Source organism: Spinacia oleracea, chromosome 6 (genome assembly GCF_020520425.1).
Source record: "Spinacia oleracea cultivar Varoflay chromosome 6, BTI_SOV_V1, whole genome shotgun sequence".
NCBI classification, from domain to species: Eukaryota; Viridiplantae; Streptophyta; class Magnoliopsida; order Caryophyllales; family Amaranthaceae; genus Spinacia; species Spinacia oleracea.
The window spans coordinates 107,208,552-107,280,640 of NC_079492.1; the positions used below are offsets into that span (position 1 = coordinate 107,208,552).

At 38.8% G+C, this 72,089-nt stretch overlaps 1 protein-coding gene and 1 long non-coding RNA gene across 4 annotated transcripts; both read right to left on the reverse strand.

Moving 5' to 3' along the window:
• Nucleotides 1–14,855: 14,855 nt before the first annotated feature.
• Nucleotides 14,856–20,694, reverse strand: LOC130464210 (uncharacterized). 2 transcript variants are annotated; one of them, XR_008924554.1, is made up of 5 exons: nucleotides 20,303–20,694; nucleotides 19,206–19,282; nucleotides 17,847–17,998; nucleotides 16,291–16,382; nucleotides 14,856–15,114 (listed from the first exon to the last, which is right to left on the reverse strand). It is a non-coding gene; the product is annotated as an uncharacterized lncRNA (long non-coding RNA). The 2 variants fall into 2 exon arrangements; XR_008924553.1 differs by having other exon boundaries at nucleotides 19,206–20,689.
• A 35,449-nt stretch (nucleotides 20,695–56,143) lies between these two features.
• Nucleotides 56,144–61,151, reverse strand: LOC110781909 (peroxisome biogenesis protein 2-like). Of its 2 annotated transcripts, XM_056831706.1 has the most exons (7): nucleotides 60,909–61,151; nucleotides 60,663–60,771; nucleotides 59,251–59,387; nucleotides 59,054–59,154; nucleotides 58,112–58,322; nucleotides 56,462–56,530; nucleotides 56,144–56,345 (listed from the first exon to the last, which is right to left on the reverse strand). In XM_056831706.1, exons 3-7 carry the CDS (start codon nucleotides 59,341–59,343, stop codon nucleotides 56,259–56,261), a joined length of 561 nt encoding a protein of 186 aa, XP_056687684.1. In that variant the 5' UTR covers nucleotides 59,344–59,387; nucleotides 60,663–60,771; nucleotides 60,909–61,151; the 3' UTR covers nucleotides 56,144–56,258. The 2 variants fall into 2 exon arrangements, with proteins under 2 accessions (XP_056687684.1, XP_056687685.1); XM_056831707.1 differs by lacking the exon at nucleotides 56,462–56,530 and having other exon boundaries at nucleotides 60,909–61,143.
• Nucleotides 61,152–72,089: the final 10,938 nt, after the last annotated feature.

The window sequence follows — 72,089 nt, forward strand, 5'->3', positions numbered from 1 at the left end:
AGGATACCTTTTTTTTCGCCAATAGGGGGGTGAATACGCCGCGCATGTTTCCCACTCGGTACTTGTGCAGGTAGTACACCTATCCTGAACCCAATCGCTCGCTCATTAGGTCCCTCTCTCCTGCATGCCCCCTTGGCTTGAACTTGCGGGTTGGCCTCTTGGGAGAAATTCGTCTGTTGAAGACACTACCTCTACCGGGGCATGTGTTGGATCTACGATAGAAGCGGTACCAAGCCAGGCGCAAATACTACCCATAGAAGCCTATCATAAACTACGTGACATATTTAAGTTTCAAATCCATGTTTGTAATGTAGTTATGTGTAGCGAACTATGTGACTATGTTATGATTGTGCGTACGAATAATGCTAGACAAATAATGATAGGAAACCAACGACCTTAAAAAATTGCCCAAACATTCATGAACCAATTGGCCAAAGAGTCATACCAAAATACGTGTTCCGCAAGCCCGAACGATCGCCACAGAAATAAGCGACGCTCGGGATGGCCGTAACGAATCCCACAAACGCTGCACAACGCGTAAAGGACGTTATAGGGCAAGCACGCAAATTTAAAGTCGCAAAAACAAAAGTAGACGAAAACTAAAAACGAGAACCAGCCAGGGACGCATTTTCAACGCCCCTGGCTGGGCGCCGAAATTTCCCACGCCCACTGCTGGGCGCTGAAGTTGCTGCCTGGCCTTTTGGTCAGGCACAGCAGCCTCGGTGCCCGCGCATAAAAAATATACGTAGCAAAAAAGAAACTTTTTGAAAAAATTGCTGCGAGAGCGTATGAAAGGCACTTGATTCTAAAAAGCGACTTGTGAAAAATAAAATAACTCTTTGTGTCGTTGTTAGGCCTCCTACGACGACAATGCTCGGCACCAAAACCGAGCATGCTAATTAAACGACCTTGAATGTCACATGGGCAAAGAATTCAAAAAAAATGGTGTTCGAATAAAGTCTTCAAAAAATAATGTTCAAATAAAAAGTAAATCCGAGTCTAGACTAGGCTATGCCAAAGTACAATCTAAATCCTAAGTCTTGGTTGTCTTATCCATAGAATCGGTCCTAATGCTTGGTGTCGTTCTGCAAATTAAAAGGTTAAACCATATTGAGTCTCCCTTTCTAACATTTGAATCAATAAAGCACCCATATGTAATTGTCATCCCTTGCTAAGAGTCTACGGCCTCAATACTCTCTCTCACCAATAAAAAGAATATATTATAGTATTTGCAAAATGGAAACAGTCACATTCTGAAAATTATTCCCACATAGTCGCACAACCCCCAAAGTGAACCTAAGGTGTCAACACCATTAGCAAAGAAAAAATTAATGGCCTCAAGGCTTATAATCACATTGGGTCACGACTATCATAGTCCTCTCGAGTCACTCACTCCTTGAAATACTACTAAGTACGGACTAAAAGATTTTCCATGAATGCAACATGACCAACCATGAAAATACCCAAATCGGCATACCATAAGGCTACCATTGGGGTAAAGCAATACACACTGAGAGAGAAGCCGCACTAATGATTCTAGTCTTGCAAAAATAAAAATTCGATCTTCCCAACTAACTACCTTGCCAACATTAAGCAAAATGGCGCCTGACAAGTGAACACCCAAGGGTTAAAATCTAAAGTGTCAACCAATGAAAGTTATGGTCCAATTAGCCTAAGTCTGAGAGTCGCTTGGTCAAGTATTATAGGCTTACGCCATGTCATTATTTTGAGTCTAGGCCACCTCCTTGTATTCATACATGGGTTATAATCAGAAATATTAATGAAAGTTTGAGTCTAAATCACAACTTCCAATTAAATCCCAGAAACTGGAATCTGAAAAGAAACAAAAAAATTACTTTCGATGTAATTCTTTCGTTAAAATTCAATAAGGTAAAAACAACATTTTGAATCTACGCTATTTGCATATTTTAAGAAACGACTAAATACGCTTGCAAAGTAAGACAATTTAAAGGTCCACCCTAGGCCTACTAAAATTAAAGGTCCACCCTAGGCCTACTAAAATTAAAGGTCTACTATAGGCCTACCAAACGAGGCTCACTCAGTCTCGCCTCGTGACTCAAAGACCACAACCATCTACCTTTTAGCCCAAATTAAAAATTGAAGAATTTATGTTGGGGAGGAATCCCAAGAAAAAAGAAAGAAAAAATAGAAAGAGAAAAGGAGAGCGAAAAGAGCAAGCCATGAAATACTTAGCCCGTACCTCCCAAAGTGCGAAATTTACACAAGTAAAACGAAGGAAGAGAATTGAGTCAACCAATCCAAATCATAAAGTTCTACGATGTCTACCCTTTCCAATCCTTATGTTCTTAGACGCCTTCGCTCTGGGGTCCCTGTTTAGCTCATTTAACCCATCCATGCTTTCATTGCCATAAACCAAGAAACCATTACCTCGACTCTTGTTCCTGAACTTGTTGTCAACCGCAAACCACGCATGGCCATTGACACGTGCGTCATACCCATTATTTCCAAAACCGTCTCTTACATCACCATTAGCATAATGACCATATAACTTGTTTGAATACACCCTGTTGATATACCCTTGAGCCGTCCCCATGCTACTCATTAGCCTTGGTTGATGTAAATTCATGACACTAGCTTGAGGCCGCAAATTGTGAGTCCTAGCGGATGTAATCCTCATGCTTGACCAATACCTGTACAAATTCTCCTATCTCATTCAACCCATCTTTCAAGCCGTCTTGAGTCACAAACAAAAAAAGGAAACAAATGAAAAGTGCAGGAAAAAAAAATATGTGAATAATAAAAAAGAAACTTTGCAAAAGCGCCTCTAAAGTTAGCCTAAAAAAGAAAAATAAAGAAGCATTTAGCGCACCAAAAAATATCCGCCCAGAAACCATTTTCAGCGCCCAGAGCTGGGCGCCGAAATCTTTAGCGCCCAAGCCTGGGCGCCGAATCTCTCTGCTTGCTGAAAAATTTGTCCAGAAGTGCTCGTCATTTTATCCGCACATGCACGGAAAAATAACGAACACTTGGAGGGGTACAACACGTATTCAGGTATACGTACCAAAAAAAAACACATGAAAAGAAAATACATGTACTCAAAAATATAAAACAAATTTTTTGGCTTACGGCAAGGCAGCAGATTCAAATAATAATAAACTTCACTTATTCTACCGTTTCAAATAATATGTTTCCACCTCAGTACATACTTGTTTAAAATCGGCATTCTATGAAACCATTTTCTAGGCTAAGAACTACGCAAGACCTGATTCCAAATTAAATCTATTTAAGGCGGATACGTAGGCAATCCATGATTCGATCCAACCAATTTGCAAAAATATTAAAGCCTATAGAAAAACAAGAATAAAAAATAGAAGTCCCTTATTGAAATTTAATTACTTGCAATCCAAGTCAAAAGAAAAATTTAAGTCAAAAGGAAGAATCCAAGGCATCAAAATGCCAAAATTAATGAGCACACATCGAAAAATAATAAAGGCACGTAACCTTGCCAGAAGGAGCACTCACACTCCTAGGCACTTAGACAAGACTCAAAAAGATCGCTTTGCCTCAATTGAATGGGGGCTAGCGCAAGTGTCCATGACCTCTAAAGTACTCGACTTGACCCTCCCTAAAGCGAACTACCTCACTTAAAGACTTTCTTTCACCACTAGACATAGTCGTTCGCTTAAAGACCTTCTTTCACCACTAGACACAGTCATAATCGCCAACAAGTAGTAAAGGCAGTAAGCTTGCAATGAAGAGAATTGTTCTACGACATTGCCCCATCGTTCCTTCGAACTCAGGGCACCCGTTCATGGTAATTCAAATGCTTGCGAATCCCCTTTGAAAAAAAACAGACATTGTCAATAAGACTCGGCACTTAACCAAGGCTCACCGTACTCAGACATATGACACGGGCATCTAAAATCGAAATCTAAAAGCATCATTAATGGGAAGACATAATAGCAATTGGGGGCTAAAAGATTGAACTGAAAGAGATAGGGAAGGAACTAAGTATACCTTGACCTTTTATACAGACATACACCAAGTAAATCTAAGTCAATTTGAAAACGGTTTATATTCCCGCAATTTTGGAAAAGATGGCCCTAAAAGCCTAAAACATATGCCAAACGGGCACAAGTATATCTTGACGCCTGCACCCTGGCTTCCAGCAAATCCTTAGACAGCATTCCAAACATCGTAACAGTATTTTGATTCACTCATGTAATCCTGTACGAACCGTTCTATAAGTCAACCTACTTAGGACACCTCGGATTGTACACAGTAGGATTCGGATTTTAAATAATTTCCAAATAATTTTCAAAGACTTCTTCGAACATAATAAAGAGTCGTTGGTTTAATCTAAGTATGCGTTTATCCCGATGTTGCAAGTGAGTCAAAAAGATTTCTAAATATGATTATGGGTAAAGAAAGGCACCTAGCTTTTGGTCAAGGCATATTTCAACATGTGACTACCTTGACCATGGCAATGTCGCACAATACGACATTTACAAGAGAAGTAGCAAATTACTACCCGAACGTACCTCGCACTAAACGAGTCTGGTTCAAACTGTTCATGATCCATGTCACCATGAAACCATAAAAACGTATGCCAAGAATTATAGCACCAAGCCAATCCCGTAGCTACAGTTGGGGGCTTGAGAAAAACACTCTAAAAATACTCGAAATGACGATTTTATCGCAAATTCTCGACGCTAATGCTATACATACATCATAGGGGCACAATCCTAAGCTTCAATCATGTAAAACAAACCTTAGAATGACTACAACCCCTCCCAAATTCTAAAGCACTACTTAAAATATATAAAGTCAACCCATTACCAAGGGTAACTGAAAATCGCGAGTCACCAAAACTCCGATCAAACTACTGCACATAACGCTCGCCCTACAAGCGCCCGTTACACAATCTACCTCGTTCCAAAGCAAAAGCCAAAGAAAAAATCAAGGATAAGAACTGTCAAAATTACCCAGAAATCATTTTCAACGCCCAGAGCTGGGCGCCGATATCTTTAACGCCCCAGCCTGGGCGCCGAATCTTTCTGCTAGCCAAGTTTTGCCCAGATATAAAAATAAAAAAGAAACACCTATGAATCCTCGCATCGAACGAAGTAATAAGCCGTGCACTGCCATGCAGAAGGGGCTACCCTTGTTCGAGCACCTGAACTAGCACTACTACAAAAATGGGCAAAGAGACCCTTAATAAAAGACCCGTTGATCAACATAACGGGTCTCTTTAGCATAAGAAATCTAATATTATAGATAACGGGTCTCTTATGAGTCAAAGGGCCCACTTAAAATTAGTGGGGAAAAAAACAGAGACCCCTTATTTAATTTAACGGGTCTCTAATATATAAAAGGAGCAATTTTTTTATACAGAAAATAAAATAAGAGAAACAAGAGACCCTTTATTCACCTAAACGGGTCTCTTATATATCACTGGACCCACCACTCTCTCGTAGAAAAAAAAAGCAAAAGCAAAATAAAGAAATACCCGTCATCTAACATAACGGGTCTCTATTTCCTTCACTTGTCTTGGCACCTAAAAAAACTTTGCGAAACCAATATTCGCCCTCTATCAGTCTATCCCTCTTTCTTCTTTCGGTTTTCTCTCGACATAGAAGCTAGGGCAAGGCAACCATTGACGAACTCATTACCACCGGCGAATCGCACTACCACACGGAGACCCGCGCTACGATTGTCGTCTTCACTATCACCGTCGACCTCACCGTCGATCATCTCTAGCGTACTACAAATTTAGGTTTTTGTTCTCATCACTCTCTTTTTCTCTTTAGTTCTTGTTTCGAATTTATGAATTTCTTGTGGTTTCTTTTGATTTTCGATTTCAATTTGTAATTTCTGCTACAAGTTAGGTTTTTTTTTACTGAAATTTTCAACTTCAATTTCAACCACGAAGTTGGACTTCCCCCCAGAATTTCTAAAATTTCAATTGTTGCGATTTGTGTTTAAATGTTCATGTAATTGCAATTTTGGGGTTAGATTTTCCAATTTCATGGGGAAAGTATGATTTTTTTAAGGGAAAATAATTACTAAAGAGGGCACCTTCAGAAATCAAGCTTTTCTTCTATGTATATTCTCTGCTGCAGGTTAGAGTGTGATAACAATATAACATTATGCTATGCGATCTTTGCATATTGGAGTTTGTTAACTTGGGAGTTTACATCTTGTTTTTTATCTTTTATTCTGGTCACTGGAAAAGGATTCATGGAATGTATGGGGTTTAACTTTGCATCTTTTGACTATGAAGAAATGAACGATGTCCTTATTTTCATAAGATCAGAGTCCTGCTCAAAAATTAGTGGTACTTTCCTTCACAGTCGGCCAGTATATTACTGGAAATTTCGGAAGGTACTGAAGGTGGATACCGAAGTTAAACGGATGAGGTTGAAGAGTTCGTTGCGGATCTTAAGGCTTTGTTGAAGGAATCTGAGGATAAGGTGAAGCAAATGGATGAGAAAATGGATGAATTGGTGAAGAAATTGACAGAATCTGATAAATTGATCGGAGTTTTGATGGAGAAAGTTACAAAGAGAGAAGCTGTTATTCCAGCAGCTATGTTGAGGAGAAGCAAAGTAATAACAAATTCAAAGGATTGAAGACTCAATTACCTGTTATTTGGAGCTATTTTTGCTAGTGTTCTGGTCGTCGTCATCGTCCCTGCTTGCTACATTAGGCAGAAGTAGAAACAACTACAAAATGTAGTGTGTTTAACAGAGATAATTTTGTTTGGTTGAGAGTTTGATGGTTATTATGGGCTAGTAATAATCTAGTTATTTGTTAAATTTTGATGTTAGTTGCCGTTGTTTTTTCTCTGGCGTTTTTTGCTGTTATAGCAAGCAGATTTGGAAATATCTCCCTGGTTTGTTTCTGGTCTTGAGATTATTGAGTTTTTTATCTCAGTTTTGTTCTATGATAAATGATTATTATTGTTGGGGCCTTGATTTGGAATAGTTTCCTGTTGAATTTTTCAAGCTTGATGTTAAAAGTTTATTTCATTTATCTCATTTGGTATCGGAAATACCATGTTTGAGTTGGTGAATTATCTAATTTTGTTTCTATTTTGTCCTCTTATCGTTGCCTCATTGTACCATTAATGTTGAATTTTCATGAAAATATTAGGGTCCTAAAGATTCATCGAAATGCATTCGTGTGAGGCCTAGTTCGTCAGGGAATCAAACTAAGGGCAGAACTTTCAAGAAGCGGGAAGTTCGGGATGAAAATCCATTTGATAAGAGGGGCGCTCACTGGCCAGAGCATCTTGGAAAGTTCCTTAGGTAAGATCATTTGTCTGTCAGACTATGTCTTCCATAGTATTGATGCGAAGACTGGTTACCATTTTATATCTGTAATGGGGACATAATTAATAAGGTGCATATTGCTAATTAAAGAGAGGAGAGATAGGGTATATTTGGTTGTAATTTGCAAATTTTTCCTGCCAAACTCTTGTACAAGACTTGAATTGGATAGATAAAAACATCGGTATCTGTTCTACATTACAGACATGAGTTCCTTTTACATTTCTTTTCATTGTCTCTCTCTTCTTTGTTTGGCTACTGTTGTTTCTTTCTAGTTTTGATTTGTTTTCATGTGGTTACTCAAAGTTCCATATTGGGGCTCAGTTAGATTCAAAAGTTGTTATTGAAGATGATTGTGACAACTTATTGCCAAATCAGCGGCGTAATCCATTATTTTTTTAGTGCTTCATGTATTTCAATTGTTTTGGGGTCTTGGGGATGGATCGAAGAGGGCTGGAGTTCATAATTCTCGTTGAATGTTGTTAAGCCTTTTGCCTAATTTGAGGTAACTAGGTGTCATTTTGAAAGCTGGTTGGAATATAGATGTATAATTTAATTATATAATATGAAAAGAGTTTGAGTTATATAGGTGTATGAAATGTTGGAATAAAGATAAAAAGATTATGTTATCTTTTATCTCTTATATTGTACATCCATTTCGGACTAAGATTCATTTCCTTTGGTGGTGCAGCAAGTAAATTACAGGAATGCTAGAAAATGAGAAAAAGAAGGTTGGTTTCAGCAATTTAGAGGATCTTTGCAGATAGCTCCTAGGAGAAAGTGGCTGATGTAAGTGGACTTTATTGCTTCAAGATTTTATTATTCATTGATCATTTTTAGATTTCTAACTTTGAGTTTAAACAATTTCTACATTCTACCTCAGAAATGTAATTTACTGTTCAGTTTATTGGGGATTCGATATTCAGTTTATTATTTGGAGTTCTTTCATTTTCCATTCTTCCTTTGCTTGCTCCCTTTATTTGATGATTCAAGTTAGTTGTCAGAGATATCACTTCTCTAATAACTTAAGAATTTAACCTTTTTTGGTTTTTCTATCAATAATTTTATATTAGGGGATAAGATTTCTGAAACTAGCTGGATTTTGACTGTTGCTTGTAGTTACATGGAAACCCGAACTGCTAAATTCAATCTTGCGGAAGTTCTTGAGGCTGTCATGAGTCACGTAACACCCTTTAGCCAGGAAAGCCAAGTGCAGCTCATGCGCAATTTGCCTGCTGGTTTGTCCTCTATGTATTTGATGGAGACAATTTGAGGCTACAACAAGTCCTTTCATATTTTTTGGCAGTTGCTATCCGTTTTACCCCTGCATGTTCATATGTGTTGTGTTCTATTTTTCTTTATGTACTAATTCCTCTACATTTGTCTAACATACAGATTTAGGGATCAGAAGCATAGCTTGTGGTTGTCCCGGCCTTGGAATGATTAGCATATCAATGAAGATGCAAGGTTTAAATGAGGCTATATTGATTATATATATTTCTTGTACTTGTACAATTTTCAGATATATATGTAAATTTTTTGGATATATGTTCATGATAGATCATGAACGATTTTGTAGAAGAGTTTTTAGTTGAATATATAATAGTTGGTGCTTTATTAAAGTTGATTTTTTAATGTAAGTTTAATAGCAGGTACTGAATTAACGTTTTTTTTTTTAAAAAAAAATACATGAAAAGAGACCCGTTATTCGTAAAAAGGGCTCTCTAGGCATAATACTAAAAAGTTCAAAGAGACCCCATATCTTACATATGGGGTCCGAGGTTATTAGAAAAGAAATTAATAAAAAAATCAAAGAGACCCCATATCTTACATATGGGGTATGAGGTTATTAAAAAATAAATAAATAAAAAATCAAAGAGACCCCATATCTTACATATGGGGTCAGAATATTTTTAATAAACAGACCCCATATCTTACATATGGGGTCTCTTTCCCTTCTAAAATATTTTCCTAAAGGCCTACGTAAGAGACCCCTTTTCTTACATGAAGGGTCTCCAACTTTTAAGAAACAGACCCCATTTCTAAGAGGGGGTCTCTTTTAAAAAGAGACCCCCCCATCTAGAGACCCCCTCAGAGGAGGTCTCTTATGCCTTTTTGGACGGGTCTCTTTGCCCATTTTTGTAGTAGTGTAGGCGTGATGAAGTACTCCAATGCAAAAATAATAATGATATCCCAACACCTGGAGAAATGTTCTAAAACATGTTGGTAGGCCACACAAGCCTACGTCGTACCATAAATTCACCTATCCCACGGTACAAGTCTAAAAAAGAGAGTATGTGTAAAAGAGGCAAAGATTACTTATCGCCCAAATGCAAGCCACACTACTTCCATATTAAGGATTAAAAGTAGCAAAACATTACCTACCACGGAAGGGATAGCTCGCACCTACACGAGTGGAACCCCAAGGCATCTTTCTCAAAAGAACCTACAAAAATCGTACGCCAAAAGGAAGCATCCCAACATGCATACTTGGGGGCTCCAAGCTACGAAACGACTATAGCAAAATAAAAAAATCGAAAAAGCAAATGTTTGAACAATCGAAAGGGTACGATGTTTGAGCCCGCTTCATGAATAGGCCTAAACCCTATCAAGCTTTTAAGCAAACTATTCAAAATCAGTCATTGCTCAAAAAAAATATGATTCAAGCAAACTGATTAATGGACCGCACACAACGGCCATTCTATGAACACTCGTTCACACATACATATCATCATTCACGAACGCATTCAAAAGAAAAAAATATATATACAAGAGCGATCAAAGTCTTACGCCTCAAGGTATGTTCCTCGGGCCATATAGACTCGCCCAACTGTTGCAATAACTGTACGCCTTAAAGAGAAACAGTTCCTTAAAATAATTGCCCCAAAGCGACAAGCGCCGTAGTCCACCAATCGGCTACAGCTTCTTAAGAAAATCATCACGTTCTAAAAATAAAGAAAAAACAAAAGAGAAGAGAATACATAGAACTTCCAAGTGAAATAAACGAATGAACAAGAGGCCAACTGTGTCATCAAGAAAGCTCGCTAGGAATTATTTTCAGCGCCCAGCGCTGGGCGCCGAAATCTTTAACGCCCAGGCTTTGGCGCCGAAAATGATCCCAGACCCTTTCTGACTTCTATAGGGCCCTGCCATATTCCTTCGACTTTAAAATTGCCGAAAGTCGCACCTCACGGCTTTGTTAAAAGTAGCACGCCACTACAAAGATCGCTCGCACTTACGAGCGCAATCCCAAACACGATCAAGGACATTACGAAATGTGTATCCCCAAGGAACCTCTTCAACAAGAAATGACCGTAAGAACTAACTCAAAACCATAAAGGATGATGACCACAAGACAATGGTCCGTCTAAGCACGTTGTCAACCCACATTCAGGTTGCAACTAAATCCGAGCATCCCTCGAAAGAATTCGCTCCTGCGAGAATAAATAAAAAGAAATTCTCAAAAGAAATCACAAGGAAAAAATGAAATAGGGACTTGCCCACCTCAATCGGGCAAGATCGCGGCACGCAAATCCCAAATCGAAAAGACGAATTCAGGTTCGCTCACCTCCAGCGAGCGGGGCGTCCACCCTTAGCGGACAGGGCTCGCCCACCTTCAGCGGGCGGGGTCTGCGTCACTAGCCGCACAGGTCCTCAGTTTTCGAAAAATAGAATCTTCAAAAACAAAATGAAACAGGCTCTCCATCTTCAGCCGGCGGGGTCTACGTCATTAACCGCGTAGGTCCTTATTTTCAAAAAAGCACAAACAAATTTCAAAATAGATTCGTCCACTTCTATCGGACGGGGTGTCCACCCTTAGCGGACAGGTTCGCCATCTTTAGCCGGCGGGGTCTACGCCACAAACCGCGTAGGTCCTTATTTTCAAATTTCAAAAACAGATTCCTCCACTTCTATCGGACGGGGTGTCCACCCTTAGCGGACAGGCTCGCCATCTTTAGCCGGCGGGGTCTGGGCCATTAAACCGCGCAGGTCCTTAGTCGCTGCAGCGATAATTTTTGCTGGATTTTCCTTCGTTTTACGTCCTATAAAAACAAGGGTGCTGAATTTTCCTTCGTTTTACGTCCTATAAAAACAAGGGTGCTGGATTTTCCTTCGTTTTACGTCCTATAAAAACAAGGGGGTTTTCTCGTTTAGCTAGCCCTGAAAATGAGAATTTTTAAAAACGTTTTACCTCGTAATTGGGCTTGGCCAGGCCCAATTACTCTTTACAGCTTTGATTTCGAAAAACTCTGTAGCTACTCCCAATGACAAAGTGAGGGAGTTTCTACGCACCTTCAGATCCTTCCAATGACAAAGTGAGGAAGTTTCCATACTATCAGTTGACAAATCCCAATGACACGTGAGGGATATGTCGACACTTCAAGTGATGACCCTTAAGTCAAATGTTATCACTCGGGGGCTCGTGAGACCCTCGCAAAACAGCTCACATACACCATGGCTTGTGTGACGCACTCCGTCTAATGCTTTGACCATCGTCTTACTCCAAGACTCAGTCAAAGTGGGGGCTAACTGTAGACACCTACTTTTGTCCCCATTCCTGAAAGGGAAAGGTTCGATGATGAAAGCATAAATCTCCACTTGACAACGCATCTCCTATAAAATAAACGAATCTCAATTCCCCTTTTCATTTCACCCGAAACCTGCTATTTATGGAAACCTGCTAAAAATAGTAACTGCCGTAAAAGGTAGCTTCTAAAAGTGGCAAATCATAAAAGATAGAAACCTGTCAGAATTAGGTGTTGCATTCCAACATAAATCCTAAATGAGATAGAAAACTACGAGAATCCTATTCCTAATATGATTCGGAAATAAGAGTTACGTATTAATTGAAATCCTAACGAGCCTAGAGTTCGTAACGGGCCCAGACGCATTCCGTCATAAAATTGATACGCGCTAAAAGACTCGGTTAAAGTCTCAAACTCTACGGATTTCAGGAATCCGAATCTGACTAAAGAAAACAGCCCAGACCCTATTTTCAACGCCTGGCTCTGGGCGCCGAAATCTTCGGCGCCCAGGCCTGGGCGCTGAAAATACCTGGGTACGTGTTTTTTCCTAATTCTTTATGGATTAGAACTCTGCAATTCTATCTTTCCACGAACTCTTCCCTATAAATAGACCCCTAAATTCGACGTAAAAGGGACACACAACACATAATTATATTCTGAGTATTGACTCCAACCCTTAGCCTAAGCCTCACGCTGCGAAACTGTTCACGCGTTCTGTCGCAATCGATCCATAAATCGAACAGAATGTATCCTGTCCCATAATTGAGATTCGTTAAATAAAAAGGAGAAATACCAAAGTCAAAGTGGTTAGTTTTCTGAGAACTGTGACGCACCTCTCAAGGGTGCGTCGTAATGTGTCCCTTTTCGATGATTTAACTGCTTTCCTCGCCCTTTTTATGAACTGTTAAACTAACCTAATCTGATTGTTCTATCACCCCTAACAAATATAATATTTTTGGGAAATCGGATTATCATGCTAGGTCCCTTATTGCTATTTAAATCAGATAATCACGATCGAGTTAGTATTATATGTTGCATATTGCTAAAATCAATTCAGATTAGTTTAATAGTTAACGCATGTCCCTTCAATTATTTATGCTGAGCTAGTAAGGATATCCTGCCTCTGGAGTTATCGACGAGCGAAGTACTCCTCTCGGTAGTTACAGTCCCCTGAACCCTCAATCTCTACCTTGTGGGTGTATGTTGAGAGATCCCCACACCAGGGATCACAAGGAAACCTACGGCCGTCGTGGTCAAACATAATTGCACTCCCTTTATGTCACGATAACCGGGTTTTGTCAGTTTTTCTCATTGTCGTTAAAAACTGAATGGCGACTCCTATATTACTAGTCAATTGGGTGTAAACTCACAGGAAATCCAATTACACTTGATTAAATAAAAAGAATCGTCACACCCACGAGGGACGAGGTCACGCATTAGCCTCGTGCTTTTTCGACCCCCTCACATAAAGCATGTAAATTCTTGGTTTTAGTGGGAGCTTTTAGTCATTAAACTCTTGATTAGGTCTACATTCCTTTAAGGTTAAAACAACTCGATTAGAACTAATAAGGTTAAATAATTTGTAGATTGTTGGAACCTTTGATTAGTTGTTGCAAATGTTTATGTGATGCATGATTTTTATACTAACTTGTTATGTGGGCCATTTCATTGATAAATGAATGGATGAAAGGTATATTGTAAATGTACTATTTTGCAGGTTATGGAAAGTGACTAGTATGGCCCAAATAGGATAGTAAATATGGTCTGTGTACCATTAATTTGAATGTAAAATTGGTCTAATGCACTAAACTTTTTATTTAAATGTGGCCTGCGTACCATCAAACAGTTGTAGTTAGTTTTAATTATAGCATATCCTATTTGAAGAAAATGGCGCCTCCCATGGTGAAATTCAAGACGGAGTTTGAAGTTGAAGCTTCAAGATAATGTCGGGCCATACTAGATCACATTTAAATCTTATGCATGCTTTAAGTTATTTATTGCTTTAAATATGTCTTAATTATGCATGAGATTATGGTTTGATTATGTTGCATGATTAAGGATTTTAGTTCACTTCAAATCTAACCAACATAGTAAGAGCCTTAAATTCCAAATTCAAAAAATTGAGTTAAAAGGTGTCATGCAAAAATAACACCTACTTGGATAACCTTTACATCAATCTAAGTAATAGTTTTCCGCCATAGCGATGTGTTACTTGTTGATTCTAAAGGGGAAAGGTACACAAATAATTGTGAGTACATGTTAGTTTTGGTGAAACTCAACGATATAAGTAAGGAGTCCTTTTATGTCGTGGCAAATAAGATAGGTTTACCTAATTGTGAGGGGGTCGAAAAAGCGCGAGGCTAACGCGTGACCTTGTCCCTCGTGGGTGTGACGGTTCTTTTTATTCAATCAAGTGTAATTGGATTTCCTGTGAGTATACACCCAATTGACTAGTAATATAGGAGTCTCCATTCAGTTTTTAACGACAATGAGAAAAACTGACAAAACCCGGTTATCGTGACATAAAGGGAGTGCAATTATGTTTGACCACGACGGCCCACTAGTAGAAAAAACCCTTATTGCAGCGGGCTTTTAGACCCCTGTTGCAGCGTACAACGTATGCTGCAACTGGGGGGCCTGCAACAAGTCTGAACTTGTTGCACCGTACAATGTTCGCTGCGAAAAGTGCTTTTTTGCAGCGTACATGCATATGTACGCTGCAAAAAGTGCTAAAAATTTGGCAAAATTCTGGACTTGTTGCAGCGTACAAATTGTTGTACGCTGCAAAAGACCCAACCTGTTGCAGGGTACATCTATTTGTACGTTGCAACAAGTCAAGAATTTTGCCAAATTTTTGGCACTTGTTGCAGCGTACACATATATATGTACGCTGCAACAAAGCACTTTTGGCGGGAAAATTTTTGTTTTGTTTAGGGATACCTAGAGTGCCTTGCACCAAATATAGATCGAAACCTGTCACAACATTAATAGAATATCGCAACCTGTATAACAAATATAAAAACAATAACAGGTGTTTTGTATATATCTCAAAACCAAAGTGCACATACCATATACATTTAAATAAATATATGTACGTTCCAATTTCAACGTACGCATACATTTTAACATAAAAGATTGTTCTATAACATCTAAACCAACTCGATCAAGCGCGCTCAGGTCAATAATAAATACTTGCTGGTAAAAAACTTCGCCCATTGCTCACGAACCACGTCAATTTCCTCACTAGCATAAGGCGCAGTCCTCGGAGTATAAACCTTTACAAAAACAAAAATTTGATGGGAGCATTAGATCGATTAAATGCAAATAAAATGTCACATTTTAACATTCAAGAATCTAATTAAAATGTACTTATAGTCTAGAATACGAATCAATGAAGAGTAAGAAAAATTAATTAATTACCTATAACGACCCAAAGTTGGGAGCGGAAATGTCATTTTAGTTCTAAATATGATCTATAACGACCCAACGAGCCTTAAATGTGCATAAATAGGTTCGAATGAGTTTTCGAAAGTTAAAACTATGCATATTAGTCATGTAATAAGAATCAAATGTATCCTTAGGTTCTTTAGTTCAAAGTTGGGAGCGGAAATGTCATTTTAGCTCTAAATATAACCTATAACGACCCAAAGAGCCTTAAATGTGCATAAATAGGTTCGAATGAGTTTTAGAATGTTAAAACTATGCATATTAGTCATGTATAAGAATCAAATGAGTCCTTAGGTCCTTTAGTTCAAAGTTGGGAGCGAAAATGTCATTTTAGCCTAAATATGACCTATAACGACCCAATAAGCCTTGAATGTGCATAAATAGATTCGAATGAGTTTTAGAAAGTTAAAACTATGAATATTAGTCATGTAATAAGAATCAAATGTATCCTTAGGTTCTTTAGTTCAAAGTTGGGAGCGAAAATGTCATTTTAGCTCTAAATATGACCTATAACGATCCAGTGAGCCTTAAATGTGCATAAATAGATTGGATGAGTTTTACAGAGTTAAAACTATACATATTAGTCATGTAATAAGAATCATTCGAGTCCTTGGGTTCTTTAGTTCAAAATTGGGAGTGGAAATGTCATTTTAGCTCTAAATATGACCTATAACGACCCAGTGAGCCTTAAATTTGCATAAATAGATTCGAATGAGTTTAAGAAAGTTAAAACTATGCATATGAATAATGTAATAAGAATCAAATGAGTCCTAAGGTTCTTTAGTTCAAAGTTGGAGCGAAAATGTCATTTTAGTCTAAACATGACCTATAACGACCAAACAAGTCTCAAATGTGCATAAATAGATTGTATTGAGTCTTGGAAACTTAAAATTAATAATATTAATCATGTAATAAGTTTGAAATGAATTCTTAGGTATATTAGTTCAAAGTTGGAGGGGGAGGGGGACCACGGCCTTTAATGGTCTTTGTAATCGTACTAATACCTTGTGATTCGTCACCCGTTGTGGGAGTAATGCCACCTTCTGATTCATGCCCAACAACAATTTGGTAATTAATCATCGTACATAGGGTGTTCCTGCATCAAGTAAAACATACAAAAGGGTGGTGAGTGAAGTATAGAATCAAATTTGCAGTCATATAAACTCGACCCCCAGTTAAGAAATTAACATCAGCAGATTGTTTTCGTGTTTGCAACTCTAGTTCAGTTAAGACTTAACTCTGGGGCATAGCAAATTCTAATCTGACAGTTAAATCTCAGTGTCTAATCCATAACTTCCTTCTAGTTACCGCGGAAAACATATATGTATGGATGTGGTATCATCTCCATTTCAATGATGCTTTACACGAAGTAGTTTCTATGCTTACTTCCACCAAAAAGATTTCCAATGGTTCCTAATGAAACCAAGGGGCAAAGAGGAACAAGGATTTATGTTTGCAAAAGTTATGATGTTCCAGTACAGGACTAACTATCTAGTTTCAAATGCAAGATTAACAAATAATATGAACTCGAGTCAAAACCATCTCTTAAACATTTAGATTTCCCTTACTATTACACTTCAGTTTTCAGTAGAACCGAAGATAATATAAAAGTGGTACCCTTAGTAACAGTTACTTTCCCAGAGACATGGAGAAATAGGTTTATAAAACATGATATTCATAATGAATCTTTTCATTCTTCATGCTACAAAGTATGAACACTATATCAAAACACATTTATAAAAGTGAAGGCTCATTCTGATGGAAAACTTTCCTGCAGTTTTTACATCAAGATGAAACCACTTTAGTAGAATTATTTTAGGGGTTTGGAACTACAGAATATAATCCCTTGGTGCTGTTTGGTATAAAATTGACTTCGGAAAAAAGATCTGATGAACATGAAAGTGAGATGAAAACAGAATATAATCCCTAGGTTAAGGACTGTATAACAGATGACCACAGACCATTGCACCCCTTCAGATCATATTCTACGAGCCTGATGGAGATTCAATGAAGTCTGATGTGGGGGCAGGAATTGGATTCTGGCCAGCAAGAGAACCAGTGGGGGTGCTCATCTTAAATATCTCAACTCCATTCAGAAATGAGTTATAGTAATTAGGTTTGGGAGTACCACTGGTATCTGGATGAAGTTGCAAGCCATAGATTCTGCTGAGGTTCTTTACTATCGGGAGGAAGCACCACAAAGTCCTGAACATTAGGTATCCCATTGCTTGTTGCCAAGGCAATGATATCATATCCAGAGGATGCAGTTTGATTGTTGAGGTAGATATTAAACACAAACTGGTTTACCTTTGTTATATTAGCAAAGATCTCACAGAAATGCAGTCTAACCAAGTAACTTAACCCAGTATCGGAAAACCATTACCATTCTCCATACACAAGTAGAAGTATGAAGCAATGTTGTTAAGTCTTAGGCATATAGAAACATTTAGAATCAACCGAATTCGATTACTTCGTATATAAATTGAATAAATCCCAAATAAACTCGCCAGCTAGTAGAGTATTCAACAATTTTCCAAATCAAAGAATGACTGACATTTACCTCCTGAAATAAGCTACCTTCTGATCTGTGAATTTCAAGCCTGCTCGAAGTCATCAGGGAAGAGAGCCCTGGTAAATGTCATCATTATGCTTGCCAGCTATGTTCTGGATAAATAATTCCTCAGCTATTGGAACACCACCATTGAATCCTATCTGTTTAAACAAGAATACTAATCAATTCATGACATACATCTTGCGATTCTCTCTCATTATTTATACTATCTAGAGTTGATGCAAGTTGTGCATTTAGACATCAGAAATATGTACATGATTTCCACGGGAGATCTCATATTTAGAATTGCTAGTCAAGTTGATTGCCCTGAATGGAGAAGAATACAACATGCAATATGCAAGATCAATGAGCTAAAAACCAAGAGCCATGTAACATATACAGATCTTTTCATGAATATATCCCATCATGTTCATGTGTATGTCCCATGGACTCACTAAAAGAGTGGTATGACTCTTGTTCTTATTTACAAGGACAATCATTAAATTAAGCAGAATGTTTTATTGATTTTCTTTGACAGAAGCTTATATAGCATAACAGTAAGACTGGATTCTGCAGTAAACACTAGCAGAGAACAAGAAGAACCAATAGATCATTACGTATTACTTATAAACTTCAAATATTGCTGCTACAAGTTATTTCTATTGAAGCCTTATAAGTTAATTGAGGATACGATTGCGAAATCACTACATGTTATTGAGGAAACCTGCTTATTTAAAAAATTAATTGTCTTGAACTTTTAATTTCATACATCAGGCTTTCAGGGCAGTTTCCCGAAACTCCAAATTTATGATTTTAGTAGCAAAATCTGCATATACTCCTGCAGTTTCTAGATTACTAGCAAAAGCAGGAAAACAACATACACACAAACTGATTGGAACATACCATATTTTACTGGAAAATCAAAACTAATCGAACTGAAAAATCAAAACTGATCAGAAAGCCTCAGTGTTACGATTACAAATTGATCAGAACAACCTCAATGTTGTACTGAAATATCAAAACTTATTTTTTTTTGGGAAATAACTTATAAAAACCAGAATCGGAACCAAAATTTGTACAAGATCAACCAACTAAACACCTAGGCCTTGCAACAAAAGCAAGCCAAAAACAAAAAAAATCTAAGACTACTGAGAAGGTTTGAGAAAAGGTAAATGCTAGAAAAGAAACCACGCGGATGCAAGTTGCGTATTTACCAGTTCATATGTTTCTAAAAATGCAAAAGATGTTCACATAGATCCCAATCCAACTAATAAAAATAATCGTCCAACGGTTTCACAAAAATTCACAAGAACAGCAGGAAATAAAAGACAGAACAACAGGTAGCACATAACTTAAGCAACAACTTACTAAGCACACTCAGTGAGCTTCCTAAGGTTTTGATTGTCCAATATAGCTAGGATCAACTTTTTGTTCTCATAAAGATACTGCAATAGAATGTAAACATAAGATCAGGCTCGGGGAAGAAAAATGCACGTGTCTTGTAGACAATATATCACATTACACAGAAGATTACAAATGATACTTATACCCAAATAAAATAAAAAATTCTTAAACAGTCACCAGTAAGAGCAAAACAGAATATGAAAAATGAAAAATGACTCCCAATAAGAGAAAAACGGAATTGAACAAACCAGGAGCAGCAGCAAAACCAAAAACACTCCAATGCAAACCAGTATAACTCAACATGAGCTCCTATAACGGAATCTAAATCAGAAAAATAAATTCTCTTCTGCAAGACGGGAAGTACCCATCACACCAAACTTTAATAAGTAACTTAGTACTACAACTACAATCATAAAAGAAAATTGTTAATTTCTATTTTCAAAATATTTACCCTTAACTTGAAACCTATGACCAAATTATCATTATTTACTTCCCCTATTTGGCTCTGGCTCTACCTAATTTTCATAGGCCCTTCCTAGATGCATTAGAGAATACAACGAGACCTTTGCATTTGGCTCAAGCTGAGTACAAATCCAACATTTGTAGAACCAGTAGAAATATGGAATTAATAGACTTCACATCAAACAAAGAAACTAACAAAATCAAGTATGACTAATCACATTACAACAATAGTTCTTGCATTCATACCGTACTAATTTCACAGAAGAAACACACAAACTAACCAAATTCAATCTATTCCAATTAGTTCCTCGATTACTTGTATACCCTGACACATTTAAACCAATCTGAACTCCTAACTCTGCTCAAATCCTCCCAAAGATTTGATCCCTCAAAACCCTAATCTCACAACATATAACCTTACAAATAAAAAAAATAAAAATAAAAACTAAATTCCGTGAAATCCATAACAAACAAGAAAAAAACTCAACACAATCGCAGCAAAATCAACATGAAGTTCAAACGAAATCGACAAAAACATCACAAAATCAGAAATTGATGCTAAAAAGTTACAAATCTGGAAAAGGGCAAGAGCGATGAACTTTTCGAGGTTGAGTATAAGCAGATGCGCGCACTGGGTTCTTCTAGTTCAGATATGCGAGTGTATTTTAGCTCGTTGAACTTTTGGATGCTGCTTCTAAGTGCTTCCAACATTGCAGAGATTTCCTTACTTTGGTTTATCAGATCGAGAGGTTCAGTGCGGAGGAAGAGATATGGAAAAGGCTCTTGATTTATTTATTTTTCAATGAATCATAATTGCTAGAGATTTGAAGAAGGAAAAGCAAGAGACCCGGTAACCGAAAAAAGGGATCTAATCTTTCATGAAAAAAATTGTTACACTTTCAAATTGGGATGTCTTTTAAGCAAAAAGCTTGTGATGTGGAACAGAGATGAAGGCCAAAATATAATCATAACGGGAAGCTCGTCATCAAAACATGATTTGGAATAAAGCAAGGGAAGTTAAGCCAAACCAGTGAGTCAGTGACAACAAATGTACACTACCTCACTAAGTCTATATACAGGGAAATCTAGCAGAGGATGCGCATAGCAAATAGTTGCATTGTTACATTGATTTATTTTGTCAGCGTCACTCACATACTCCTACCATGTTAGGCCTAGCTACAGTGACTGGACAAACGAATTGAACAAACAAATTAAATAAACCCTAAAAACCAATTGAACAAACAAATTGAACAAACCCTAAAAACGAATTGAACAAACGAATGAAACCCTAAAAACGAATTGAAAAAACGAATTGAACAAACCCTAAAAAAGAATTGAACAAACGCACAGAACCCTAATTCTTAAAACGAAAATCAGGTAAACGAATTGAGCAAACCTGAGGGGATAGGGAAGATTACTAGCCGCGACGAAGAGGTTGACGGAAAATAGGACGCGAGCAACTTTCTTTCTTGAAACCACCGGCGCGAGCAAGCTAAGTGTTTCCTTGGAACCAACGGCCGAGCAAGCTAATAGGTGGCCTCTGGCGAGGAGGCCAGAACCACCGACGAAGAAGCTAGATTGACGATGAAGGGAAAGGTTTTTTTTTTTGAGGGGACGACGCAGGGAAAGTTAAGGGAGAAGAAGGGAGTTGAGCGCGAGAGATGCTTAATTTGTTTTGAATTAGTTTCAACGAATATTGCAGCGATTGTTTTTTTTAACCGGGTTATTGCAGGGGGCTTTAAGAAGTACGCTGCAATAAAAACAAGCTATTGCAGGGGGCTTTTAAAATGTACGCTGCAACAAATTTTTTTGCAGGGAACAATTAAATTGTACCCTGCAATAACCCTTTAAAGGGTTTGACCCGCGTTGACCGACTGGTTGTTGAAGCGTATTAACACATGTACGCTGCAACAAGGGGGCTGCAACAGGGGTTTTGTCTACTAGTGGCCATAGGTTCCCTTGTGATCCCTGGTGTGGGGATCTCTCAATATACACCCGCAAGGTAGAGATTGAGGGTTCGGGGGACTGTAACTACCGAGAGGAGTACTTCGCTCGTCGATAACTCCAGAGGCAGGATATCCTTACTAGCTCAGCATAAATAATTGAAGGGACATGCATTAACTATTAAACTAATCTGAGTTGATTTTAGCAATATGCAACATATAACACTAATTCGATCGTGATTATCTGATTTAAGTAGCATTAGGGGACCTAGCATGATAATCCGATTTCCCAAAAATATTATATTTGTTAGGCGTGATAGAACAATCAGATTAGGTTAGTTTAACAGTTCATAAAAAGGGCGAGGAAAGCAGTTAAATCATCAAAAAAAGGACACATTACGACGCACCCTTGAGAGGTGCGTCACGGTTCTCAGAAAACTAACCACTTTGACTTTGCTATTTCTCCTTTTTATTTAACGAATCTCGATTATGGGACAGGATACGTTCTGTTCGATTTATGGATCGATTGCGACAGAACGCGTGAACAGTTTTGCAGCGAGAGGCTTAGGCTAAGGGTTGGAGTCAATACTCAGAATATAATTGTGTGTTGTTGTGTGTGCTTTTCACGTCGAACTTAGGGGTCTATTTATAGGAAAAAGTGGCGTAGAAAGATAGTTTTGCAGGAATTTGAATACGAAACGGATTAGGAAAAGAATCTGTCCCAGGTACTTTCGGCGCCCAACTCTGGGCGCTGGAATTTTCGGCGCCCAGGGCTGGGCGTTAAAAATAGGGTCTGGCTGAATTCTTTGGTCAGATTCGGATTCCTGAAATCCGTAGAGTTTGAGACTTAATCGAGTCTTTTAGCGCGTATCAATTTTATGACGGAATGCGTCTGGGCCCGTTACGAACTCTAGGCTCGTTAGGATTTTAATTAATACGTAACTCTTATTTCCGAATCATATTAGGAATAGGATTCTCGCAGTTTTCTATCTCATTTAGGATTTATGTTGGAATGCAACACCTAATTCTGACAGGTTTCTATCTTTTTATTCTTACTACTTTTAGCAACTACCCTTTACGGCGGTTACTATTTTTAGCAGGTTTCCATAAATAGCAGGTTTCGGGTGAAATGAAATGGGGAATCGAGATTCGTTTATTTTATAGGAGATGCGTTGTCAAGTGGAGATTTACGTTTTCATCATCGAACCTTTTCCCTTGCGGGAATGGGGACAAAAGTAGGTGTCTACACTAATAAGTCCTTAGACGTACCTATCAACCAAGAGTAGTTTCTACACTATTAGCAAAGGATTTTCTTACCTAAAATATTTTAGAATTGAGTCTAAATACAAAATGTGCTTAATTCTTCAATGATTTAAGGATCTTGGATTCATTTTATTCACACCTGTCGGAACACAAAACTCAAATAAAATGCATAATAAATATTGAATTATGCATGAAAGCTAGAATTTAAGTTTATTAAGATAAAATATGAATGGTTATTTATTTGTTTATTCTTTTCAATTGTAGTTTTAACTATGGAAAACAACAATAAAAAAATCATCAAGGGTTCTGCACTTATGATCAAGTTGAACCTAACAAATTTTCTTGAATGGCAAGATAAATTGGTTGAAGTAGTGAAACTTAATGGGATTGAGTATGCATTGTTCTACCCCATTTCAAGCTATTATGCAAGAGACATGACTCTTGAAAGACACGCCGCCTGGGAAGCGGATCTCCAAAAGATCATGAGTCTCATGCTGAGAAACATCCCTGACGATTAGCATAGAAGGTTTGTAGCTTACGAACCATATATGCTTTTCAGGGATCTAAGGGATATCTATCGTGGTAGCACGGAAGAAAGAGACCTAAATGTCCATGAGTTGATTGAATCGATGAAAGGGTTGAAGGTTGATCTTCATAACAGATGTTTCAGGCAAGAAGTCCAGGAAACACATGCTCAAGTCCTTCGCACTAAACAAAGAGTTGGTAAACCACTTAGGGATCATGTGAACTACATGTTATCATTGTTTGATCACTTGAGTCTGCTAGGTTCACCAATAAGCGAAAGGATGGATGTCTCCATCTTACTCAATTCACTCTATGAAGGATTTAGACGCTTCAGGCAATACTACATGAGTGAACCAAGAGAAGAAACAATCGGTGAGTTTATTCGGCTAGTCAAAAATGCTGAAATAGTACTCGACTGTGAAGCCAAAGATTTACTCAAGGCTAAAGGGAGACCTTTCAAGAAAGTTAGAAAGTCCAAGGGCAATGTTGAGTCAGTTCCCAGAAAGAAGACAAAGCAGGACAAGTCAACATCAAGTTGTCTTTATTGTGATGGAATTGGCCATTACAAAAGAGAATGTCCCACATATAAGGAAGATCAGAAGAACGAAACTGTCGTTCCATCTTCAGGTATCTTCATTATAGACTGTATACTTGCAAATTCAACTTCTTGGGTATTAGATACAGGTTGTGGCTCACACTTATGTTCAAATTCACAAGACTAAGAAGAAGTAGAAAGTTAAGAAAGAGTGAAGTCGACCTACGAGTGGGAAATTGAGCAAGGATTGTTGCATTAGCTTTAGGAACTTATTATTTTTCGTTGCCCTCTGGGCTAGTTTTGGAACTGGAAGAGTGTTTCCATGTTCCAAGTCTTACTAAAAATATCATTTCTATTTCTTGCTTAGATGCTAAGGGATTTAGCTTTTTAATAAAAGATAATAGTTGCTCGTTTTATTTTAAAGAGATGTTTTATGGATCTGCTAAATTAGTCAATGGACTTTATGTGCTAGATGACGACAAACAAGTTTATAACATAAATACCAAAAAGGCCAAAATTAATGATTCAGATCTCAAATATCTGTGGCATTGTCGATTAGGCCATATTAACATGAAGCGCATAGAAAAACTTCAAAAGGAAGGAATTCTAGAACCATTTAAATTAGAGGATTATGGTAAATGCGAATCATGCTTACTTGGCAAAATGACAAAGCAACCTTTCTCTAAAGTTGGAGAAAGAGCAACTGATATATTGGGTTTAATCCATACAGATGTATGTGGACCAATGATTTCAAATGCTAGAGGTGGTTTCAGCTACTTTATCACTTCCACTGATGACTTCAGTAGATATGGTTATGTCTACCTAATGAAGCATAATTCTGAATCCTTTGACAAATTCAAGGAATTTCGGAGTGAAGTAGAGAATCAATTAGGCAAGAAGATTAAAGCATTGTGGTCTGATAGAGGCGGTGAACATCTAAGCCTGAATTTGATGACCATCTAAAAGAATGTGGAATCTTGTCAGAATTGACTCCTCCCGGAACACCTAAATGGAACGGTGTGTCAGAACGGAGGAACAGGACCTTGCTAGACATGGTTCGATCAATAATGGGTTAGGCCGAACTTCCAATAGAATTTTTAGGACATGCACTAAACACAGCTGCACTCACACTAAATATAGCTCCGTCTAAAGCTGTCAAAAAGACTCCATATGAGTTATGGTTTGGAAAGCCTCCAAATGTGTCTTTTCTTAAAGATTTGGGGTTATGAAGTATACGTCAAACGATTAATTTCAGACAAACTTCAACCGAAATCTGACAAATGTATCCTTGTGGGCTACCCAAAGGAAACAAAGGGCTATTACTTCTACAATACATCTGAGAACAAGGTGTTTGTTGCTCGAGATGGTATCTTTCTGGAAAGATATCACATTTCCAAAATGAAAAGTGGGAGAAAAGTAGACCTCGAAGAAATTCGAGTCGAACAACAAACTCTAGAGAATGATCGAGATGACATTCAGATGGAAACTCGGAGATCTTTAGAAGTATCTGGTGAGAATCAAGAACCGACTAGAAATGTAACCCCCTCGTAGATTGCAGAGATATAGGTCTCAACCAGAAAGATACATAGGTATTTTGACAAATGAGAGCCATGAAATTCTATTGCTGGAAAGCGATGAACCTGCAACTTACAAACAAGATATGATAAGCCCTAGCTCCAAGCAATGGCAAGAAGCCATGCAATCTGAATTAGACTCCATGTTTGAAAACCAAGTTTAGGATTTGGTCAATTTTCCTACCAAGCCAGAGGAAGCAAATGAGTTTTCAAACTGAGAAAGGACAAGGATGGGAACCTAGAAGTTTTCAAAGCTATATTGGTTGCAAAAGGATACAGGCAAGTCCACGGTGTGGATTATGATGAAACCTTTTCACCAGTTGCAATGCTAAAGTCTATTCGGATAATGTTAGCAATCGCTACATATTACGATTACAAAATATGGCAGATCGATGTCAAAACCGCTTTCTTAAACGGCGTTTTAACAAAAACTTTGTTTATGACACAACCTGAGGGTTTTGAGGATCCAAAGAATCCTAAAAAGGTATGCAAGCTTAAGAAATCCATTTATGGATTAAAGGAAGCATCAAGGAGATGGAATATACATTTTGATAAAGCAGTCAGTGACTTTGGCTTCGTCAAGAACGTAGACGAATCTTGTGTTTACAAGAAGACAAGTGGGAGCAAAACTGTTTTTCTAGTGTTATATGTCGACGACATATTACTTATCGGAAATGACATTCCTATGTTGAACTCTGTCAAGATTTGGCTTGGGAAATGTTTTTCGATGAAGGATCTAGGAGAAGCATAGTACATACTGGGCATCAAGATCTACAGAGATAGATCTAAAAGGATTATTAGACTTTGTCAAAGCACTTATATCAATAAGGTGCTTAAAAGGTTCAATATGGCAGACTCCAAGCGAGGCTACCTACCCATGTCTCATGGAATGACTCTAAGCAAGACTCAGTGCCCAAAAACACTAGATGAGCGTAGAAGAATGATGGGATTCCATATGCATCATTCATTGGTTCAATAATGTACGCTATGATATGTACACGCCCGGATGTTGCGTACGCACTCAGTGCTACGAGTAGATACCAGTCAGACCCAGGAGAGGCGCATTCGAATGCTGCCAAGAATATTCTAAAGTACCTGAAAAGGCACAAAGATGATTTCCTGGTCTATGGTGGAGAAGAAGAATTAATTGTTAAAAGCTATACGGACGCAAGTTTCTAAACCGACAAAGATGATTTCAGATCACAGTCTGGGTTTGTCTTCTGCCTCAACGGAGGTGCAGTAAGCTGGAAAAGTGCTAAACAGAGCACTATTGCGGATTCAACAACTGAAGCGAAGTACATTGTTGCACATGAACCAACAAAGGAAGCTATTTGGATAAGGAAGTTCATAGGTGAACTTGGTGTAGTCCCCTCCATTAAAGGACCAATAGTTCTATATTGTTACAATAACGGAGCTATTGCACAGGAAAAGAAGCCGAGACACCACCAGAGAGTCAAGCATGTACTTCATGGATTTCACCTTCTACGAGAGTTCGTTGAAAAAAAAGAAGTCGAGATAGGCAAGATTGGAACTGATGAAAACATCTCAGATCCATTAACTAAACCTCTGCCGCAAGCGAAGCACAACTCGCACACTGCAGCTATGGGAATCAAGCATGTTGGAGAATGTCTTTGATGTCCTTAATAAATGTTTTAAAGTTTTAGAGTTTAATACTTTGTCCTTAATAAATGTTTTAAAGTTTTAGAGTCCTTCAATTTGACGATATAATTCAAGATAGACTGTCAGGACCAAACCTGTGACTAAGAAATGTCTATCAAATGAACTTGAATGTCAAAAGTTGAAAATGGTCCCTGGTCGGAAGTTTCTATAAAGGTGGACGCATAGAAAACGCTAGACGACTAGAGTGCAAGATGACTAGTAGTTCTGTTTCTTGAACTATGTGGACACGGCAATGTCGTAATCATTTGCATAGATACTTACTTGAGAAGATTAGTATCGGAAATGTTAGGTTATGATACATATGACAATTCATAAATCATGCGGAAAAACCATAAAGCCAGGAAAACATATTATTTACACATAATCATTTAGCATAGTTTAGATGCATACTCTTTGTTGCATGCCTTCCCTAGCTGCGCCCGAACCGAACAAGAACAAGTATTTAGGACTCCAAGTGTCGTCCCTCCGTAGATAGTCTACAGCACGTCCGGATCCGCCTTAAGATTGACCAACTAGAATCGCCCTTAAGGTACTACTTATTTTCGGCTAAATGGGCAAGAGTTATGGCTGATTTTTCTGCTTAAAAATCCTAGTTTTGAATACTTGAAAACTTGTGTATAAACAATGACCCTAGGCCCTTATTTATAGAGGTATGGAAAAGGAATTGGAATCCTATTAGGATACTTATTTATTTAATTAGAATCCTGCTAGGACTCTATTTAAATAAACTTTATCTAATAGGTTTAGGATTTAATCTTTTATCGAATCCCGATAGCTTTAGGATTCGCACACGAGCATCGCACGAGCACCGTACACCCGCGCAGGCCTTGCGGCCCACGCTGAGCGCACAGCGCTCGGACCATGCTACTGTCCGCGCGCGCCCATGGCTTCGGCTGGGCCTGGCTTGCGCTGGGCCTGGTCGAGGCTTTGGCGTGTGTTGGTGATGCGTGTGGCTTGTTGGGCGATGGCCTGGCTTCGTGCTGGGCCTTCGTCTAGCGAGCCTCGTCCGATGCTAATTCGTACGATACGCTTTCGATTAAATTCCCGATTCCGGAATTTATTTCCGATACGAACAATATTTAATATTTCCGATTCCGGAATTAATTTCCGTTTCGAACAAATATTTAATATTTCCGTTTCCGGAATTATTTTCCGATTCCGATAATATTTCCGTTTCTGACAATATTTCCGTTTCCGGCAATATTTCCATTTCCGATAATATTTTCCGATACGTACCATGTTTCCGTTTCCGGCAACATCTACGACTTGGATAATATTTATATTTCCGATACGATCCATATTTCCGTTTCCAGCAATATCATCGTTTCCGGAGTATTCATTTCTTGCCTGTGACGATCTCAGCTCCCACTGAAACCAAGATCCGTCGATTCTGAATATCCATAGATGGAGTATTTAATGCCATTAAATACTTGATCCGTTTACGTACTATTTGTGTGACCCTACGGGTTCAGTCAAGAGTAAGCTGTGGATTAATATCATTAATTCCACTTGAACTGAAGCGGCCTCTAGCTAGGCATTCAGCTCACTTGATCTCACTGAATTATTAACTTGTTAATTAATACTGAACCACATTTATTAGACTTAACATTGAATGCATACTTGGACCAAGGGCATTATTTCCTTTAGTCTCCCACTTGTCCTTAGGGACAAGTGTGCATTTCCTAATTCCTTTGTCGCTCGATGCTTGCTCTTGAACATAAGGTAAGAGTTGTCATCCTTATTATATCTAGAAGTGTTCCTCGGTTTCAGAGTTCAACTGATCAAATAAACAGATAATCATAGCCTATGATTCATCCGAGCACGGCCATGCATTTCACAGTTTCTAGCTCTCCGAGTGGCCTTGTACAACTTTTAAGCATCTCATCCCGATTTATGGGAGGACAATCCCAATCTTGCGATCTTGAGATTAGACTTCGTTTGATAGGTGATTACCTGAGCGTTGCCTTTATAGCCTCCTTTTACGGTGCGACGGTTGGTCAGCGTCAAAGCAACCAGTTCTCAAACAAGTAATCTCAAATCACTCAGGTATTGAGGATTTAGTGTCTAATAATTTAATGAAATTTACTTATGACAGATTTTCATCTCTTACAGTAAAGTTTCATAGGTCTTGTCCGATACTAGTCTTCCCAAAGTAAGTATCTATGCAAATGATTATGACATTGCCATGTCCACATAGTTCAAGAAACAGAACTACTAGTCATCTTGCATTCTAATCGTCTAACGTTTTCTATGCGTCCAATTTTATAGAAAACTCCGACTAGGGACCATTTTCAACCTTTGACATTCAAGTTCACTTGATAGACATTTCTTAGTCACAGGACTGGTCCTGACAGTCTATCTTGAATATATTGTCAAATTGAAGGGACTCATCATTTAATAAACCACAAATTAAATGGAAAAATGAATTCTTTTCATTTATTGTGAATGATTAACCAATAATGTTTTACAAAGATTTAAACTCTAAAACTTTAAAACATTAATCAGGGATATCAAAGCCATTCTCCAATATGCTTGATTCCCATAGCTGCAGTGTGCGAGTTGTGCTTCGCCTGCGGCAGAGGTTTAGTCAATGGATCTGATATGTTGTCATCAGTTCCAATCTTGTTTATCTCGACTTCTTTTCTTTCAACGAACTCTCGTAGAAGGTGAAATCTACGAAGTACATGCTTGACTCTCTGGTGGTGTCTAGGCTCCTTTGCCTGTGCCATAGCTCCGTTATTATCACAATACAGGGCTATTGGTCCTTTAATGGAGGGGACTACACCAAGTTCACCTATGAACTTCCTTAGCCATATAGCTTCCTTTGCTGCTTCATGTGCAGCAATGTACTCTGCTTCAGTTGTAGAATCCGCAATGGTGCTTTGCTTAGCACTTTTCCAGCTTACTGCACCCCCGTTGAGGCAGAAGACAAACCCAGACTGTGATCTGAAATCATCTTTGTCGGTTTGGAAACTTGCGTCCGTATAGCCTTTAACAATTAATTCATAATCTCCACCATAGACCAGGAAGTCATCTTTGTGCCTTTTCAGGTACTTCAGAATATTCTTGGCAGCAGTCCAATGTGCCTCTCCTGGGTCTGACTGGTATCTGCTCGTAGCACTGAGTGCGTACGCAACATCCGGGCGTGTACATATCATAGCATACATTATTGAACCAATCAATGATGCATATGGAATCCCATTCATTCGTCTACGCTCATCAAGTGTTTTTGGGCACTGAGTCTTGCTTAGAGTTATTCCATGAGACATGGGTAGGTAGCCTCGCTTGGAGTCTGCCATCTTGAACCTATCAAGCACCTTATTGATATAAGTGCTTTGACTAAGTCCAATCATCCTTTTAGATCTATCTCTGTAAATCTTGATGCCCAATATGTACTGTGCTTCTCCTAGATCTTTCATCGAAAAACATTTCCCAAGCCAAATCTTGACAGAGTTCAACATAGGAATGTCATTTCCGATAAGTAATATGTCATCGACATATAATACTAGGAAAGAAATTTTTCTCCCACTGACCTTCTTGTATACACAAGATTCGTCTGCGTTCTTGATGAAACCAAAGTCACTGACTGCTTTATCAAAACGTATATTCCAGCTCCTGGATGCCTGCTTCAATCCGTAGATTGACTTCTTTAGCTTGCATACCTTTTTAGCATTCTTTGGATCCTCAAAACCTTCAGGCCGTGTCATAAATACAGTTTCTGTTAAAACGCCGTTTTAAGAAAGCAGTTTTGACATCCATCTGCCATATTTCGTAATCGTAATATGCAGCGATTGCTAACATTATCCAAATAGACTTTAGCATTGCAACTGGTGAAAAGGTTTCATCGTAATCCACACCGTGGACTTGCCTGTAACCTTTTGCAACCAATCTAGCTTTGAAAACTTCAAGTTTCCCATCCTTGTCCTTTTTCAGTTTGAAAACCCATTTGCTTCCAATGGCTTGGTAGCCATCTGGCAAATCGACCAAATCCCATACTTGGTTTTCAGACATGGAGTCTAATTCAGATTGCATGGCTTCTTGCCATTGCTTGGAGCTAGGGCTCGTCATAGCTTGTTTGTAAGTCGCAGGTTCATCACTTTCAAGTAATAGAACGTCATAGCTCTCGTTCGTGAAAATACCTAAGTACCTTTCCGGTTGAGATCTATATCTTTGCGATCTACGCGGGGTAACATTTCTAGATTGACCATGATTCTCACCAGATTCTTCTAAAGATCTCTGAGTTTCATCCTGAATGTCATCTTGAGCATTCTCTAGAGTTTGTTGTTCGACTCGAATTTCTTCGAGGTCTACTTTTCTCCCACTTATCATTTTGGAAATGTGATCTTTCTCCAAAAAGACACCATCTCGAGCAACAAACACCTTGTTCTCAGATGTATTGTAGAAGTAATACCCCTTTGTTTCCTTTGGATATCCCACAAGGATACATTTGTCAGATTTTGGATGAAGTTTGTCTGAAATTAATCGTTTGACGTATACTTCACATCCCCAAATCTTAAGAAAAGACACATTTGGAGGCTTTCCAAACCATAATTCGTATGGAGTCTTTTCGACAGCTTTAGACGGAGCTCTATTTATAGTGAGTGCAGCTGTATTTAGTGCATGTCCCCAAAATTCTAATGGAAGTTTGGCCTGACCCATCATTGACCTGACCATGTCTAGCAAGGTTTTGTTCCTCCGTTCCGACACACCGTTCCATTGTGGTGTTCCAGGAGGAGTCAATTCTGATAGAATTCCACATTCTTTCAGATGGTCATCAAATTCATAGCTCAGATATTCACCGCCTCTATCAGACCGCAGTGCCTTAATCTTCTTGCCTAATTGATTCTCTACTTCACTCTGAAATTCCTTGAATTTGTCAAAGGATTCAGACTTATGCTTCATTAGGTAGACATAACCATATCTACTGAAGTCATCAGTGAAAGTGATAAAGTAGCTGAAACCACCTCTAGCATTTGTACTCATTGGTCCACATACATCTGTATGGATTAAACCCAATAGTTCATTTGCTCTTTCTCCAACTTTAGAGAAAGGTTGCTTTGTCATTTTGCCAAGTAAACATGATTCGCATTTACCATAATCCTCTAAGTCAAATGGTTCTAGAATTCCTTCCTTTTGAAGTCTTTCTAAGCGTTTCAAGTTTATATGGCCTAATCGACAATGCCACAGATAGGTGAGATCTGAATCATCCTTTTTGGCCTTTTTGGTATTTATGTTATATACTTGTTTGTCGTGATCTAATAAATAAAGTCCATTGACTAATCTAGCAGATCCATAAAACATCTCTTTAAAATAAAACGAACAACTATTGTCTTTTATTGCAGAGGAAAATCCCTTAGCATCTAAGCAAGAAACTGAAGTGATGTTTTTAGTAAGACTTGGAATATGGAAACACTCTTCCAGTTCCAAAACTAGCCCGGAGGGCAACGACAAATAATAAGTTCCTACAGCTAATGCAGCAATCCGTGCTCCATTTCCCACTCGTAGGTCGACTTCACCCTTGCTTAACTTTCTACTTCTTCTTAGTCCCTGTGGATTGGAACATAAGTGTGAGCCACAACCTGTATCTAATACCCAAGAAGTTGAATTAGCAAGTATATAGTCTATAACGAAAGTACCTGAAGATGGAACGACTGTTCCGTTCTTCTGATCTTCCTTTAGCTTCAAGCAATCTCTCTTCCAATGCCCCTTCTTCTTGCAGTAGAAGCATTTGGATTCAGAAGTGGGTTGACTGACCTTCCTCCTTACAGATTTGGCGCCAGTTTGCTTAGTTGGGCTGGCCTTGTTGCCACCTTTCTTAGCATTCCTCTTCTTTCCAGATTTCTTGAACTTGCCCCCACGCACCATAAGCACATCCTGCTTATCACTTTTGAGCGTCTTTTCAGCGGTCTTCAGCATACCGTGAAGCTCAGTGAGCGTTTTGTCCAGACTATTCATACTGTAGTTCAGTTTGAACTGATCATACCCGCTATGAAGAGAATGGAGGATGGTGTCTATAGCCATTTCCTGAGAAAATTGCTGATCCAGCCGACTCATATTCTCAATGAGTCCAATCATTTTGAGAACATGTGGACTTACGGGCTCGCCTTTCTTAAGCTTGGTCTCAAGAATTTGCCTATGAGTCTCGAATCTTTCGACTCGAGCCAGATCTTGGAACATGTTCTTCAACTCACTGATGATTGTGAAAGCATCTGAGTTGATGAACGTTTTCTGCAGATCTGCACTCATGGTGGCGAGCATTAGACATTTCACATCCTTGTTGGCATCAATCCAACGATTGAGGGCTGCCTGAGTGACCCCGTCGCCTGCGGCTTCGGGCATCGCCTCTTCTAGGACATACTCCTTTTCTTCCTGCATAAGAACTATTTGCAAGTTCCTTTGCCAGTCAAGGAAGTTTTTCCCGTTCAACTTCTCCTTTTCGAGAATTGATCGAATGTTGAATGAATTGTTGTTTGCCATATTTAAAACTACAATTGAAAAGAATAAACAAATAAATAACCATTCACAGTTTCTCTTAATAAACTTAAATTCTAGCATACATGCATAATTCAATGTTTATTAAGCATTTTATTCAAGTTATGTGTTCCGGCAGGTGTGAATAAAATGATTCCAAGATCCTAAAATCATTGAAGAACTAAGCACAGTTTGTCGACTTAATCCTAAAACATCTTAGGTACGCAAAAAGCCTTTTGCTAATAGTCTAAAAACTATTCTTGGTTGATAGGTACGTCTAAGAACTTATTAGGTAAACCTATCGATTTTGCCACGACATAAAAGGACTCCTTACTTATATCGTTGAGTTTCACCAAAACTAACATGTACTCACAATTATTTGTGTACCTTGCCCCTTTAGGACCAATAAGTAACACCTCACTGAGCGAAAACTATTACTAGATTGATGTAAAGGATATCCAAGCAAGTGTATATTTTGGCATGGCACCTTTTAACTCAATTTTTAAGTTTGGAACTTAAGGCTCTTACTATGTTGGTTAGATTTTAAGTGAACTAAAATCCTTAATCATGCAACATAATCAAGCTTTTGATCTCATGCATTTTAAGACATATTTAAAAGAAATAAATAACTTAAAACATGCATAAGATAAATGTGATCTAGTATGGCCCGACTTCATCTTGAAGCTTTAACTTCAAAGTCCGTCTTGAAAATCTCCGTGGGAGGCACCATTTTCTTCAAATAGAATAAGCTATAACTAATTACAACTATTTGATGGTACGCAGACCATATTTGAATTGAAAAACAACTTTGGTACTTTAGACCAATTACATTCAAATTAATGGTACGCAGACCATATTTTCTATCCTATTTGGGCCATACTCGACGCACGAGCATGCTGCCGCAGCCCATCGCTGGGCACAGCGCTCGTCGCACGTCGCAACACGCACTCGCACGCCATCGCTGGGCGCAGCGCTCGTCGCAAGCACAACAAGCACTCGCACGCCATCGCTGGGCGCAGCGCTCGTCGCATGCACAATAGCGCTCGCACGCCATCGCTGGGCGCAGCGCTCGTCGTACGCACAACAGGGCTCGCTGCGCGCGAGCGATCGATGCTTGGCGCAGCACTCGTGGCACGCGAGCTTACGCTTGCTGCGCGCGAGGCTCCGCACGCTTGCGCGAGGCAGTGCTCGCTGTGGCGCAGCTCGCTTGCTTCCCACACGCGACTGCTCGTGCCTTGCTCTCGCCCTCGCCCATTCGCCCATTGCACACAGCCCACGACACAAGGCAGGGCTGCTGCCTTGTGCTCGTGCACCATGGCCTTGCTCATTGCATTCATACCGCATGGGCGACGAGCTCCCTTGATCGTCGTCACATGCCCGCACTATACAACACCCCTTAAGGGTAACACGTAGCGTCCATTGCTTTGTGCGTGCAAGTTATATGAGCGAATCGCATAAAAATTTAAAATTTATATTCAAAATTAATGACAAATTAATCAATAATATTAATTTCATAATTTTAGGGCGAAAAATCGAAAAATTATTATTCAATTGATTTCCGATTAACATGGATTCAAGTCTAGGTCATAAAAATTTAAAATTTAACATAAATTTACAATTTTTATGGTGGTTTTTAATCATAGGTATCTAATTAAATTATAACTAATTATGAAAATCAAATTAATTCTAAATTATTCCAATTTTCAACAAATTAATCATAATTACAAATTAGATTGCATAATTAACAAGGCTAGGCATTCAAACTTATTAAACATATACAGTAGGTCAATCAAAAATTCAAGATTTATCAACAAGAATCGTAAATATTTAATTTAACATCTTAAATTTACGAAATTTTGCATTCGAAAAACTAAAACCTCCGAAAAGTCATAGTTAGGCTTCGAATTTGAGAATTCTGGGTTCGGCCGAAAAATACTCTTTTTGTCAAAATTTTAGAATGCCTTTTACATGCGGAATTGACACAAAAATCACTCGATTTGGATGAGTAACGAAGAAACTGCCGAAAAACTGCGTACGTATAATTAAATAAACGCAATTTGCAATTAAAAATTAAGAAAATTAATCACCCCTTTTAATTCTTGCAAATTTGTAATATTTAACCATGTTCATGCAATTTAGATTATGAAAATAATAAGAGGCTCGTGATACCACTGTTAGGTTATGATACACATGACAATTCATAAATCATGCGGAAAAACCATAAAGCCAGGAAAACATATTATTTACACATAATCATTTAGCATAGTTTAGATGCATACTCTTTGTTGCGTGCCTTCCCTAGCTGCGCCCGAACCGAACAAGAACAAGTCTTTAGGACTCCAAGTGTCGTCCCTCCGTAGATAGTCCACAACACGTCCGGATCCGCCTTAAGATTGACCAACTAGAATCGCCCTTAAGGTACTACTTATTTTCGGCTAAATGGGCAAGAGTTATGGCTGATTTTTCTGCTTAAAAATCCTAGTTTTGAATACTTGAAAACTTGTGTATAAACAATGACCCTAGGCCCTTATTTATAGAGGTATGGAAAAGGAATTGGAATCCTATTAGGATACTTATTTATTTAATTAGAATCCTGCTAGGACTCTATTTAAATAAACTTTATCTAATAGGTTTAGGATTTAATCTTTTATCGAATTCTGATAGCTTTAGGATTCGCACACGAGCATCGCACGAGCACCGTACACCCGCGCAGGCCTTGCGGCCCACGTTGAGCGCACAGCGCTCGGCCCATGCTACTGTCCGCGCGCGCCCATGGCTTCGGCTGGGCCTGGCTTGCGCTGGGCCTGGTCGAGGCTTTGGCGTGTGTTGGTGATGCGTGTGGCTTGCTGGGCGATGGCCTGGCTTCGTGCTGGGCCTTCGTCTAGCGAGCCTCGTCCGATGCTAATTCGTACGATACGCTTTCGATTAAATTCCCGATTCCGGAATTTATTTCCGATACGAACAATATTTAATATTTCCGATTCCGGAATTAATTTATGTTTCGAACAAATATTTATTATTTCCGTTTCCGGAATTATTTTCCGATTCCGATAATATTTCCGTTTCTGACAATATTTCCGTTTCCGGCAATATTTCCGATTCCGGCAATATTTCCATTTCCGATAATATTTTCCGATACGTACCATGTTTCCGTTTCCGGCAACATCTACGACTTGGATAATATTTATATTTCCGATACGATCCATATTTCCGTTTCCAGCAATATCATCGTTTCCGGAGTATTCATTTCTTGCCTGTGACGATCTCAGCTCCGACTGAAACCAAGATCCGTCGATTCCGAATATACATAGATGGAGTATTTAATGCCATTAAATACTTGATCCGTTTACGTAATATTTGTGTGACCCTACGGGTTCAGTCAAGAGTAAGCTGTGGATTAATATCATTAATTCCACTTGAACTGAAGCGGCCTCTAGCTAGGCATTCAGCTCACTTGATCTCACTGAATTATTAACTTGTTAATTAATACTGAACCGCATTTATTAGACTTAACATTGAATGCATACTTGGACCAAGGGCATTATTTCCTTCAGGACAGACCTATGAAACTTTACTATAAGAGATAAAAATTTGTCATAAGTAAATTTCATTACATTATTAGACACTAATCCTCAATACCTGAGTGATTTGAGATTACTTGTTTGAGAACTGGTTACTTTGACGTTGTCAAGCGTTGCACCGTAAAAGGAGACTATAATGGCAACGCTCAGGTAATCACCTATCAAACAAAGTCTAACCTCAAGATCATAAGATTGGGATTGTCCTCCCATAAATCGGGATGAGATGCTGAAAGTTGTACAAGGCCACTCGTAGAGCTAGAAACTGGAAAATGCATGGCCGTGCTTAGATGAACCATAGGTTATGATTATCTGTTTATTTGATCAGCTGAACTCTGAAACCGAGACATACCTCTTGACATAATAAGGATGACTACTCTGTTTATTTCATGAGCAGGCATCGAGCGACAAAGGAATTAGGAAATGCACACTTGTCCCTAAGGACAAGTGGGAGACTGAAGGAAATAATGCCCTTGGTCCAAGTATGCATTTAATGCTAAGTCTAATAAATGTGGTTCAGTATTAATTAACAAGTTAATGATTCGTGAGATTAAGTGAACTGAATGCCTAGCTAGAGTCCGCTTCAGTTCAAGTGGAATTAATGATATTAATCCACAACTTACTCTTGACTGAACCCGTAGGGTCACACAAATAGTACGTGAACGGATCAAGTATTTAAATGAATATAGTTTTCATTAAGTACTCCATTTATGAACATTCGGAAACGACGGATCTCGGTTCCAGTGGGAGCTGAGATCGTCAAAAGGCAAGAATAAAGAATCCTCCGGAAATAATGATATTGCCGGAAACGGGAATATGGTTCATGACGGAAATAAAAATATTATCCAAGTCGTAGATGTTGCCGGAAACGAAAACATGGCTCATATCGAAAAATATTATCGGAAATAGAAATATTGTCGGAATCGGAAATATTGCCGGAAACGGAAATATTACCGGAATCGGAAATATTGTCGGAAAAGGAAATTATTTCCTGAATCGAAAATATTAACGGAAACGTAAATATTTGTTCGAAACGAAAATGAATTCCGGAATCGGAAAACGAATCAGAAACTCGACGAGCGACAAGCCGGCAAGCGAGCCGGCCCTTCGCTCGACAAGAAAAGGCAGCAGACATGAAGTCGCACCCTGCGAGGAAGGTCGCAGCCATAAGGTCGCGCCAAGATACAAGTAAGGCAGCTGCCCCATGGGTCGCGGCAAGCTGCAAGCAAGGCAGCAGCTCATGGGCCGCGCCAAGCCTGCGGAAAAGCAGCAGCACATGGGCAGCGCCCAAGTAGCGTGCAGCAGCTGCGAGGCCTGCCGAGGCATGGGCCGCAGCGCCGTGGGCTGAGGCAACTCGTGCAACCCACGTGGGCCCTTGTAGCTGCGTGGGGTTGTTCTTCTTGGGCTCCAAGAAATATCTGATTGCTTGATTCCCATGTAACCTTGGATTAAGTATTCCTAGTTGTAGACACCTACTTTTGTCCCCATTCTCGAAAGGGAAGGTTCGATGATGAAAACGTAAATCTCCACTTGACAACGCATCTCCTATAAAATAACGAATCTCAATTCCCCTTTTCATTTCACCCGAAACCTGCTATTTATAGAAACCTGCTAAAAATAGTAACTGCCATAATGGGTAGTTGTTAAAAGTGGCAAGTCATAAAAGATAGAAACCTGTCAGAATTAGGTGTTGCACTCAAACATAAATCCTAAATGAGATAGAGATTATGAGAGAATCCTATTCCTAATATGATTCGAAAATAAGGGTCACGTATTAATTAAAATCCTAGCGAGCCTAGAGTTCGTAACGGGCCCAGACGCATTCCGTCACAAGGTTAATACGCACTAAAAGACTCGATTAAGTCTCAAACGCTCCGGATTCTAAGAGTCCGAATCTGACAAAGAAACGGCCCAAACATCAATTTCAACGCCCAGCCCAGAGCGCTGAAATTGCCTGGATCCTATTTTCAACGCCCAGAGCTGGGCGCCGAAATCTTTGACGCCCAGGCCTGGGCGCTGAAAATACCTGGGACGTGTTATTTCCTAATTCCTCGTGGATTAGAGTTCTACAATTCTATCTTTCCACGAACTCTTTTCTATAAATAGGGCCCTAAGTTCGACGTGAAAAGAACACACAAAAACACAACACACAATTATTATTCTGAGTATTGACTCCAACCCCTAAGCCTAAGCCTCACGCTGCGAAATTGATCACGCGTTCTGTCGCAATCGATCCATAAATCGAACAGAACGTATCCTGTCCCATAACTTGAGATTCGTTAAATAAAAGGAGAAATAGCAAAGTCAAAGTGGTTAGTTTTCTGAGAACCGTGACGTACCTCTCAAGGGTGCGTCGTAATGTGTCCCTTCTCCATGATTTAATTGCTTTCCTCGCCCTTTTATGAACTATTAAACTAATTAAATCTGATTGTTCTATCACGCCTAATAAAGATTATGTTTTTGGAAAAATTGGATTATCATGCTAGGTCCCTTAATACAATCTAAATCAGATAATTGCGCTCGATCTAGTATTATATGTTGCATATTGTTAAAATCGACTCAGATTAGTTTAATAGTTAACGCATGTCCCTTCAATTATTTATGCTGATCTAGTAAGGATATCCTGCCTCTGGAGTTATCGAAGAGCGAGTACTCCTCTCGGTAGTTACAGTCCCCCGAACCCTCAATCTCTACCCTGCGGGTGTACGTTGAGCGATCCCCACCACCAGGGATCACAAGGGAACCTACGGCCGTCGTGGTCAAACATAATTGCATTCCCTTTATGTCACGATAACCGGGTTTTGTCAGTTTTTCTCATTGTCGTTAAAAACTGAATGGCGACTCCTATATTACTAGTCAATTGGGTGTAAACTCACAGGAAATCCAATTACACTTGATTTGACAAAAAGAAGCGTCACACCCACGAGGGACGAGGTCACGCATTAGCCTCGTGCTTTTTCGACCCCCTCACACCAGTTTTACTAGAATTCAAATAATTAAGAGTTTAATTATAGTTGCAATTCTAATTGAATAATAGTTTCAATCCTATTAGGTTTGGTAATTCTATTCCTAGTAAAACTCAAATTCCTTATTTCCTACACTATAAATATAGGGCTAGGGCCTCATAATTATACATATCAATTGAATTGAAAACATATTATTTATTCTCATTGTGTCCAAGGGAGAACATAATACAAGCCTACGCAAATACATAAAACCTTAAGTAAAATCCTAGTTGGTTGAACCTAAGGCGGATCCAAACGTACTGGGGAATTTCTACGAAGGGGCCACGTTTGGGGCTCTAAAGACTTGTTCTTGTTCGGTTCGGGAGCAGCTACGGAAGGCACGCATCACATTGTATGTCACCTAAATTATGCTAATTGACTATGTGGCAATTAATTTGGATTCTGGTTATAAGGTTTTTCCACAGGAATTATATTGTTGTATTATTCATAACCTAATATGGTATTGCTTCGAATTTGTCTAGGTTGGCTAGTGCATCCGCTTCAGTATTGAAACCTCTTGGGACTTGAGATATTTTGAAGTATTCGAAGCTCTTTCTGATTTCTTGCACTATCATTCTTACGTCTTTTGTTGCGTATTCTCCATTGACCTGATTCACTATGTGTAGGGAGTCTGATATGACTTACAACCTTTTTATATTCATATCTCTAGCTACGCTTAGGCGTATGACCAATACTTCATATTCTGCCTCGTTGTTGGTAGCCTGGAAGTTGCACCTTATTACTTGGGCTATCTTGTCTCTTTTTGGAGACCTTAGTATTATTTTGAGCCCTAGTCCTCTGATATTGGAGGCGCCGTCGGTGTAAAGCGTCCAATGTTGTTCTGCTTTTGGTTCGTTAAGTAACAGGACCTCTTTCTGTGCTTCGGCTTCAACTGATGGGCTAAAATCTGCTACAAAGTCAACTAGACATTGAGATTTTATAGCGGTTCTGGTTTCATACCTGATTTTATAGTTTCTCAAATTGAGTCACCATTTTTACTTCCTGCCTGACATCTTTGGTCTTTTCATTATTGACTTCAAAGGATAGTTAGTTCGTACACAAATGAAATGGCTTTTAAAATAAGGACCTAATTTAATCGAAGCGGTTACTAGTCCTAACACAATTTTGTTTTCTAAAGGAGCTAGAGTACATGGTTTCCACGCTAAGTAGAGTCTTACTTACATAATAGATTGGAAATTGTTTCTCGTCTTCCTCTCTTGGCAGGACCGCGCTCAGAGTTGCCTCGATGATTTCTAGGTACAGCTGTAGAGGTTTACCTTCCTTGGGTTTCGATAACACCATTGGGCTAGCTAGACATCGTTTGAGTGTCTGAAATGTATCCTCGTGTTCCTTGACCCAGTTGAATGATTTGTTCCTACTCAACGTTCCGTAGAACAACTTACTTTTGTCGGAGGAGAGTGAGATGAACCTGTTGAGAGCTGCAATCTTGCCCGTGAGCCTTTGAACGTCTTTTTTGGATTTTGGTGACTCTAGATTCAGAATTGCCTTTATTTTTTCTAGATTGGCTTTTATCCCTCACCGAGTTACCATATACCCTAGGAACTTCCTGGAGAGTACACCGAATGTGCACTTGGTAGGGTTTAGCTTCATGTTGTATTTCTTCAGTATGACGAAGGCTTCCTTCAGATCACGTACATGATCTTCCGCCTTTTTGGATTTTACCACCATATCGTCTATGTAGACTTCCATTGTGCTTCCTAGATGGGCTTGGAACATCTTGTTTACGAGCCTTTGATAGGCTGAACCTGCATTTTTTAGTCCAAAGGCCATAACTTAATAACAATAAATAACTTAACTTGTGACAAATGTTGTTTTCTCCTTATCTTCCTCATGCATGAGAATCTGGTTGTATCCGCTGTAAGAGTCCATGAATGTTAGTAGCTCATGTCCATTACTGGCGTCCACAGTTGCATTTATGTGTAGAAGAGGAAAGGGATCTTTTGGGAATGCTTTATTTATGTCTGTGAATTCTATGCAAATCCTCCACTTCCCGTTCTTTTTCTTCACCACGACCACGTTTTCTAGCCATTCTGGATACTTTACTTCACGAATTTTTCCTGTTTTGAGCAATCTTTGTATCTCCTCATTGATGAATTTGTTCCTTTCTGGTGCAAACTTCCTTATTTTTTGTTTCACCGGGGTGTGTTGTGGGTCAACATTAAGTTTATGAGTGATTATGTCTGCACTGATGTCGACCATGTCTTTGTGGGTCCAGGCGAAGCTGCTGACTTCTTCTTTGACAAAATCCAGAATTTCGTTTCTAATGTACCTGCTCAAGTTGAAGGAAATAGTGCCCTTGGTCCAAGTATGCATATAATATTAAGTCTAATAAATGCGGTTCAGTATTAATTAACAAGTCAATAATTCAGTGAGATCAAGTGAGCTGAATGCCTAGCTAGAGGCCGCTTCAGTTCAAGTGGAATTAATTATATTAATCCACAGCTTACTCTTGACTGAACCCGTAGGTTCACACAAATAGTACGTAAACGGATCAAGTATTTAATGGAATTAAATACTCCATCTATGGATATTCGGAATCGACAGATCTTGGTTTCAGTGGGAGCTGAGATCGTCATAAGCAAGAAATGAATACTCCGGAAACGATGATATTGCCGGAAACTAAAATATGAATCGTATCGGAAATATAAATATTATCCAAGTCGTAGATGTTTCCGGAAACGGAAACATGGTACGTATCGGAAAATATTATAGGAAATGGAAATATTGCCGGAATCGGAAATATTGCCGGAAACGGAAATATTGTCAGAATCGGAAATATTATCGGAATCCAAAAATAATTCCGGAAACGGAAATATTAAATATCTGTTCGAAACGGAAATTAATTCCAGAATCGGAAATATTAAATATTGTTCGTATCGGAAATGAATTCCGGAATCGAGAATTCAATCGGAAGCGTATCGTACGAATTAGCGTCGGACGAGGTTCGCTAGACGAAGGCCCAGCACGAAGCCAGGCCATCGCCCAGCAAGCCACACGCATCACCAACACACGCCAAGCCTCGATCAGGCCCAGCCAAGGCCTAAGGCGCGCGCGCGGACACCGGCAACAAGCATGGGCCGAGGCGTTGTGCGCTCAGCGTGGGCCGCAAGGCCTGCGCGAGTGTGCGGTGCTCGTGCGATGCTCGTGTGTGTGCTCTACGAATCCTAAAGCTATCAGGATTCGATATATGATTAAATTCCTAATCCTAAAAGATAAATTAATTAAATAAGAGTTCTACTAGGATTCTAATTTAATTAATTCGTATCCTAGTAGGATTCCAATTCTCATTCCATACCCCTATAAATATGTGGCCTGGGTTCACAATTTATATCGAGATTTGAAGTATTCAAAAGGTAAGATTTTCAAGCAAAAAAATCAGCCAAACACTTGCAACCCAAATAGCCGAAAATCCTAGTAACCTTAAGGGCGATTCTAGTTGGTCAAGCTTAAGGCGGATCCGGACGTGCTGTGGACTATCTACGGAGGGACGACACTTCGAGTCCTAAAGACTTGTTCTTGTTCGGTTCGGGCGCAGCTAGGGAGGGCACGCTACAAAGTGTATGCATCTGAATTATGCTAAATGATTATGTGTAAATAATATGTTTCCTAGCTTTATGGTTTTTCCGCATGATTTATGTTTATTCATATGTATCATAACCTAACAGTGGTATCACGAGCCTCTTATTATTTTAATAATCTAAATTGCATGAACATGATTAAATTTTACAAATTTGCAAAGAATTAAAGGGGTGACTAATTTTCGTAATTAATTGCAAATTGCGTTTATTTAATTATATGTACGCAGTTTTTCGGCAGTTTCTTCGTTACTCATCCAAATCGAGTGATTTTTGTGTCAATTCCGCATGTAAAAGGCATTCTAAAATTTTGACAAAAATAGTAGTTTTGGGCCGAACCCAGAATTCCCAAATTCGAAGCCTAACTATGACTTTTCGGAGGTTTTAGTTTTTCTAACGCAAAAGTTTGTAAATTTAAGATGTTAAATTAAGTATTTGCGATTCTTGATGATAAATCTTGAGTTTTTGATTGACCTACAGTATATGTTTAACAATTACGAATGCCTAGACTTGTTAATTATACAACCTAATTTGTAATTATGATTAATTTGTTGAAATTCGAATAATTTAGAATTGATTTGTTTTTCATAATTAATTAATAATTTAATTAGGTATCCATGAATAAAATCCACCATAAAAATTGTTAATTTATATTAAATTTTTTAATTTTTATGACCTAGATTTGAATCCATGTTAATCAGAAATTAATTGATTAAAAAAATTTCGATTTTTCGCCCTAAAATTATGAAATTAATATGTTTTATTAATTTGTCATTAATTTTGAATTAAAAATTTTAAATTTTTATGAAAACGCTCATGAATGTTGCACGCACAAAGCAATGGAAGCTACGTGTTACCCTTAAGGGGTGTTGTATAGTGCGGGCACGCGACGACGAGCAAGGGAGCTCGTCGCCCGTGCGGTACGAATGCAGCGAGCAACCTAGCGCATGGCGCGCGCACAAGGCAAGGGAGCCTGTGCGTGTGTGCTGTGTGCTATGGGCGATGGGCGAAGGGCGATGGCGTGGCAAATGGAGAGGCGCGCGTGCGATGGCGAGAGCTGGGTCGCCCAGCGATCGCTGCTCCGCGCACCAACACGCGAGGCCTCGAGGGCTTGCTTGCGCGCGAGCGAGCGAGCGCTCCTTCCGTAGCTGCTGCGATGCATGCGGGCAAGCAGGCTGCGCGCAAGCGTGGCTTGGCTTGCTGCGTTTGCGCGTGGCTGCTGCTGCGATGTGCCATGGGCCAACGATTGGTCGTGCACTCGACGGGGCTTGGGCGCAAGCCCAAGTGCTCGTCGTGTTACGATTGTCGCGTTTTAAATTTTAATTTGAGATTTTCAGTTCATGTAATTTTAATTAATTTTAAAATTAATAATTTAAATTATTTTCTTGGATTTTAATTTTGAATATTATAATTATTATAAATTTTAATTTATTCTAATTATTTTACTAACATTAAAAACCTTGATTTAATTTAAATGCAACTGAAAAATAAATTAAATAAGTGGATTCAATTATAAATTTATATGAGCTTTAAATTTTAATTAAATTTGTATGTTTCCGGTTAGACTAGAAATACATTTTTATGTTTAAAATTAGTAAAGCATATGAATTTATTGGTTTAAGTGGGAGCAATTTTAGTCATAAACTCTTGATTAGGTCTACAAATCCTTTAAGGTTAAACAACTTGATTAGAATTAATAAGGACTGAATAATTGGTAGATTATTGGTGCCCTTAATTAATTGCTGCAAATATTTATGTGATGCATACAATGTGTTTTAACTAACCAATTATGTGGGCCATTCATGATAATGAATGGATGAATGGTATATATATTGTATATGTACTGTTTTGCAGGTTATGAAGTGACTAGTATGGCCCAAATAGGATAGAAAATATGGTCTGCGTACCATTAATTTGAATGTAATTGGTCTAAAGCACCAAATTTGTTTTTCAATTCAAATATGCATGGTCTGCGTACCATCAAATAGTTGTAATTAGTTTAATTATAGCTTATCCTACTTGAAGAAAATGGCGCATCCTACGATGAAATTCAAGACGGAGTTTCCAATCCATTTTCAAGACAGACTTTAAAGTTGAAGCTTCAAGATGAAGTCGGGCCATACTAGATAACATTTATCTTATGCATGCTTTAAGTTATTTATTGCTATTAAATATGTCTTAAATATGCATGAGATCAAAGCTTGATTATGTTGCATGATTAAGGATTTTAGTTCACTTAAAATCTAACCAACATAGTAAGAGCCTTAAGTTCCAAACTTAAAAATTGAGTTAAAAGGTGTCATGCCAAAATAACACTTACTTGGATATCCTTTACATCGAACTTAGTAATAGTTTTCCGCCATAGCGAGGTGTTACTTATCGATACTAAAGGGGTAAGGTACACAAATAATTGTGAGTACATGTTAGTTTTGGTGAAACTCAACGATATAAGTAAGGAGTCCTTTTATGTCGTGGCAAAATCGATAGGTTTACCTAATAAGTTCTTAGACGTACCTATCAACCAAGAGTAGTTTCTAGACTATTAGCAAAAGGCTTTTGCTTACCTAAAAGATTTTAGAATTGAGTCTAAATACATAATGTGCTTAATTCTAATTCAATGGTTTTAGGGTCTTGGAATCATTTTATTCACACCTGCCGGAACAATAAATTCGAATAAAATGTTAATAACTTGTTTAAATTGCATGATTACTTTAATTTTCAAGTTATTATTCATGATAAATGTTTAGATTTTGCACGCTTCAATGAATGTTTTAATTATTGTTTATAATTAAATATCTTGCACTGCAATAAATCCTTTTAGAAAGGTAACAGTAAATTTCCTCGATTGGTAGTGAATCCAAGAACGATTCACGGAAATGAGAGATGTGAGCAATTTAAAATGTACGTTTCTTTTAGCGACTTTTATGGTTGTTTTCGAGTATCAAATTCGAATGGCAAACCAATTGGTGCTTGTGAATTCAAAATACAATGTAGTTTTGAGATCATAAATCATTGAGTTTAAACGCTCAGCCTTACCAATGGTTAACAACCTAATATCTTTGTCCATTTAATTCTCGAATGAGTCTAGTCCCTAGACATTCGAATAGATCGATGCTTAGAGAACTTTAGAAGCTTCTAGTAAGATCATCTAGTTGAAACAAAATATTCAACATAAATTAATTGGTAAGAACCTTGTTGGAGTGACATTGGACATGTCTAACAAAGTATAAAAGTCAACACTAAAGAATTCAATTCTTAAGACTATAAGAAAGGGTACAAGAAATAGGAAAACAAAGGAACAAATGAAAGGAATTTACGATTCCGTTTCTACCTATAAGTTTATGTTTAAAGAGAAGTGACCTAGCAATCAAACTTCCTTGGTATCATATACCGCTTGAGGTTCTTACTTCAGTAATAACTCAAACAATGGAAGCTAGGCTACACTAATGACCTACAAGTGGGAAATGAAGCATGGCAATGCTACATTAGTTGTAGGGTCATCTAGTTTGTTTTAAGTCCTTTCAAAGGCTGGAACTTAATGGCTATTTTGTTCCACAATCAGCATATTTCTGTTTCAAACACACAAAGACTCACATTCAGAAGAACAAAAACAATGCTTGTTTGTTTGTTTATTTGAATGAAATGGTCATTTACGGGTTGAGTCAATATGCTTGATTGAAAACAAACAACTCTTTGACAATAAAACTTTACTAGGTTCAAATCAACCTCTTGATTTGAGTTCCACAAACCTTTAGCATTGTTACTTAGACCATATCAACAAGTAAACATTCAAAAGCTCTATTTTGATGGACTTTTGAAAGTTGATTGATTTCTAGATCATTCAAGACGAGCTATCTTACTTGTTGAAAGTAACAAAGGATATGGACTATTGTTAGAAAGCCTAGACAATAGAGTTCAAAGCTAAAGAAAAATTTTATGACTTTATTATTTCACATAGATTTGAGTGAATATAGGTTTATTTACTCAAAGTGATATAAGTTTGAATCTGTTTGGCTAGTTCAAAGATTCAGAAATATAAAATCCACTTGGCAAGAAATCATAAAGATCTAGGTTAGATCAAGTTGATGATTACTTAAGTCAAGAATGATCATCAATGATTGTGTGTTGTAATTTCACGATCTAGCTCCATAAGATATGGCATATCTACGTTGGAATGATCGGAGTCAATTAGTACTTGATTCGATCAATGATGAATCATAAAGACTTTTCCTATAATTTCTAAAACAAAATGCTCAACTACCACCAAACTAAACCAAAATTCGTCAAAACTATTGAAAAGTAATTTCAGAATATCTTTTCATCATATATCTAAAGAGTTCCTAAACTCAGTGGGAGCTTAGTGTTTGTTATTCAACAAACTAAGGCCGAAGTATAGATATATGTTTCATTGTGATTTATTAAAATGAGCACAAGGGTATTGTTTCTACCACGAATTTTTGAGAACATAATGTTTGTTTGCTCGAAATGATGTCCTTTTGGAAATTTGTTTCCAAAATGACAAGTGGGAGAAAATAGACCTCGAAAGTCTTCGAGGCGAACAACAAACATAAACGGACATTCCGGAGGCTTTTCGAAGTTCTTTAGAAAATCCGAACACGTATTCTTTAAGGACTTTAGAAGTGGCTGTTAAAGAATAAACATCTCTTAGAAGACTTTACAAGTGCTTCAAGGAGAACAGAATATTCAAAGGACTTTCAAGTGGCAGTTGATATTCTATTGTTTGATTGATGTTCTATACCCAAGTAGGCATAGAGTTCAAGTCACTGAAACTATGAGATTCTTCTATTAGATAGTGAAGAATCATGGAGTTCAGTTCACTGAAGCTATGCGATTCTTCTATTAGATAGTGAAGAAACCTACAACTTGCAGTCAAACTATTATCATGTAGATTAATGAGTTTGTGACTTGTAAGAAAGCTGTGACAAAACCTAGACTCCCTAAAATTGTTAGAGGCCATATATAGACTTAATGTTTAATTGGTTAAAGGCCATAAAAACATACTCAATGTTTTGATGACAAAATTGAAATTTTGTTGATTTGCAAGAATAGTTTCACACCTATTGGTTGCAAGTTTGTTTAAAGGATAAAAACCATCAAACATGAAATTGTGTTCACACACAAAGCTAGATTAGTTGCTAAAGGTTACAAGCAAATTCACGGCATGGATTGTGTTGAAACCTCATGCATAATCGTAATGCTCAAGTCTGTAAATCAAGCAATGATTGCATATTGGTACATATGGCAATTGGATGACAAAACAATTCCTCAATCAAATGTTGGAATAAACTATGTACATGGTATGTCATAGGATTTGTGGATCCAAATAAATGCTTGAAAAGGAAAGCCAGCTTATGAAATCTAAGTACAGATTTAAGCAAGCAATTGGGAATTAGAAATGTATTTTGGTGAAGCTAATAAGTATTTTAGTTTCATAAAATGTACATGACTCTTATAGATATATAAGAAGTTTAGTGGGAGTACATAAAAACTTAGTTGGTCCTATGTGTATCACACACATATCTCTCTATTGTGAAATAACATTCAAATGCTAATGACTTAGGTTTGAAATTATTCATCAATGATGGACCAAGGCGAAACTTAGTACATACTGGGTATTAAGATCTATTTACAAAGATCTTATGATATTGTTTTGGATTAAGTAATGGCATTTACTAAATCAAACACGAAAGGCTCCATTGGAGATATTCGACCCATATGAATAAATCTAAGTAAAGGATGTTTGAACTATGTATAAGCATTTACTAAGTTAAACATCAAAGGATCTAGATTAGATTCATCACCTATATTTGTCAAAGAATTTAGCTGGATTCAGTATCTACTGAAATTGAATGAGCTAAAGTTACATGAATAGAATTCAATTGAGAATTATTCTGCAAAAGAATTTATCATGTATGATATAATATAAGGATCGCCAAAAATGTATCGTATGGCTTTAGGCATGACGAACATATACCAGTCTCTGTTGATCTAAGTGAAGATCAACTAGATTGAGATCAAGAAAAACTTATGGTACTTGAAAAGGTACATAGGAATAGTTCTTGATTCAAGGAAATAAAGATATGCTAAATATTGATGCTACACGCATAAACACTGGCAAAGGATCAAGCAAGATTCCTTTGGAGTTAACCATTGACAAGGACGAGCTAAAGAGCATCGTGTTTTGAAATGGCAACATGGATCGGAGACCATGAGTTGTTGCGTGGGAAATTAAATATTAATTTCTATGTTCTAAGATACAGCTGGAAAGTCTTCCACATATCTGTGAACTGCTTGGATAAGTAAATCCAAAACAAAGCATCACTAGCAACCTAAACAGTTGAAGTAAAAGTACTTATTGCCTAAGAAGCAATAAAACAGAGTTGTTTATATTAATGAGTTCTTCATTGAACTTGGGAAGATCACATGTCTGTTGACTTAATGGTTCTTCATTTCAAAATGCGTAGAACCACTAATGTAGCAAGAAATACTAGATCACAAAATAAACATACTCAAAAGATCTTATCATCATATCTCGAAGAACATTCGATGAAAAGGATATTAAGATTGGCAAAGCATGTTAACTAAACCTATGCAACAAGTGAGAAGCAACACTCACATTGTGGCACTGGAAATCAAGCATAGCTTTGAGATCCATGAACTGTTTTAAAGGGTGGTTTGAGGCCCATGGTTGTAAAACATTGGGGTTGAACATTTATCATATATGAAATGCATTTTCATATTCCATTTAATCTTGGTTTAGTATTAAATGATGAGTCCCTTCAAATTTGACGATATATTCAAGATAGACTGTCAGGACCAGTTCTGTGACTAAGAAATGTCTATCAAGTGAACTTGAATGTCAAAAGTTGAAAATGGTCCCTGGTCGGAGTTTTCTATAAAGATGGACGCATAGAAAACGTTAGACGACTAGAATGCAAGATGACTAGTAGTTCTGTTTCTTGAACTATGTGGACATAGCAATGTCATAATCATTTGCATAGATACTTACTTTGGGAAGACTAGTATCGGACAGACCTATGAAACTTTACTATAAGAGATGAAAATCAGTCCTAAGTAATTCATTAAAATTATTAGACACTAAATCCTCAATACCTGAGTGATTTGAGATTACTTGTTTGAGAACTGGTTACTTTGACGTTGACCAACCGTCGCACCGTAAAAGGAGGATATAAAGGCAACGCTCAGGTATTTCACCTATCAAACGAAGTCTAATCTCAAGATCGCAAGATTGGGATTGTCCTCCCATAAATCGGTATGAGATGCTTAAAAGTTGTACAAGGCCACTCGGAGAGCTAGAAACTGTAAAATGCATGGTCGTGCTCGGATGAATCATAGGCTATGATTATCTGTTTATTTGATTAGTTGAACTCTGAAACCGAGAAACACCTCTGGACATAATAAGGATGACAACTCTTACCTTATGTTCAAGAGCAAGCATCGAGCGACAAAGGATATAGGAAATGCACACTTGTCCCTAAGGACAAGTGGGAGACTGAAGGAAATAGTGCCCTTGGTCCAAGTATGCATATAATATTAAGTATAATAAATGCGGTTCAGTATTAATTAACAAGTTAATAATTCAGTGAGATCAAGTGAGCTGAATGCCTAACTAGAGGCCGCTTCAGTTCAAGTGGAATTAATTATATTAATCCACAGCTTACTCTTGACTGAACCCGTAGGGTCACACAAATAGTACGTAAACGGATCAAGTATTTAATGGAATTAAATAATCCATCTATGGATATTCGGAATCGAAAGATCTTGGTTTCAATGGGAGCTAAGATCGTCATAAGCAAGAAATGAATACTCCGGAAACGATGATATTGCCGGAAACGGAAATATGGATCGTATCGGAAATATAAATATTATCCAAGTCGTAGATGTTGCCGGAAACGGAAACATGGTACGTATCGGAAAATATTATCGGAAATGAAAATATTGCCGGAATAGGAAATATTGCCGGAAACGGAAATATTGTCAGAATCGGAAATATTATTGGAATCGGAAAATAATTCCGGAAACGGAAATATTAAATATCTGTTCGAAACGGAAATTAATTCCGGAATCGGAAATATTAGATATTGTTCGTATCGGAAATGAATTCCGGAATCGGGAATTTAATCGGAAGCGTATCGTACGAATTAGCGTCGGATGAGGCTCGCTAGACGAAGGCCCAGCACGAAGCCAGGCCATCGCCCAGCAAGCCACACGCATCACCAACACACGCCAAGCCTCGACCAGGCCCAGCGCAAGGCCAGGCCCAGCGCAAGGCCAGGCCCAGCCAAGGCCTTGGGCGCGCGCGGACACAGGCAGCAAGCATGGGCCGAGGCGTTGTGCGCTCAGCGTGGGCCGCAAGGCCTGCATGAGTGTGCGGTGCTCGTGCGATGCTCGTGTGCGTGCTATACGAATCCTAAAGCTATCAGAATTCGATATATGATTAAATTCCTAATCCTAAAAGATAAATTAATTAAATAAGAGTTCTACTAGGATTCTAATTTAATTAATTCGTATCCTAGTAGGATTCCAATTCTCTTTCCATACCCCTATAAATATGTCGCCTGGGTTCACAATTTATATCGAGATTTGAAGTATTCAAAAGGTAAGATTTTCAAGCAAAAAAATCAGCCAAACACTTGCAACCCAAATAGCCGAAAATCCTAGTAACCTTAAGGGCGATTCTAGTTGGTCAAGCTTAAGGCGGATCCGGACGTGCTGTGGACTATCTACGGAGGGACGACACTTGGAGCCCTAAAGACTTGTTCTTGTTCGGTTCGGGCGCAGCTAGGGAGGGCACGCTACAAAGTGTATGCATCTGAATTATGCTAAATGATTATGTGTAAATAATATGTTTCCTAGCTTTATGGTTTTCCGCGTGATTTATGTTTATTCATATGTATCATAACCTAACACAAGTCTGCCCCAAATTTTATTTTATGATCTTTGTGTTGAAGGTTGAGACTTACTTCTTCAGTCTCTTCATCCTTCTCTCCTGCATTTGACCCTTCTTCCAGGTCTTTCTGCAATTGTTATGCCTCCATCGCTTCTGGCATCTTTCATGACATCCTTTCTGGCGTTGTGGCTTTTAATGAAATTTTGTAGCATTCTTTCGCTGTTTTCGGATCTCCTTTGATCCTTGAATTCCCTAGGGAGTTGGGAACTTGATTACTTGGTGCAACGTTGATGAGATAGCCCTCATGTCGTGAATCCACGGCCTGCCTAAAATTACATTGTAAGAGGAGAGATAGTCGATCACCAGAAATTTAGTTTGAATGTTGACGCCTCCTCCGTAGCTTGGTATAGTGATTTCTATGATGGTCGATTTGGCCTCCCCACTAAAGCCAACAAGCATTGTTGATTTTTATACCATGTTACTTTCTTTAAGGCCCATATCCGGCAGAGTGTCCGTCATGATTATGTTGGAAGAACTGCCATTGTCAACCAGTACCCTAATTTTGAAGCAATTTCCAATGATTAATGAGATGATCAGGCCATCATGGTGCTCCTCTTAGTTCCCTATCATATCCGAGTCATCAAAGACGGTCTAGGGCAAAGCCTTGATATATGTCTTCCCTGTTGGTTTGTCTGTCAAATCTTCCTTTGCTCGCCGCTCTACTGAGTAAGTTAGGTCGTATACTTCAGAGCCTCCTGATAGGAATTTGATTGTTTGGACGTGAGATGGTGGAGGTGGTAGTCCTCCCGGAGGAGGTGCTTTGCTTATTCTTCTCTTATCTTCCATGAGGTCCTTGAGCTAGCCTCCCTTGTGTAGGTAAGGACCTCCCTTCTGAGAGCCACACACTAATCTGTAGTGTGCCTTATATCTGCATGAAACCGCACCACCTGGATGGATCTTTTCTCACTTCTAACCTGTTTGATTTGGCGGGCCATTTGACCACTCCTCCTTTCTTATCTAAAGCACAAACTACTCCTGTTGCATTCACGTTGAAGTCGTATTTTTCCATTTTTTGGGGCAATTCCGGATCATCCCTCCAATCCGTGTAGTCCTCCTCTGCCATATTCACCGCTCTTTCTTCAAATAGAGGGTGTTGGTATGGCCTGGACCTTCGTGGACAGCTCCCAAGTCTTTCCTGCAATCTATCTTGGTCATGAGTATCTCTAAAAGAACATACTCTTCAAATCTTACTTGAGCCATTGCTTTAGCTTACACATCTTCGAAGGTCAGGCAAGGATATTTGGTCAGCTCTTTGTAGAGCTCATTGTCTCCCACCAGTGCTGTTCTAAATACTTTGCTGACCTTTAGGGTATCGCATCTGTAGATCCCGATCTTCTCCCTTTTCAATTGATTCAGGTACTCTCGCAAAGTTTTGTCCAGGTCTCTACACAATGCGATACAGATTGCTAGACTGTTTCTCTAGGCATCGACTGCTGGCGAACTAAGCCCTAAACATATTAACCATTCTTGCAAAAGATTTCATAGATCCGTAGGTAACTTAATGAACCAAGTTAGGGTTGGACCTATGAGTGTTACTCTGAATCCTTTACACATTACTGCTTCTCTAGTCTCTCATTAAATTGGTCATCATCTTTTGCTTATATAGAGACACGAGCATGTCGGGATCTGACGTTCCATCGTATATAGACATGTTGGGGATGGAGAACCTTTTGGGAATTTCTACCACATAGACCGATTCTGCAAATGGTGACTCTATGTAGCCATCATCCTCTTTCTCTTCTACTGGTCTAGGCACTCCTAGGATCCTTTCCATCCTCTCATCCACGGATTTCAATCGCTTCAAAATCATTTTCTCGAATAGCTCCTCCAACTTGTCTTCTAGCCTGGCCTGCAAATTCTTAACCATAGAACCATTATACAAGATATTGTTAGGGACAGATCCATTCGAGCCTATCCCAATGGAAGGAGTAGGGGGTGGTGTGTCCAACTGGAAAGGGATTCCATCAGCTAAGCGATGGAATCTGGAAAAGTTGGTGCCTTTGCTTCCCCCCAAGAATGGTCTGACTTCTGAAAGCTTCATTTTGCTTGGTCAGGGGCTAACTTATGTTATGTAGCTGCTTTTTCAGCAAAGAGGCTTTCAACATGACCTCTCTGAGATTCGAGCTGGCCCTTCTAAGATTCAAGCTGGCTTTTTTGCTGGTTTAGAGACTGCCTCAGAGCGGTCATTCCTTCCTGCATCTCCATCGTGGTTATCCATCCTTGGCTTTCGGTCGTTTTGGTATTTTTTTTATGTTTTTTAGTGTTTTTTGTGTTTTTGTGTTTTTGGCATTTTTAACGATTACTATCCCCACAGACGGCGCCAAATTGTTTAGGAAAAATTGTCAAAATAGTTCTGTGAAATTCTCTTGGTTTGCGAGAATAATAATCAAAGCACAAAAACGGTTAAGTAGCAAAGTAATATGTAAAGGAAAAGTTATAACAATGAGATTATAGCAGGGTTAGAACAAATTCAAAGAGGATTCCTCGAGGAAGCGATACTATAAGTTGAGAATAATTGAGAGACTTTTATTGATATTGTAATAGATCGTACAAGATTCATAATGAAATATAAATGAAATTTTGAAGTTAATTTATACGGAGTACGAAATATCATGTATCTAGGGTTACCCGTCGTGATCTTCTGAATATATCTTCCTTGTCTTTCTTGTTGTTGCGTTATTGAAGGTAATATTCTAATTTGCCTTGATTTCTTTCCTTTCTTACGAGATCGTAATTGATTATGTTGCTTGGTTGATTGATGAGTTGGTTGACTGCTATTCTGGGCGCTCTTCTTTGTTGTTGTGTGGGCCGAAATGCCACGTCATCGAATACTAGTCTTGCATCAGTTGGTTTATAAACTTACTAGTCTTATATGCACGCGATGCGTGCGGGTATTTATAAATTAAATATTGTATTATTATTATATAACATTTAATCACCAAAAACAAAATACGTAAGAAAAAAATGATCATATACAACAAAATTTGACTTTTTGCAATCTAGCATTAATGCCTTCAACATTTTAAAGCTTCAGCCAATTCTCCTAGTTTCCAACTTCCAAGTCATGAATTCACCATACTCGACAAAATCACAGTGATAACATTCACAACATTTTATTGGCAAATCAAAGAAGAAAACAATACAAATACAAACCCGGAACTCGATTCAAAAAGAGTAAATCAAACCTTGAATTTGCTACCGCAAAACCCCAACACGGAGAAGAAAAAAAAAATCCCAGTAAAATGAACTTACACACACATGAGTTCGAGGAAATTACAATTTTCATTTCAGACCATATGAGAATCATTGTATTATTATTTCAGAAATGCAAATTACAACAAAAAGAAAAGAAAAAATCTAAAACACTCATGAAGGAAATTCATCCTACAATACTTAATTGAGTTGATCCTTTGATGTGAAGGGAAATGGTGGCAACTGCAGCACTGCTTGTTCAGCTTGAGTTGGGTATGAACTCCATAACTACCAAAATAAACAAAAACAATAATCAAATTAATTCACAATTTAAGCTTGCAATCATTAATCACAATTTCAATTAAAAATTACAGGGTCTAGTGAGAGAGATGAAGATTAATTACAGGGTCTTGAAGAACAGATTTGGTGTCATTTGTGGTGCTCCATTGTTTGTATAATATCATAGTTAAGAACTGCATCTTTGATTAAGATTGTGAAAATAGGATATAAAAAAAAGAATGAAAGAATATTCAGAAAGAAATACAAAAGATGAGGATTAGAAAAGATGATAAATAGCCCTAGTTACTTGCATCTTGTCCCAACAAACTGGGAGTGACACTATGTAAATATGAACATGCTTTCTGAGTTCTTTCATGTGCAGAACATTCATATCTGCTCCCAAAATCAGAAGCCTTCTTTGAGTTAACTCTCTTAAGGGAAAAACATTAGGTTAAAGGTACTGAGTTTGTATCCTCTCTCTATTCTACTAATCCATAATTAAGCAGAAAATAGTACTAATCCTCCACAAATCTGTATTGGCCATACCAATCCACAACATTTAATTGAACAATGCTTTAGTCAAACCATATGATTTTATCAACCAATTAAAAAAAGTACGGAAATAAAAAGATACTGAAACATACAATACATTTAAAGCAGTCCTAAAAGGTGCAGCAAGTTGAGTATGAAACTCTTGTTAGTACTTGCGTCAGAATAGCATACCTCTGATATATGTGAATCATCAGTAGCCCGTGTTCTCTTTTTATGTGTCCAGACTTGAGCAAAAGGAATCAAAGGCTTAGTTTGGTTAAAGGGTTAAGATTGTGGACAGTCTGATCACATTCAGAACTCTAATGAAAACAAATAGAGGTATTAAGGATTGTGAGAAGGTTAGTGAAAAGGCGAGCTGAAACTCGGGAATCAACCTTGAATACTTGAGAATCCCTATCTCCCTTGTACTACTTAACTTGCATATTATTGATCTTCTCCCATCTAAAATTTCCAGTCAAAGGCTTACCTATTTCATGTGTCCAGACTTCCCAAGAACTTTTGCCTAACACTCTAACAGTATGCACATAAAGAACTTAAGACCTCTCAGATGCTTTGGCTTTTCACTGTCCACCTATTTGAAACAACCATCTATAATAAATGATAAAGGATACATGATAAAACAACATAGAAAGCTTCTTAAAAGAACTTCAAAGAATAATCAAAGATTAACATTGTTCATATTTTTGCAACATTCTTAAAACTGCAACATCAGAGATGAGATCATACAATAATTTCCTCATCTACCAACATAACTACTTGCAAATTGCAAAAAAAATCCATAAAGCCAGCACTAAAGTGATTATATCAATGAAATTAATCAACAACTAATCACTGAAAACAAAAAAGAGTTCGGCATTGATGAACTATTAAAGAACAGCCAACCATCAAAGCACAGGTGGATATACCAACGACCAAAGAACAGCCGTTGGTATTGGAAGAAGGTATGTCGTATTAAGAGATATAGTTAAAGGTGTGATTATGCCTAATCAATCTGGTCCTGGTGGCAGTTTCTCTATTAAGAACCAGAAATTCACATAGCATAAACCAAACTGATGTTATGCAATGTGATTACAACATAACATCCTCATCTTTAAAGAACCATCCCAGTTACTTAAATTTCACTTTTTAACCAAATAATGTAGTTTATGAATAAGTATTATATAATACATTACTGAATCAAAAAAAATCGCTGAGAGAGACAGGGAGAATAATTTAACACCCACCTCAGTGAGAAGTTCAGCATCATGAGAGTGAAGATCCAAAAGCCCGGGGCTGAACTCGTTCGGTGATATCTGGCCCTTGTTTTTCTTTGAAATTCGAGATGGATTCACCAGCTGCATTGATGGCTCTGTATAAAAGTCCCCACTACCATTATCATATCTCCTCTGCCCCTTTTCTACTTCCCCTTGTTTCTTGCCCGTAATACCCGTAGTCCTGCATTCACCAATTCCTATCATCAGACTAAACCCACTCAAACATCCCACACTAAAAGAAAGATAAATTCGGCACAAAATTAATCTAAAAAATCAGTACCCCGGATTTCTACATCTGCAGAATTTCCTGATATCATTGAACAAAAAAAGACAGAAGTTTTGAGTTTAGACGCGATTTAACACTCGCAAAAATTGCAAAACCCCAAAATCTAACAGAGAAAAAAATGGATTGAAGCTCACAAAATGTACAAACCCTAAACCTATACAAACAACAACTGAATTCAAGCTCACAAAAATTGCAAACCCTAAAACCTAAACTTTGCTAATTAAGTACGCAAACAACAAAATAATCAAAAGTTGAAAATCGGAAATTAATTGGAAGTGAAAATCCAGAAATTACCGGCGTAGCTGTTAGTGACATAGACAGTACCCTTGAATGTGCTTCCAGCAAAACACCGACACCCAAAACTAAGCCCAAAATACAGAAAATCAAATTCAAAATCAAATCATCTTTTAATTAAAATACTGTAGAAATAAAAAAAATATATAGGGTGAAATTGAAGGGTCAAACAAATCGACAAACTGAGCAAAATAATCGATGCAGCAAATCACATAAATCGTTACATAAAATCGGAGATTCAATGAATTACTAAGCGAGAAGAACAAAAGCAGACTGGCCTGAGCAGTCAGAAAGCCTGAACAATGACAGAAGGCCAGTAGCTCAAAACTTACTTTTCAGTTAAGAGAAATAAAAGCAGGTTGCTAAATGATGCAGCCTTATAGAATCCTTCTACATGCTGCAACAAAAGCCATGCCCGTTGTCCAAATGTCCTCTGGAAAGAAAGAATGATTCAAAAGAAAGAAAAACAATCATTTATCCGTAAAGCATACAAATAACAAATCGATATGTGGCAGAAAAGAACGAATACCTGCTCAGAGTCTCCCCATCTACGAAAAGCAGAAAAAGACTGCAACCGCGTCCAAATATACTGACCCCCTACTGCAGCAATGCAGTACCACATATTTTGAGCAGCAGTCAGTCCAGGACCTTCCAATCCCGTTCTCACTGCAGATAGCACATGTATTAGAGAGAACAAAGAAAAGACCTTGGTAACCTTAGGAGAATGATAGCTATGACTTAGTTGAGCAACAAATAATCAAGTTTGACGATATGCTAATTGCCAGAATGATCAAACAAATAAAACTGATAAAGTGAGAATATTGCAAGAACAATCCTGTCCTATAAGGCGTACATATCATGTATGTTTGCCCCATCAGAAAAATACACTCCTAATTTCATCAAGTAGGTATGACCGATCATCATCATCACCAATGTGTTATACAAAGTACATAGCAACAACAACAGTCAATAGAAGATAGTAATCAATTACATTGAAATAAGGGAGTATGAGGACAAAAACACATTGCAAAGTAATTTTAATTACTAAAGAACTTGAAGTTTCTAGTATATGCTTGGTATAAAGTTATATGCGGAACAATATGAAAAAAGACAACCCTAAATAAGATTTCTGTATTCATTTTTGCTGCCATTCCTGGGTTCCCAATCCCTGAAATCCCCCCGCTTCTCCCCTCATAAAGTCATGAAAAAGTAAAGTAAAGCGAAAACAATATGACTCATTTTTTTATCAAAAAGAAAGAATCGTGATGAATCTATCGGAAAAAAGAGAGATCGTATATGTATTTGAAGATATATTGTATTCCTAGTTTGACTTCAGGTTCCTGATTAATCCGAAAGGTCAATATAGGGTCATTAAGCAATAAATTACAAAAAATTATAATCAATTAGCAATAGAAACATAGAATTGTAGTAAAAGCACCCCTAAACATTGATATAAATTTAAATATTGGACTTTCCTTCATTATAATTGTATTTCATTAAGTAAAGGGAGGGCCAACAAATTTATCTTGAGAAAAGTTATGTTTAATTCCAAAATCATCAAAAAATTGAGAAAAATTAGGTTTAATTCCCAAATCAAATCCCCCAAATCAGATCCAAATTCGAATCAAAAATAAATCCAATAGGACCCAAAATAACAGTACCAAAAGTATTAGCACCAAAATTTATAAAATTAATCTGAATACAGTTTGCTTCCCTGCCCAGATTTTCCACTCAAAATGCAATTCAACCTAAATCTCACAACCCACAACACCCTAAATGTCATTCATAAACAAATACCAAAAAAAACATCCAAAACAGACCCATCAATAAACTAATCCAATAAAACCCTAAAATACAAAAATTAGCACCAAAAATTTACAAATTTATGAAATAAATAAAAATTAAAAAATAGCACCAACACAATAATTCAAAGCGACATACCCTCCAGCGTTTGAGGCGTTCAATAGGAGCATTCTTAGTAGTGGTAATATCAAACGGACTAAACTCACAACCATCCTCGTCGGAACTCAGGAACTATACTTTCAAGAACCTATTAAGAACAAAATTATCAAAATACGAATAAATAATCAAAATCAAACCAAACAAATTAGATCAAAGCAAACCCAGAAAGATAATCAAGATAAATCTCAATTTAACACCAAAACAAAAATGGAAAAATGAATTCACCTTCGGAAATAATGGTGGCGACGGCGGTGATCCGCAGAGATCGGAAGCGCACGATGGAGGCGAGAGAGAAAGGGAGAGGAACCCACCCTCTGATGACGACAATTTGGGAAAATAACGGTGGCGACGGCGGTTGAGGATGGAGGCGACTGAATACCTTTGTGAGGGAAGGAGATGGGAGATTTGTGGGAGATCGAAGGAGATGAAGATTTGAGGAAGATCGAAGGAGATGGAGATTTGAGTGATCGAAGATTTGAGGGTTTGAGAGAAGGGGAGAGAAAGTATGCGAGAATGATAGGGGAGCGACGGAGGAATGGAACAGGGGTTGTACACGAAGTGTGTTGACAGCAGGAGAGGGTATTTTAGTAAATTTAATGGGAGACACGAAAAGTTAATTTACCAAAATGACCTCAGGAGCTGGCTTATATAATAGAGATAAATTTTTGTGTAGTCAAGGTTGAAATGTACGAGACTACAAGTATGACCTATAGTGTATACATGGACCTATATGGTTCAAGAGAAGTTCAAAGGGATCCCCATTTTTAAAATAAAATTTAAAAAAATTGTTAAACCGATATTGCAGTAATTAATTGCACTTGAAGTTTGGAAGAGCTGGACTACTTTTTAATCTAGAAATGCAGGAAGTTGTTAAAGCTTGTGGGAAAAAACAACACATCAAGCAACTACACAGAATGTGTTTTAGAAGTTGTGTACGTAATCTGGATTCAAAGGAATAAAAAATTAATTACTGGGAGTTGTGACAATCAGGTGTCGTTTTTAGAAATATGACTTTTAAGATAGCTTGTCACTGTAATGATGTAGTGTGAGATTTACTTTACGTTGTTTATGTTTTGTTTTTTTTTTTTTTTTTTGAGGATCTTGTTCTTAACCCTTCCTACAAGGTGGGGGAACTTGGATTCTGAAATCTGTGTTTCTTGTTTAGGAGGAATGATGTACTGATAATGTGCTTAAACTTCTCTTTTAGTATTGACATAATTTTTTATTTACCAAAAAAGTTGCACTTGAAATAATAATTAACACATGTGTAATTAACTTACACTAATGACAAATGAAATATATTTGTAGTTTAGTGGTTGCATGATTATACTTCCTTATGTTACTTAGGAGGTTTGGGTTCAAATCTAACTAAAAGGAATATTGAATATGTTTTTCTTTAGGACAAAATGTTTTTTACCACCTACAAAAATCGAATAATTGTTTTTTACCACCTAAAAAATTAAAACTAGTATTTTACCACATAAAAAATAATCAAAACTTTTTTTTTACCACCTAAAAAACAAAAAAATAGATGAAACCTTTATGTATGGCTACCTAATTCAATTTCCCTCCAATTTTATACATTTCTTGTGTGATTTTCTTTAACTCTTTCACCCTTCGCTCTTTATTTCCATTAAATTTTGTCAATTTTGTGAACTAATGGTGGTGAAAAATTATGTAAATTAATGAAAAATAAGGAAGCGGGGGAAGAAAATAGATTTAAATACATGAAATCGTGGAAAAATAGAACATATTAGAAGTATTTTCGTTATTGTGACCCCCTACATAACATTTTCATCTATTTTCCATTTTTCAGGTGGTAAAAAATAATTTTTAAATTTTTTTTAGGTGGTAAAATATACGTAGTATGTTTTAGTTTTTTTAGGTGGTAAAAAATAATTTTTCGATTTTTTTAGGTGGTAAAAAAAAATTATCCTTTTCTTTATTATTGTGAGGGGGTCGAAAAAGCACGAGGCTAATGCGTGACCTTGTCCCTCGTGGGTGTGACGTTTCTTTTTTGTCAAATCAAGTGTAATTGGATTTCCTGTGAATTACACCCAATTGACTAGTAATATAGGAGTCGCCATTCAGTTTTTAACGACAATGAGAAAAACTGACAAAACCCGGTTATCGTGACATAAATGGAATGCAATTATGTTTGACCACGACGGTCGTAGGTTCCCTTGTGATCCCTGGTGTGGGGATCTCTCAACATACACCCGCAAGGTAGAGATTGAGGGTTCGGGGGACTGTAACTACCGAGAGGAGTACTCGCTCTTCGATAACTCCAGAGGCAGGATATCCTTACTAGCTCAGCATAAATAATTGAAGGGACATGCGCTAACTATTAAACTAATCTGAGTCGATTTTAACAATATGCAACATATAGTACTAGATCGAACGCGATTATCTGATTTAGATTGTTTTAAGGGACCTAGCATGATAATCCAATTTCCCAACATATTATCTTTATTAGGCGTGATAGAACAATCAGATTTAATTAGTTTAACAGTTCATAAAAGGGCGAGGAAAGCAATTAAACCATGGAAAAGGGACACATTACGACGCACCCTTGAGAGGTGCGTCACGGTTCTCAGAAAACTAACCACTTTGACTTTGCTATTTCTCCTTTTGTTTAAAGAATCTCGAATTATAGGACAGGATACGTTCTGTTCGATGTTTGGATCGATTGCGACAGAACGCGTGATCAGTTTTGCAGCGTGAGGCTTAGGATTAGGGGTTTAGAGTCAATACTCAGAATAATAATTGTGTGTTGTGTGTTTCACGTCGAACTTAGGGCCCTATTTATAGAAAAGAGTTCGTGGAAAGATAGAATTGTAGAACTCTAATCCACGAGGAATTAGGAAAGAACACGTCCCAGGTAATTTCAGCGCCCAGGGCTGGGCGCCGAAGATAAAGGGCCTTCGGCGCCCAGAGCCAGGCGTTGAAAATAGGGTCTGGGCCGTTTCTTTGTCAGATTAGGATTCTTAGAATCCGGAGTGTATAAGACTTTAATCGAGTCTTTTAGTGCGTATCAATTTTACGATGGAATGCATCTGGGCCCGTTACGAACTCTAGGCTCGTTAGGATTTTAATTAATACGTAACTCTTATTTTCGAATCGTATTAGGAATAGGATTCTCTCGCAATTTCTATCTCATTTAGGATTTATGTTGGAGTGCAACACCTAATTCTAACAGGTTTCTATCTTTTATGACTTGCCACTTTTAACAACTACCCATTACGGCAGTTACTATTTTTAGCAGGTTTCGGGTGAAATGAAAAGGGGAATTGAGATTCGTTATTTTATAGGAGATGCGTTGTCAAGTTGAGATTTACGTTCTCATCATCGAACCTTCCCTTTCGGGAATGGGGACCAAAGTAGGTGTGTACAGTTAGCCCCCACTTTGACTGAGTCTTGGAGTTAGACGATGGTCAAAGTACTAGACGGAGTGCGTCACACAAGTCATGGTGACCTGTTTTGCGAGGGTCTCACGAGCCCCCGAGTGATAACATTTGACTTAAGGGTCATCACTTGAAGTGTCGACATATCCCTCACGTGTCATTGGGATTTGTCAACGGATAGTATAGAAACTCCCTCACTTTGTCATTGGAAGTATCTAAAGAGGCGTAGAAACTCCCTCACTTTGTCATTGGGAGTAGCTACAGATGTTTTCGAAATCAAAGCTATAAAGTGTAATTGGGCCTGGCCAAGCCCAACCACGAGGTAAAAATGTTTTTAAAGATTCTCATTTTCAGGGTTAGCTAAACGAGAAAACCCCCTTGTTTTTATGGGACGTAAAACGAAAGAAAATCCAGCACATCGTTCTTTTTTGGAAAAACGGAAAACCAATCCTTTAATTTTTGGAAAAAGGGAAAACCGAAAAAAGTTAACTCTGCAGCGACTAAGGACCTGCGCGGTTAGTGACGCAGACCCCGCCAGCTGAAGATGGCGAGCCTGTCCGCTGAGGGTGGACGCCCCGTCCGATAGAAGTGGACGAATTTGTTTTGATGTTTTGAAAATAAGGACCTACGCGGTTTGTGACGTAGACCCCGCCAGCTAAAGATGGCGAGCCTGTCCGCTGAGGGTGGACGCCCCGTCCGATAGAAATGGACGAATCTGTTTTGATGTTTTGAAAATAAGGTCCTACGCGGTTTGTGACGTAGACCCAGCCGACTGAAGATGGCGAACCTGTCCGCTAAGGGTGGACACCCCGTCCGATTGAAGTGGACGAATTTATTTTGAAATTTGTTTGTGCTTTTTGAAAATAAGGACCTATGTGGTTTGTGACGTAGACCCCGCCGGCTGAAGATGGCGAGCCTATTTTGAATTTGAAGACTTTATTTTTCTAAAACTGAGGACATGTGCAGCTAGTGACGCAGACCCCGCCAGTTGAAGGTGGGCGAGCCCATTTCGAATTTCTTACTTTTTTTTCATTTTGCCTATGTAGAAGGGCTTTTGTGTCTACAACCTGTTGGTGGGTCGCAATATTCCCTGATTAAGTGTGTCCTATAAGTGGGCCCACACTGTGTATATTTCTGTTAACGATATTTCTTTATTAAAATACCGTTTTTTTTTAGATTATCCAAACACGGGACTGTGTATAGCGTAGTCCGGGAACATGATTTTAACCTTGCATACTCTTTGTCGGAGTATATATTTTTTCGCGAGCCCCCAAGCAATTGGGCTCGTCGGTCATTTCTTGCCAAGAGAGGTACGGAGCTTATAACGTCTTTTAATCATGTCTGGGGTCATGCTCGTATGTGCGAGTGACCTTTATAGTGGTATGCTATTTTGACGAACTCGTGGAGTGCGACTTCAGTTTCCGGTCGACAAAGTTTATTTTCCAATAATATTCGGTTTAGCTTGGCCCGGATTAATCTTTTGACAAACAAACATTTTTCATTTTTGAGAAACCAACGACTTAACAATATATTTTTTTTGGTGTTTCGAAGAATGACCTTGATATTTATTTTGCTCATACTTGTTTTGAAAAGTGTACTCATTTATCCCTTGAGACGAGTCTAAGTTTTGACCAAGTTTTAACATTCATTTTTGATATTTGGGTGCTAAAGGTGCTTTTGGGCTTGATCTCAATTGCAATAGGGCCTCGCGTCTAGCGACACGGTTTTAAGTCCTTTCCTGTTCCGTGTTTTGTGAAATCTGGGCCTTGGGCTGCGTTTTCAGCGCCCAAGGGAGGGCGTTAATTATTTCGGCGCCTAGCCGTGGGCGCTGAAAGTCCTCTCCTGGCGATTTTTGGTTTTCGGATTTCTTTACGCGTTTCCGAATGGGATCAGGATGTCACTTGATGTCTTCAGCTATATATAGGGGCTAGATACGTCCCTATTTTCTATCACTCTCAATTTTCTTCTCTCTTGTAGTTGCTTAGCTTTAATTCCTCCTTGCTTTTGTCATGTCGATTCCCCCCTTCTCACTCCAACGAGCTGTTAGGCGTTGGCTACGAGCCCTTACTCCTACAGAAAAGGCTTTGTTGAAAGAATACCACTTAGAGGCACTCCTAGGCTTACAACAAATTAATATTGATTATAACTTTCTGCATGCATCCCTAAGCTTTTGGGATTCCGATCATCACGTTTTTGTCTTTCGGGGCAACGAAATATGTCCTTTGCCAGATGAATTTGCCGCGATCCTTGGTTATCCTACTAATGCTACTCCTGCCACCCCTGGCACCATTGAAGAGGGTAAAACAACCATAGGGGCTTTCCTAGGACTAGATGCTAACATGCTTGATGAGATTGTTGTAGGTGATGAGGTTAATTTGGCAAAGCTTGTAAAACATCATTTTAGACCTAGTAACAATATGACCGAACAAAAATTGAACATTCGAGCCCTTGTATTTTGCTTGTTGAATCATTATTTGCTATCGAATAACAATGGTGAGTTCGGTGACATAAGGTTGATCCCCTTGATTAGCCAGATGGAAAGTTGTTATTCTATCATACCGTTGGTTGTTGCCGAGACCTTGCTGAGTGCGGATGAGCTGAAGAAGGATGCCAAATCTGAATATTTTAAGGGGAGCCCCCTATTACTGCAGGTAATGGATCTTTTCCTTGCGCATCTTTTTTGCATTCTTTTTTACTCGTCCTGCCTGGAGCTGAGTTTCAGCGCCCAGGGCTGGGCGTTAGAATTATCGGCGCCTGGTCCTGGGCGTTGAAACTGCGCCCCATGCTTCGTTTGTTTATTTATTATTTTTTGATCTGATCGTACCGGTTTTTTGCAGATTTGGCTCATGGAACGACTTAGGCTCTTAGAAATTCCTGCCGATCCTAAACACTATCGCCCTATAGCCTTGGGTAACCGGAAGTGTTTGCACCGAGGCCAGGACGAGGCCGAGTGGACCTCCTTTTTTACTCATGGTATCTGTTCTATTAAGTGGGTGGTACCGTGGTGGGGTTTGACTACTATGACGGGGGGTTCTGATGTATCGGTTTATGTTTCCTTGTTGGGGCTATCTCGGCCCATTTATATCTTCCCTTACCGAGTCATGCGTTAATACGGTTTAAGGAAGACTATCCCCTTTTCTGATACGGTACCACCTAAAGTAGCGGCCTTTTCACAAGCACGGGTTCAAGCATGGGCTAAGTATTATGATGGTCTCCCGCGTTGGGCCGTAGCTACAAATGGCTTTGTGGGTCTTTCTGAAAACTACAAGTTGTGGATGAGTTCCGATGATAAGGCTGTGAGGACCGAGGCTCGAAATGGGGAGCCGGCTGAGCTTTTGATACCTCATATTCGGGTTAGATATGAGGGCCGTGATTCTGCCAATCCTCGCACCCATGGTATTAAGACTGTGAAAGCTCGTCCTGATCGAAAGCAAAAGGAAGTTTCTCCCCGTTCCAGTTCTATGCCTAAGAAGATGCCTAACATGAAATGGTCTGCCGTTGCTAAAAGAAATGCAAGCTCTCGCGGAGATTGTCGCCGGAACAATGTATGGGTTAGGAAGGCTTAGCCGCCTGTAGAAACAGTGACTAATCCAGTTGATGTTGATAATCCTTCTCCCACCATTGTCTGTGCCCTTGAGGCTGAGCAGGCTGTAACTGAGAATGTTTCTGAAGTCTTGGCATCTTTAGAAGTTAGTGTCCAGAAGCCGGTTCTTATGGAGATTGATATAGGGGCAGTGCAGAAGACTGTGGGGGTGGATCCTGCGAACCTCGCCCTCTACCAGACTTTATTTGATGATCCGGAAGAACTAGAATAGTGTAGTTCCTGCTAGGGTGTAGGTGCCCTTTGTTTATTCCAGTTGTGTTTGTTTTTCCTTCTTAGCACTTTTGTTTTCCTTCTTATTATTTTTTAATAAAGGCGTGTTTTATTTTATTTTCATTTTTCGTTTCTCCCTCTTTTTTTTATATATGTCTAACACTTTTTGCACAATTTATATATGTTTTTTTTTTATCGGACCGAATCCTTGGTAAGGATTGCCTACGTATCTTGTCAGAATCAGGTCGCGCGTAGTTCTAGCTAGAATAAATTCTAGGATGCCGGGTCTTAATAGATATGCCCTGAGGTGGAAACATATCTAGATACGTGCTGTAACCCCCAAGTGTTCGTTATTTTTCCGTTATGTGCGGATAAAATGACGAACACTTTCTGGAAAAAAGTTTAGGTAAGCAGAGAGTTTCAACGCCCAGGCTGGGGCGTCAAAGATTTTGGCGCCCAGCCCTGGGCGCTGAAAATGACTTCTGGGCGGTCGTTTTTCGACGCTTTGCTTCACATGTTCTTGCACTTATTTCTTTTCTCTTTGTTTTGTGCTTTTGCTTTTTTACTCGTATTAAAATCAATTTTGAGGCTATTTCAGAGGCTTTTTTGACTGTTAGCGTGAGACGCATTTTTGTCCGGATTAATTTTTTCTATTCGTGACTCGAAACGGTTTTGAGAATGGGGTTAGTGTGTGGAAGATATGAAGGTCTTTGTATAGGCTTTTGAGTAGGTTGAGGTGCGTGTTGATGCCGGGGGCGGCGTTTATTTTTATGAGTTTTGTTTTTGAGCAACATTTGTATTGTTTGAATTTGATTTCCTTTTGATTTCTTTGGGTTGCATGGGTTAGACCCTCATGTTGTGGCAATATGATAGTGTGGCTTTTTTTTTGGGGTTTGATGAATTTCGATGTCACGATTCAAGACCGAGTGGGCCTTGTTTATTGGGCCTAGAGTGGGCCGCCTCTTTGCAAGTACGTTCGGTGCTCTTTTAGTGTTAGGAATAAGGTTTTTAGGAGAAATATTACGCCTTTATTAATTCGGAAAGTAAGGAAAACACACTGAATAAAATTAACCTATATTCTAAGGGGTCTTAGGACCATCTAAAGCCTTTATTTTTTTCTACCAATCTAAAGAACTACTAGGCGCTTTTTACTATGGTGCTCTATATGGCTCAAGCCTTGGGTTTAGTCTCGTAAAACTTTGGTCCTTCACCAGTACTCATCTTGAATTCTATTCCTTTTGCGTTGACCCACTGATATGTCTTCACCCATCCGTTCTCGATCTCTTCTAGTGTTGATGCAGGAGAGATTAACCGGGTTAGATCGAAACCTTCATCTTGTAAAGCTAGGGTAGTCATCACAGTCTCGTCCTCCATATGCCTCGATTCGTTAAACAATATCCATAGAGCCTGGTTGTCCAATATTTCAGCTGTTTTGGTCTTGGTGAGGTGGGGTGCCTCATCCAAGGTGTGGCAGTCATGGAAAATTTCAAATCCGGGTTTTAGCAAGCCATCCTGAACGAAGGGTTCAGGGAAATCACAGCATGGATATTCTTCTCCTTTCCGTATGAACATCCCGTTAAGGGTCCTTTGATATGGGGGAAGGAGGGTGGTTTATTTGGCCTTGTTGAGGCGTAGCCTAGACAGGCGGTCAGCAATATCTTCCTCCGTTGGTTCATAGCCTAAGCCAAAGGGAGTAGATTTGTTGGGTAAAGGATGGAATGTGCATTCCTTCTTCCTTATGCCCAAAGGGGTTCCTGGGAAATAACCTTGAGCTAATAGCATTCTAGGGACGACTCGGGATGCGCGCGGGTCTAGGAATGCTGGATCATAATCTTCGACGAACTGGATTGCTTCATCCATTTGAAACCCATAAAGGTCGTCTGCAGTTTCGGCCGTTCCAACCATAGTACAATTGACGTCGAGGGGAGGGGCGCGGATTTCCAGTATTACCCCGTTATGGTTAAGTTTAACCATTTGGTGCAAGGTAGAAGCCACACCTCCCAAGTCATGGAGCCAAGGTCGCCCCAAGAGGAGGTTGAAAGTGGGCTTGATGTCGATTATTTGAAACTCTTTGGTGCGTGCCACAGGCCCGGTTTGTATGGTAAGGTTGATTTTTCCCAACACAGGCCTTCGAGAGTTATCATAGGCTCGTACCCCTTGCCTGGAGGTTTGGAAGTCATCGTTTCCTAGCCCCAAGCAATGGGCGGTTCGCAATGGGAAAACGTTAACCGCTGAACCGTTATCTACGAGCGCTAGGGGGATGTTTTGTCCTTTGCATCCGACCACTAGATATAGGGCTTTATTATGAGCACCCCCCTCCTTGGGCAAGTCTTTGTCAGTGAAAACTATGGCCTTTTCTCCAGCATCTCTCGTGACGTGGCTAACCAATGAGTCAGGTGTGATATCTGTAGGTACTAAGATGAGATCAAGTGAGCGGATAAGCTTTTCGCGATGTTCCTTTGAAGTACACATGAGGTCCCAGATGGTAATCTCGGCCTTGGTTCTTTTTAGCTGCTTCAAGAGAGGATTTTCAATGACTTCCGCGACGGTGGTGTGCCGTCCATTCTCAGGAGTTTGTCTGACTGGGATATCGTCCATAGGAGGTGGGCGAATATCCGATTGATATATCCTTCCGGATCGGGTGAGATTGTCAACTTCGGGTTCCTGAGGGGTGGTGTCAATGAGAGCATACCCGGGCCAAGTTTCAGTAAAGAGGTCCTGGCCCGAGACTTGAGACAGGTAGATATCTTCTGCATCATCATCCCGCACACCGCACACTTCTCTCTCGATTCGATCCATAGGGACCACAGCGATTGGTGCACCTTGAGGTGTAATATACACCGTAGGGTCGAAGTTCTCATTTTCTGGTTGGTCGAGAGAGAGGTGACAAGAGCCGAGTGGGATTTTGTTGTTGTTGGGTTTTCCAACTTCAGGGAGCGGTATCACTTCATCCTCTATCATGTCCTGGATCGTATGTTTTAGGCCCCAGCAGTTTTCAGTGTCATGCCCATTTCCTTGATGGAATTTGCAGTAAGTACCTTCGACCCAATATTTGTTCTTGACAGGAGGGTCACGGGTGGGGCCTATAGGCCTTAACTTTCTTTGATTGGTTAGTCTTTCAAAGGCTTGTACCAAAGTCGACCCTAGTGGGGCAAACTTTCGGTCTCGGACCCATCTTCCAGGGTTTCTTCGGGCGGGAGTCTCCTCTACGGCATGGACTTCTTGGGCTTGGGATGTGTTGCCCCTGTTGTAGGCGTTGCCTTTGTATGCGGGTTTACTTTGTATCGTTTTTGTGAGGTCATCCTCGATCTTTATTCCCACATCATAAACTCTTTTGAAAGTGTCAAGTCCCAGGTACCTAAGGTGTTGTCTGTAAACCGGGTCCAGGTTGTCAATGAATTTTTGGACCAATTCTGTTTCGGGAGGCCTATTGATTAGCTGGGCCGCCTGGTCTCTCCATCTAGCAAAGTAGGTTATGAAACCTTCATTTTTCTTTTGGAAGAGAACTTCCAGCTCGCGCATGGTGACTTGAAAATCCATGTTCGACGAGTATTGCTTGATGAAGACATTGACAAAGTCTTCCCAAGTGGGGAAGAGCTTAGGGTCCTGGTGGTAGTACCATTCGAGCGGCACAGGTTCCAAGGACAGAGGAAAGGCAGGTAAATACATGGACTTATCCACGTCTTTCAAGTTCATAGCATTCACAAAGCTCAATAGATGATCACGGGGATTGTCCGTGGCTTTAAACTTTGGTAAGTCAGATGAACTAAACTTTTCTGGTAGTTTGCCAGGAAAAGGTTCAGGATCAAGGGAGAAGTACTTGCTCCCCATGGTTTGCTGTAGGACCATTTTTTCAATCCTCTTCTCGTTATCGAGATCATTTTTGGCTTGTGCAGCCGCTAAGGCTTCGTTTTCCATTTTCAGTTGGCCCATGAGTTGGGTCATTTGGGCCATCTGGTCTCGCAATTCTTCGATGGACATGTTTGAGGGTGCGAATCGAGGTTGGGGAAGCGGAGATCCTTGAAATGAGGGATGACGGACAGAGCTTGGAGTCACTAAACCTGGTGTTGGCGATGTATCTTCGAGACGCACTAACCTTTGATTTCCCGATCGGCACCAAGTGGCAGGACCAGTCCTATGCATAAGATAAGCTAAAGTTTAGGCCCCAAAGTTTCAAGCATTACTTAG

What these genes read in the sequence shown, in the direction of transcription:
- LOC110781909 (XM_056831706.1), bottom strand. Translation starts at nt 59,343, where the DNA reads ATGTGGTACTGCATTGCTGCAGTAGGGGGTCAGTATATTTGGACGCGG. An exon ending in GATGGGGAGACTCTGAGCAG is followed by an intron (nt 59,155 to 59,250) that starts GTATTCGTTCTT and finishes CTTTCTTTCCAG; the next exon opens with AGGACATTTGGACAACGGGC. An exon ending in ATGCTGAACTTCTCACTGAG is followed by an intron (nt 56,531 to 58,111) that starts GTGGGTGTTAAA and finishes TCAAAGATGCAG; the next exon opens with TTCTTAACTATGATATTATA.